This window comes from Abrus precatorius, unplaced genomic scaffold, assembly GCF_003935025.1.
Source record: "Abrus precatorius isolate BTA unplaced genomic scaffold, Abrus_2018 Scaffold10, whole genome shotgun sequence".
Lineage (NCBI taxonomy): Eukaryota > Viridiplantae > Streptophyta > Magnoliopsida > Fabales > Fabaceae > Abrus > Abrus precatorius.
In genome coordinates, this window is record NW_020874292.1 from 23127789 (window position 1) to 23199877 (window position 72089).

Below are 72089 nucleotides of genomic sequence, written 5' to 3' on the forward strand. Positions count from 1 at the left end.
GAGATTTGGTATTTGTGTTCGTATGCTAAGGGGGATTTTATTTATATCATCCAATTTTGAAGCCGTGTTTGGATAGAGGAAGTTTAGAGCGTAATGAGTGAGGGCAGTGATTTGTTTTTCGCTCAGGGGTGTTGGATTTCTATGGTCTATAATTATTGGGCGGTGAGATATTTTTTAGGGTAAATTTCATGCTGGGAAAAACTTAAGATAGCAGCTTGGACTGGAATTCCAATCCCGGTGCAGGCTTGACAATTTTTAGGGTTTGTCTATGTGCTCACTTCATTGGATTAGATTTAGTGTAAGAATAATCAATGTTTAATCGCGTGCCCTTTGGAGTGAGATGATCATAGTGAAGTTGACGATATTGTGTTTTACACCTCTTCCCTGTTGAGCTAAGATCTGGCATGCATTTTACAAAGAACTTAAGTGTGGATAAATCTTGTTGAGTATCAAGCAGATCCTCCTGATCTTTGATTTTGTGAGTGTGCTATGGAAGTATGACTTGAAAGCTGTATAACACTTATAGTGTGCTTCTTAAATAGACCCCGATGGCAGAATTTTTTTCTCTCCTTTTCTTTTTCTTCCCCCCATGTACTTGAAGGTTTAATTGATATTGGACTATCTGGTTCTACAAATATGATGATTTATCATATCTGGTAAAGCTAAAAAAGGATTTAACTGTTGTAAATCTATGTTAGCAGATGGTCTTCATACCCTTCAAACTCCTGACTTTATGTTTTTGCTTGCGTTGAATAACCTGTTTGTTGTACATCCTTTTAAGAGACAATTGAACTTTCCCTCCTTGATTTATATGGATGTTCTCTTCTCTCATACATCAATGGCATGTTGTCCTAACATTTGCAGTCAATTTTGCTTACAATGGTCAGCCATTTGGTATGGGATTAAAAATCTTATAATCTTTGATATATCAGACACTGAGCAACTGGTCTGGCTTTAAAAAAAAATACAAATTTGCATTGTTTCAATATATGTACTGCATAATTCTAGTCAGTTAGCAATTTTGAAATTAGGATTCTAAGTTTTATATGCAATATTTATGTTAATTGTATGGTGCATGGCTTAAACAGGTTACATGTTATCTTTTTCCAAGCCTAGATAAAGTATATAATGTTTTAGATATCCAAAAATGCCTGCCAAGTGCCAAGTACTATTTTCAAAACTGATTTAAGATTATAGGTCAATGTGGCATTAATAATGTTATTACCATTAATAAATTTTATCCACAAAAAGTTATTGCCTTGAATCTAAATTCCCTGTTGAAAAGAACAATCAGTTTCTTAATTTCTCATCTTTGGCCATTAAAGATTGAGTGAGAACCGTCCCAAGTTTGCTGAACTCAGTTGTCATAAAAAGTGAATATGCATTTGGCTTTCCTTGTACAGTCAAAATGCCATTCTGCTAGAGGAGAAGGAGAAAAGGGAAAAAGAAATGAGATTGAAGATTATTGAGGAAGCTGAGGAGTATAAAGTGGCTTTCTATGAGAAAAGGAAGCTTAATGTTGAGACTAACAAGGTTCAAAATAGAGAAAGGGAGAAGGTAAGTTTTCCTTGCATCATGATATCACTTTTTGCCTGGTGTATTTTTCCCGCTCTCTTAATTGTAGAAAATGAAATTTGTTTGTGGAGCAGTTATTCTTGGCTAATCAAGAGAAGTTTCACAAAGAGGCAGACAAAGCTTATTGGAAATCAATTGCAGAGCTCATTCCTCGTGAGGTTCCCAACATTGAAAAGAAGAGAGGCAAAAAGGATCAGGAGAAGAAGCCATCGATTACAGTCGTCCAAGGGCCAAAGCCTGGCAAACCCACGGATCTTTCCCGGATGCGGCAAATACTCTTAAAGCTGAAGCATACACCACCACCTCACATGATTCCTCCACCACCTGCTCCTGCTAAAGATGCCAAAGATGGTAAGGATGGGAAAGAAAAAGCATCTAAAGCAACTGGACCGGAAGCCGAAGGTGCACCTGGCTCACAACCAAAGGACGCCACCTCTAATGGCTCTGCAGACGAACCCCAGAAAGAAGCTCCTGCCGCTGAGGAGCAGCCTGCTGCATAATTTTGCCTATCATACTTCTATTCCCTCTCAATCTTTCTTCTACCATCTCTTTTTGCACCTGCAGTCTTCAGTCCTGCCATTAGTTTCTAATGCTTATTGGTTGCATTTTATTACCAACTTTAAGTTTTTGCATGAATTAAATCCATAATTGACTATCGTGACGTGGAGATTCAATGTTCATGGGTTTAAATACATCCTTTTAGACAGAGTGCTTGTTGGGATTGCTGTCTAGTGGTGTCAAATACAAACGTTTTATAAGTTAAAATTTCTGTTGGTATGAGCCTGATCCTTGTTTCATTATTTATTTTAGTATCCATAAGCTGATAATCATAGGCTTATTTAGTATCCTTAAGGGAAGGCACCCCCATCCAGGAGTTGCCAAATCACCATTCCAATCGTTTTGTCAAATGTGATTTAGCCCAAATTGCTCGACCCAATGTCGTTAAGAGATTTGGGAGAACGTGTGATAGAGTCTACAAAGCGAAGATTTAGTTGCGTACGATATGGTGTTTGCATTTTTTTTGTTTTTCGGATGCATACATATTTAATATGAATCGGAACACAAATTTTTTTTGGTTCCGTTGATCTCGTGTGGTTTGAATTTCTGTCGTGTTGGACAATGAGTGACCTGTATTGTATTAGCCGTATTATTGTTATCTCTAGAATCACCGATTTAAAATATGTATGAGCTGATAAACTTATGATATCTTGTAGTTATTTGTGGCTTGTGATAGATAATTGATATTGAGGAATGGAAGAGCATACAATTTTATTAATATCAGTCTTAAGATTGATTTAAAAATATAAAACCAGTAACTTCTTATTTAAAATGTTATTATATTTATGATTAAAAAAATACTTATCAGCAAAAAAAAAAAAAAAACTTACTTTTCTAATAAAATTTTATTATTTTGAAATGCTTAAAAAGTTATTCTTTTAAAGATTGAGGTTAATATTTTTCAAAAATATATCATACGTTTTTTTACGCCGGGCATTTTGTGATTTGTGATTCAAGTATACTCTACTCACTAATTTCCTATCATAAGCAAAACAAAAAAAACAAGTTTTATGATATCCTCCTGCATTATAAAAAAAATAAAAATAAAAGCCTATATGTATTTGTTATCTTAAAAGAATGAAAAATATTTAATAATTTTTTATTTAATAATTCAAAATATTTGTAAGCATTAAAGTGAGAAGATATAAAATTGTTCGTGGAAAACTGACGTGAGATGAATGTAAAATGGAGATACACCACCGGTTTGATCATGCACTCGCACGAAATTGCTTCCATGCCAAGTTATATTCTTAGGAAAATGAAAAACAATAAATGAAATAAACTATTAATCTTTTAAAAATCAAACACTACTTTTCCCCCATTTACAATTCACATCAGAAATGTATTTATATGTCATCGTGGGGTCACCTGGGTAATACTAACAGCCCTAGAGCTAATAGAATAGTTGTCAGGGTATGACTTCTTTCTAGAGGATTCTCCTGCATCTATGAAGAATCCTGGAGCTGTAATTTCTTTCTCATTGAGCTGAATTTCCTTGGTTAGCATATCAACTACTTTTGTCATCAATGGTCTTCTACTTGCTGCTGATTGTGTACAAAAAAGAGCAACCTTCATGAACCTTATTACCTCTTTTTCAGCAAATTCTTTCATGTCAGGATCTACAAGCTCCAACAATTTCCCCTCTTTATGAAGCTGCCAGGCCTGTAAGAGCAAATAATAATTGTTATGTTTGTCCAGTCTAAAGTTTCAACAAATTTAGAATAGACAAAGAAGCAGTACAATTTTAGCACACTTCTAGTTATTAACTAAATTTTATTAAAAAACATCTTACTCTTTTTTACTCCTAGTTTCATTATTCTCTTTCATACTTTTAGTAATTTTCAATAATAACTAAGGATGTGTTTAAAAATGTGTATTAGAAAGTGTTTCTAACGCTGCCCGTATATTGCAAATATTTGACCCAACAAAAACATAGGGATGTTTATCTTACATGGAACAAAATAGTTTCATGTAAAAGCAGTTCAGAAACAAGTCGAAAGATAAATCAATAAACTAGTGGCAGTGAATTGGTCTGCTTGGACTTTTTTTATCCGATCAAGGAATTGAATCTGAATGGAAAGAAAAAGTGTATAAATTTACATTCTATCTTCCCACTTTCATTCCCCTCACAAATTATTCCCAAACAAACTATAGGGGCATCAAGGCATTAATCATAGGCTAAATAATGTTGTTATCTTAAAGACCTGCAAAACATAAAATGTATAATGTTCCGAAGTCATTAATATATGTAGGAAATGATATTTCTGTACCCATTCCAAGAGAAATTTGTGCGACCCTCCCATGTTAGTCCTCGCGCTGCTTTGGCCACTAATTATTTCAAGTATAAGAACACCAAAGCTGTATATATCAGCCTTCTTCGTTAACTGGCCACCTATTGCATATTCTGGTGCTAAGTAACCACTGAATAAATAGAAACCAAAGCAGGGTGTAGTATTAATCAGTTCCTTAGTCCAAGTATAAATTGACCAATTTTCCAAATACAAAAAATTATAGACAACAAGTGGACAAATTAGAACATCCCTGTTTTCCAAACAAACAAATGGAAAAATCTGTGGGACCAAGTATTTTTTTAAGCCAAGGTGGCCCAAAATCAAATTTACAAGTTCTAATGCCATTTTAAATTTGAGCTTTGGCCTAGTTCAATCCCAAAAGTTGATAATTATTTTAAACTATATAAACTCTTATTTGGTGATCTGGGGCTTGAACAAGGAACAATAAGCTAACAATAGCAAGTGTAAAACATAAAAAACAACTACATCTGAAATATAACATACGTTGTTCCAGCGATTCTTGTGCTAATGTGAGTAATACCATTTGGAAATAATTTAGCCAACCCAAAATCACCTATTTTGGGATTGAAGTCTCTGTCAAGTAGTACATTACTAGCTTTGATGTCTCTGTGCACAATATGTGGCGCAAGTTCTTCATGAAGAAATGCAAGACCCTTTGCAGTACCTACACAAATAGCAGATCTTTCTCTCCAGTCTAGTTTCATGTTTGTACTCCTTGTGCCTACAAAAATATGGAACAAGGGAAGAAAGGTTACATGCACGTTTCATTCTCTCAACTATATATGGATTTAATTTGTGATTTAATACTTAAAAACAAGCATTGACAAACTTACCAAGTATTGCACTATCAAGGCTTCCATTTTCCACATACTCGTAGACTAATGTACGACTAGGTCCTTGAATGCAGAATCCAATCAATTCAACAAGGTTTGGATGCTTAACATTTGACAAAGTTTTAATTTCAGTCAAAAATTCACGAACTCCTTGCTTTGACCCAACTGAAAGAGTCTTCACTGCTATACGTCTTCCGTCTTTTAAGGTTCCCTAGCAAAAATGTGAAGTGGGTATTTAGAATGGCTTAACAATTGATAATAGCAAAAAATAAAATAAAAAATGTTATGTCATTTTTTAGCACCTTATACTCTTCCTCAGCTGAAGTAAATTAACACATACACAATGTCCTCTGAACAAAAATTTTACTAATTCTCTGGACAGCTTTTTGGTTTAATTAAATGGAAAATAACGGAAGGGTTTACTTCTTGATACTTAAGTCATATTTTTGTTGTTTAAGCATGACATTGAAGCATTACCTGCACTCAGATCAGAAGAGCTCTTTAACTTGCGTTAGAGAAAATTGAGGTAGTTTACATCTGATTAGTCCTAGTCTTGGTGGATGCCAAACAATGATACAGGAAATATTTTAACATGCAAAGTTGGATGCTGAACAACAATGCACCCAAAATTGAATTCTTTATTTTTATGAGCACATGTATGAGGGAATCAAATTTAAATTTATCGTATTTATTTTGGTAAAAAAAAAATTGATATATAAACATTAGAGTGTATTGTATATATTGAACATTCCCCAACAATCCTAATGTTGAAATCCAAGAGCAAAAAAAGTGTTCTGTGATGATATTTTTACTGGGCCAAAAACAATGTAAGAGCGAGAGAGATTGCAAATAGCAATTACTCGCAGCATAAACCCTCTGAAGAATTCGAGTTCAATTGGTTAACATTCATATTAATTCCATGGGTGAACTTAATCAACTTATACGAGCATCAGTGACCTGAATACCTGGTAAACGGTTCCAAAACCTCCTCGTCCTATCTTATTGTTTGCATGATAATTACTAGTTGCCAATCTCAGTTCTTCATCAGAAAAATTCCTGACATTATCTAGTGGATGGCCTGCACCTAAAGAATATAGGCATGAGAAAAAATGTGTATATAAATGGGAAAAGAAATTAAAAAAAATGACAAGAAAGGAATTATAGCTGAAGATATTTCAGTTTATTAAAGATGTTCAAACGCCTGGAAAATTTATTATATACACAATCTTGACTACAAATAAATGACAATGAAAATCGCAAAAACATTTTAGCAATGCTATAATATGAAAAGTAAGTAACCACCAAATCCTCACCACCAATTTCCGGAGTAAAATAAGAAGGGCGTCTTTTCTTCTTTATAGATTTGGATCCAAAGCAATGATGACTTCCAAAGCAACCACAAGTCATGATGGTCCTGGTATATTTATACTCTGCAATCTGCAATATATAACATTCTCACATAAGCTAAATGCCACTAGTACAAATTTTATCACAAAGGCTATTAAGAGACACAACCATGCACAGGCACGGCCACCCAATTGGAAATTAAACTTTTTGTTTTAAAATTTAGGATGGAAGGAGGCATGCATGGTGCCTTCAAATCAAAGAATCAAAAACTAAACTGAATGATAAAACCCATTAACATATATTCTCGTATAATTCTGGAATCATGTTGTTGAATCCTAAAGATGAAAACTTGTAAAAAAGCAAAGTCAGAAACCTTTGACATTGGGTAATGGGTAGGTCAGGTGGAAACACAGGTGTTAAGGTTGAATAATGCAAAAATGGCGGAATGTGAAAGAAAAAGCGTTGTTAGTGGTTATTGGTCAATCGTATGATATTCATATAATTGAGTTTTGAAAGCGTCGAGTTTAGGAGACGGCTGGTGATTTGATTTTTTAATCGAAATGGTGGGCTGTTGTGTGCTGTGTGCTGTGTGCTGTGTGCACTCTGCACCCAAAAGTCACATATATCATGCGAGACTAATCACGGCTACACTGTCCTAAGACATTCTTCGTTAAAATTTATCAAAAATTTAAAAAATGAGTGAGAAATATTAATATAAAAATAAAAAAAGTAGGATTTACATATTTTTGAATTTTTAATAAATTTTAATTGATAACAAAAACATATTACAAAAAGTGTTAAAAAGTATTTTCCTATTTTATGGCTTTGCCTCTTCTCCTACTCTTTCCACAATCTCACTCTTCCTCGTTTTATCTACACCTCCTGCTTTCTTGCCTAAATCTCATCTCCAACTCCAATCGTAAGTATATTTACATTACCTCTACAAAGAGAAGATTACATTTTTATTTATTATACACAAGTTTAAGATAATTTATTTTTAAATTTTTATTAATAGCATTTTATTTATATACAAATTTTACATACAATAAATAAAATGCTTACACTAATTAAATAATTCAAAAGTAATATGTCATGATTAAATTAAATAACGTGATATGATTATGATAAAGAAGAAAAGCACAAGTTTAGTTAAATAAAAATATGATAAATTTGATGATGTCTTGTAATTACAAATTAAGAGAATACTTTATGTCTTCCTAACAATTATTACTGGTAATTTTATGTTTTATATATATATATATATATATATATATATATATATAATAAACAATGAAGTTAGTGATATATTTAAAAAAGATATAAATATTTTTAATTTTTAAAATACTAAAAAAATAACAATTATTAATTTAAAAATGTATAAAACATCTTTTCAAATACTATAACAAACACTTAAAAATATATTATAGTTAATTATATAATTCACTCGTTACTTCTAGTAAAAAAAATATTTTTTTTTCTTTAACGTGATTATATTATACTATTCTAATATATAAAATAATTTAAATCTATAATAGTTAATTGTTTATATTATTATTGTTATTAACACGAGAATCTGTGTAATAATAGAATAAGACTTATGTTATTATATATATATATATATATATATATATATATATAATGCTTTTATTTTTTTATTTTTTAATTATATTATATCATTGATATTTTTTTATTTCATCAGTGTGTTTAGTTCAATTTTTCCATTTTCTTTACACTACTATTACGTAATTCCAACTTTATATTCACAAAATTTGTACCAATATACGTAATTACTATTAACTTAGGGGGGGGGGGTGTGTGGAAATTCTTGTTAAAAAGTGAGGTTAATTACTCACTAACTCATTTCAGTCAAATAGACGGAATTAGCACTTGACTTAATAAAAAATTACTTAAAAAATTATTAACTTCAACCCAAAATGAATAATTCCAATTGAAAATGAGTTAAATTGACTACAATTTTCGTAAAAGAAAAAAAAAGGTTCAAATTAATTAGTTTGGATGTTTTTAATAAAAAAAAAGACATTGAACCATGAATCCAAATAAAACAAAGTTCAAGTTGAATAATTCGAATATTTATTCCTTTTTATTGAATAAATACTATAATTAAAAGTAGAAAAAAACAACATAAAGGGTTTAAAATTTATTAGTTCATGAAACGAGTCATTAAATTTCAAATAACTAAACTAATACTGAAAATGAAAAGTTTTCTTACTTTAGTTTAATCAAATTCATGTATATAAATTAAATCGAATAAATTTAATTAATTTGATTTGATTCTTTTCTTCTGTTGTGTTGGTTTAAAACAATATAAATATATAAATATATATTCTAGGGTGTCATTGAATTGTGGCGGCTATCATTATTGGTACGTTTGCATTTTGCATTACCATCAGTCCATCACCAATCTTTTTCATTTGAAATTTCAGATTTCAATTCTATGCACTTTGAAGAAAATCCAATTAGATAGCGTAACATCATATTATAAAGTTCCAGCTAAAGAAAGAACAAACATATGACTTTTTTTACTTTCGTGTGGAGAAATATTTTTATTCTACAAAACAAGGTTTGCATTTTACATTCTATACAACATGGTATGCATTTTCTATATAACCTATCTTTGACTATAAGATTGAGCGTAGTTCATATGAACACTGAAAATAACATGCACGTTGCTATCAAATCTCTTCCTTTTACCGTTGTTTTAGGAAGAGAGAATTGAAGATAAGAGATAACAACTCTTTTTTAACCCTAAATTCACAATGTCCATGCATTTGGAACGGTGAAGGGATGGAGAGGAAGAAAGCATTGCGCATTTATGTTGAATTAATCTCTCTAATTTGAAAATAAAATAATAATAATGAGATCATTTTATTATAATAACAAAGCACTACACTTTAATTAATTTTATTCAATTATAAGAGTATAATAATAATTTAATTTAATTATGTTTTATTTCATTTTTTATCTAACTGAATAAATTGATACATTTTTTATTTTATTATTCTAAATAATTTAAAAAATAATTTTTTTGTACTTTATTTCTTTTGTTCAATTTATTCTCACATTCAAAAGTGTTATTCATTGTGGAAAGTTTTCGTCTACAAGTGATTTTCAAAAGCCAAAAAAGAATATGTGGGCTGTTGTCGGCATTTCCAAAGGTTTACTATGCTAATGGTTGGTTTAAATATCAACCTAAATACCTAATTGATTCATTAACCACCGATGACTTCCTTGACAATGTACTTTCCCAAACAAAAAGAAAAAGCCTTATTAAAAAAACTATTTTACGAAAAAATTGTTAATTTCAGCCTTTTAAAATTAAAGTAAAACAATATATTTTTTTAATAAAAGTAATATATTTATTATATTAATAATTTAAAAATAATAAATATTATTTAAAAATTATTATTTTTAAATACTTAAAATAGGTCTTAAAAAGATGATATTTACAATACTCCTTTTATTGTTTAAGCGAATCTTCACGTAAAACATAAGAGTGAAGAGACAAACACACGCAAGGGCGTTTTGGTCACAAACCCATTAAGCTCAATTGGCTTGCCTTTCTTCAACAAGCGAGATAGCAAATCCATATTTAGAGAACTAGCTCTCTTTCAAGACTACAATGGCTTGCCTTCCTTAAAGAAAGCATTGGTAGATTTCATGGCTGAGATTAGAGGAAACAAAGTCACATTTGATCTCAACCACATCTGATATTATTAATATTCATAATACCCATTAATAAAACTTATGTTTCAATATTATATGATTTTATGTGCTTTATACATTGTCGTTTCTTTCTTTGAGGATTTGCATGACATTGATGAAGCCTGGGGAACTAAAAACGGTGCCGTTATTTATCTCGTCGCTTATCAAATACATGTTGTTTTTGTCTTTGATAAAGTCAAAGAGAAGGTTCAATTCACTCTTTGACATTGTGGTGTCTAATGGATTTGATGGGTCTGTGACCAAAACGCACTTTCATATCGTGCCTTTTCACTCCAAGTTTCATTGCTATTTGTAAAAATTCGTTTAACTAAATTAACCTAAGCGAATATAAATTTGTTTAAATAAGAATAGAATTTAATGTATGTTTAGTTTCTGAACAAACTAGAAAGAATTCAAATCTTATATTATCCAAGAAATATTATCGGCATGGGAATTTGAAATTTTATCAGTAATTTAAAAAAGGGTCGTAAACTAGTGATATTGATTTGGCAAGATTATGATTGGGCATAATTCACATTCGTCTTCTTCATCAGTAAACCATCCCACAGGAATTGTTATATTATTAGAGTTCATGCGTTTCACTGGCTTTCTTAATTAAATTTTGTGTGTCTAAACATGCTTGCGCTTAAATCTTAAAGTATTAAGTACATCGCTCCTTCTCATGAGAAATAAAAAATTAAATCATTTGACAAAAAAAATTAATTAAATCATTATAAATATAAATTTATTTTAAAAATACTCATGATATTAAATAATGTACTTATATAATCACTGTTTCATAAATATATATTTATCAAATAAAAATATAAAATAAATTTAACAAATAATACATTTTAAATTTATTTTATATTTTTTATAATAATTTTTTTTAAAAAAATACATTTCATTTCTTATAAAACGTGTGACGGGAGTAATTTATAATTAACGAAACATTGCGACGGTTCAAAGCACATATATTTCACGGCCACGCCAGAATCGTTTTATAATAAAGTGATGGGCTGAGGTCTACCCACCAACACATCATATATTCAGGTCAGCTCCGATTACCAATCCCACAGTCATATAGAACGAGGGGAAATTATAAACATACTCTGATCATATCAGTAAAGAATAAATTTATTTTTATTTTTAATATAATAAATATTTTTTCATCTAGAGTACATATTTTTTGAAATCAGCTCCTATTTTTTTTTATTGCATTTATTAAAGCAGATGCCAACGATGTTGGGTATAACAAGTTTTTTTAGTTAGTTTTGTCTTTTTTTTTTTTGTCCTTTTTTTGCTGTTTAGCTCGTGTAATATATATAAAAAATTACATTTGTAAATTTATATTTTTTTTCAATAGTAGCTGTTTGGTAAATCAAAAAATAAAAAAAAACTTATAACTTTTTTAAAATAAATTTATAACTTATACAAGTTATCTTATGAAGTAGCTTTTATTTATTTTTTATTTGAACTCTTAACTTTTAAATAATTTATATTCTCATAAAATATTTTTTGTTATTTTTATTTAGTCAATTGACATATTTTAATAACAAGTCTAATTCAATCAATTAGTTATAAATTATAAACATTCAGTTAATTTTATCTAATAAAATCTTTATAGGTTAATTTATTAAAAAACTAATTGCATAAACTAATTATTTTGCAAAAAGTAATTTAACACTTTTAAAAAATAAATAATTACAATATATTTAACAAATTTGTCATCAATGTTCCTAAAAAACATATGAGGACAAATTAAGCTCATTAGTAAATCTTTTTGTAATTTGTTTTTGGATCAATTGAATCTTTTTTTTAAAGAATGCGAACCTTTCTACGCTCTTGATTTACTTTGCTTCGTTTCCATCAAGAAGTCGTCAAAACTTTAAAACTGGTAACATATAATAAAATAACAAAAATGAATTACTGAAGGTTAGTTTGAGTGATAGACAACTCGGTATCACTTAAGTAAAATTTTAGGTTAAAGTGTCTGTACATGCAAAAAAATATTTAATAATAAACTCATCTATCATATTTAAGTGCATAACTCGATCGAGTCAGATACAGATTAAACCAGATAAAAAAAATAAAAAAAGAGTATTCACATGCTAAGCATTCATTTCACACTTTTTCATGAACCTATTATTATAGTGACCAATATAAGAGTTTAGTGAAAAAATAATAATAACTACTATTCTTTTTAATTATTCTTTTTTCGAATCCTAATACTACATCTTATAAAAAAAATTTAAATTTTAATGTAAGTTTTGTATTTTAAACCTTTTATTTATAAGTTTTGACAATTTTAAAAATAATTTTTATCACCACTTATAGGATTAAATACATGTTATGTTATCATCATATAATAATAAATCTATTTTTGAAAATTTAAACAAATATTAAAACAAAGGCTAAAAAATTAAAAGGCCAAAAGTAAGTTTTAAAAATAGAAATTAAAAATAAATTTTATAATTATAGAAATAGTGTTATGTATATATATTTTTTATAAAATAAACTACCAATTGAAATAATGTCATCTTATCATGAATTATTATATCAACAAAATGTATTAATTTTATTTTAATTAATTTTAAATTCATTTTTACAATATATTGATTAATAGTTTAATAACTTTTACACTAACAATAAACTAAAATTGAACTCTTTTTAGCATACATGATTATAATATATTATAGAGCATTAAAATCTCTTTATCTTTACACAAATTTAAAGAATTAACTACCGATGTTAATATTATTTATATATTTATTAAATTTATAAATTTTATTATATTTTTTATTTATACCATGATAAAAAATATAATAAAAATAATTTATACATCTTTAAAATTAATGCTAAATTTTTTTTACTAAAAAATTTCTAAAAAAATTTAATATTTTAAATAATGCTACGTGTAACGTGTACGTGAGCTTGTGGCCAAGATTACTGGGCCAAAGTACTGCCACAAAAAGTCCTATCTACACTCTGATCGTGGTCATAACCCAAGCTACCCCTGGGCAAGCATTTGGAAAGCCAAAATGGGTGACTAAACTGGAGAGTGTGTGGAGGATTGGAACAGGACTCTCCACAAGGATTTGGGAGATCCCTAGCTACCAAACCAGAGTGGTTTCAAGGTTTGGAGCCCTGTTCAGTAGTGAAGCCTTCAGCCACGATTAGTGACCTGCTACTCCCAGACAGCACGAGATGGAATGCGAGCCTAGTTGAACAAATTTTCTACCCTTTTGAGGCTTCCCAAATCTTAGCTCTACCCAGACCTGCAAATAACCAATCAGATACACTTTTTTGGCAACCAACAAAGGATGGTGATTTCAAAATGCGAAGTGCTTATTAACTGGCGCAAGAGAAATCAGAGGACAGAATCCGAAAACCTCCACCAACCCAAATCAAACTGCCATCTGGAAGATGCTTTGGAAGATAAGAGTTCCACCCCGAACCAAGCATTTCATGTGGCAAGCCCTCCACGGACCCCTCCCTACCAACAAAAATCTCCAGCAAAGAGGAATTAGTAATCATGCAATTTGCTCGCAGTGCTGGGGTAAAAAGCTACTTACAGAGTGTGACTAGGGTACAATGCCTCTGGTTCTCCTCCCCTTTCAATCTTCGTTCAATTTGCTCCCAAAATCAGGCTCTCTCGGACTAGATTAGCAACACGATCATGGCAATTGAACTGAATCGCCGAGGACTCTTTTGCATCTGCCTCCAGGGGCAAGATGAAGTTCTGACTAAATGGTTGAGCTCGTGGCACGATTTTCTTTTGGATGGCTATGGAGTTGCCACGCAGACCCACCAACGGGTAGATGAACCGAGTAATGAAGCTTGGCAAGCCCCACCTACCAGCCGCGCCAAAATTAATGTCGATGGGGCCTGCCACTTAGCAAAAGGAAATGCAGTGGGTTGTACCATACGAGACAGCCAAGGTTCTATTATTGGATCAGCCTGCTCCAAGGTCCAACGCTCCCTAAGCCCACAAGAGGCAGAAGCCCAGCCTTGCATAATAGCTTGCAATTAACCATTGACCTCAACTGCTCAGAGGTTGTATTAAAAACAGATTCTTTGCAGGTTACTAAAACCTTGAACACAAGGAAACCTCTAAAAAAATTATTTTAGTTTAATTATTGAAAATTGTATAGCCTTAGTCGCCTCTTTTAATTGTATCTCTATATCACATGTGAAAAGATCAGAGAACTATGCAGCTGCATGCACTAACACAAATGGGCCTCACCATTCCGGGCTCATTATTTATAATATTTTCCACTTGGACTTGTTGTCCTGCTTTTGTATAATAGTTCCAAGATTTTTTTTCCGTAAAAAAATAAAATAACGTGTACGTGAGGTAACACTAAGAATTTGCTTTTCTCATGTACATGAGAGGATGAACGAGTGAAAGAGACAAAAGAAGGGTAGTTAGTTATGACTTGTAGAGAGGGAAAGGGAAAGGAAAGGACAAAAGTCCTTATTTCATCGAAATAAACTCATTGATTTGATGCGTTGTGTGTGTGTGAGAGAGAGTGACACGTGTCTCTGCCGACGACATTTTTCTTTGTAAAACCAACACAGTCACTGGTAAAACCAAATACACTGAATTCAACCAACTTGTATTCTTCTGTAAAAAATCACAATCAAAAAGAAAGAAAGAAAGTTGCCTGGAATGGAATCATACATAACATGCTTAATTCCCTTTGCTTTGTCCACCACCACCGCACCAATCCAAACCACTCTTTTAATAATATAAATATTAGACTAATCCCTCTTTTTTCTTTCTCTTCATCTGTCGCCCTCAAATTGTAACTTTCCGCCACTTGCACCCGCTTCTTTGGTGAATAAAAATCACGCTTTTTTCTTTTGGGTATGAATCAAATTGCTGTTACAAAGGACCCAGAAGAAGGGGGTTCCCAGAAGAACAAGAATGAAGCTGTGAGTGGGGAAGAAGTGGTTGAGGATCCAATGGAGCATGATTCAGTCACCCCCTCCACCGTTTTTTGCATTAGGCTTAGACAACCTAAGTCCAATTTGCTTCACAAGATGAGTGTTCCAGAAATTTGTCGCAATTTCAGGTATCTCTTCACTACAGTGCCTGAAATTTCACTCATTTCATGCATTTGTTGAGTTTTGCCCTATAAGTGTTGAGCTTTGTGTTTGAGTAGTAAACTCTCTTGGACTCTCATTATGTTGAAATAGCTACCTTTCATCTTTTGTGCCATTGAACTTGGGATAACCATATCTGTTGTAAGAATTTGCAATGTTTTTACTTTTCCCCATATCAGGTAACTTCTGATGCTTTTCTGTCATATTTTGGTATCAGATTAGCAAACTTTCTCATCACCTTCCTTCGTATTCTTCTTGTTCTCTCTTATCACCTTCCTTCTTATTTTGCTATGGTGAATTCAAGTTCGACCCAAGATCCTTTCAATATCTACTATATTCACCCGAATGAACTTTGTTGTTGGTTTCACCAGTTCTTGTGGTCGCAATTATCACAGTTGGACCACAACCATGACTATGGCATTATAGATGAAAAACATGTATGAATTTGTCAATGGTACGAACTCATCTCCTAGCACCTCTGATTTTTTATTCGCTGCATGGTAAAGGTGCAACACATTAGTGCTTTCTTAGTTAAATCATTCGGTTTCAACTAAGATAGCTGTAAGCATAATATGGATAGATTTAGCAGCTGAAGTTTTGAAGGAATTAAGCTATTATAAACAGTGAATCTGGCATATTACTTGGGCACTCAATTCAGCCAAGGCATGCGATGATCTAAAGTATTGCAGTGAATTATGTGCAGTTGAAAACTGAGGGACATTTAGGCCACATGGATTAACTGTTTCTTGAAACAGATACATGTTTCTTGATTTAGGCCACTTGCATAATCTGGGATTCAGATCCCAGATCCAAGCTCAATGTATCCAGGATCAAGGGACGTTTATGCTTGAGATTCTTGTGTCAGGGATGGATGATTTGTTGCACTTGGATTGTGGTACGGTCCAAAATATATGGTATTTTGGAGGATAGGAACCATAAATGAATTTCCTTCTTGTAAAGTTATGTAATAGGAAAGAAGCTGCTGGTGAAGAGTAGGAAGAAAATGATAGTATACCTCATGGTTCCAGCATGTCTTCTAAGAGTATAGGAAAGGAGAAAGTTAATTATTAACTTTCATTAGTCAATTGAATTATGTTGATTTAAATTCAAGTTCAAATTTGTATTTGCTGTGGTCTATTCTGGGAAATTATGCTTCCAAACAGTCTTCAGGAAGTGGTTGGGGGATTGCTTGAGCCCTGGGCTTAAGGTAACTGTAAAATTCACTTGTTTATGATTTGTATTTTGTGGTTGCTGCAAGAAGATAATTTATTAAAAGGAAAGGGCTACACAGGAAAAGGAGGATAAGATAGCTTCCTTAAACAAAAAGGCCAAATAAATGATGCATTAATACATAATAGCTGTCCAATCTCTTTGCATATCAATGAAACATATTTGCTGAAAAGAGTGTCTCAAAAGACCACGTGCTACAAAGAAACCACAGAATAAATCCTGTACCATGCCATAACACATGTACAGGAAAGCGATGCCCTTGAAACTTGAAAGTGCAGACATTTCACTGCAACCAAATACACCAGAGAACAGCATTAAGTGCAAATTGCTACAAATTTCTATCATCCTTATTCTTGCTGAAGTTATTGGTATGGATCACAAGATACTTCTCCAAATTGGCAGGACACACATAATAGTCAAGAAAACTCTGAAGAGATTGTTCCATATGAAATTATCTTCTTGACAATGAAAAATAAATCCATCTATTTCTAAACCATCCCTAGACACAACACATTAACATTAGGTGGTATAGCTGTGCCAGTGTTGGTGTGCGGTCTGCATATCTGTAGTATCACATTAGTATTAATTCTATGAAGTGTTTATGTCCAAATAGAGAAATTGACCTAGAGGAAGCATTTGACTACTAGAAAGGCTTGTCAAGAAGAGAGTGCTCCTAATTAAGAGAACCCAGTTAAAACTGTAAATAGAATTTACAACAAAACACACCAGAAGTGTCAATAGTCCAAAATATTTTATTTTGATGGGAAAAAAGATAAATAAAATCTAGTAAGTGCAGAAGAGGTTTCTAATAATGCTTCATGTTTGCTTTTCCTTTGATCACTTTTCTTTGGTTAAAATATTCTTTTATGTCTTTTGGATTATGTTCTCATATGTATAACCTTTAACCTTTTAGTTTGGTATACTTATTTTGGAGGATGCTGACTCAATGCTTTGTTTTCCTTTTAATAAAATCATATTCTTGAAAAATAAAGAGAAGGTATCAATGTTTTGGGCTGAGAAATCTTGGAAAAATATAAAATGTACATTATAGTTTTCCTTGAAAATGTAGATTGAGAGTATTTTATTAAATTTTCCAATAAATAATATATATATATATATATCTACATTATGAAGAACATCCAAGGAAAGCTAACAACCTACATAATTAAGGACAAATATGATGATTACTCCATATATAAATATTTAAGGGAGAGACATTATGAAGAACATCCAAGGAAGCTGACCTACACAATTTAGGACTAATATGATGATTACTCCATATATAAATATTTAAGAGAGAGACGAAGATTTTTCAAGCATATATTGATATGGAGAAAAAAAATTAGCTCCTTATATTTTAGACAATATAAAGAGACTAAAACTAAATTTGAACAGAAAATGATAGAAAAAGCATAAGAATGGGCTGATGCAATGACCTCACATATGGAGTAGTCATCATATTAGTCCTTAATTATGTAGGTTGTTAGCTTCCTTAGATGTTCTTCATAATGTGGTGGACTGCTGGTTTAGTCAGTCCTCACTCTCATAATTCCTTCATTCTTTACCCTTTTCTATTTGTTAAAAAATTTGGGCATAACTCACTCCCAAAAGCTAGCTTATAAGAGGAAGACTACCCTAACCTTTAGTATTCTGGCTCTATTCCTAACCAATGTGAGACATCTTAATACTATTCTTTCTTCTTGATATATTCTTGCTCTACAGGTCCCTTTGATACTATATGTATCATTGATCTTCTGAGAACTGTGTAAAGTGAATTTATTTGTGTACTATTGTAGGCCTTTCATGGTATACTACTTCTAGTGCTGCTAATTTTTAAAAGAACTTATATATATATATATATATATATATATATATATATATATATTTACTTATTTATTTTTGTCAGTGCTGTTTCCTGGTGTGGAAAATTGAATGCTATAGCTTGTGCTTCTGAAACATGTGCAAGAATTCCGAGGTTAGTGTGTTTTTATCTGTTTGTTTATGTTTCCTGCCTAAATGTTTGACAATAAGCTAAAATTTGTCAAAAATAAAACTTTTGGTTTGGATAGCTGATTGAAAATTTAAGAGCCAAAAAACTGATTAGATTGTTTTGCGGGTCCATTGCATTTTAGAATATATGGATAAATTCAAGAATATTTGATTGATTAATGTTTCGAACTTCCCAGTTATCTTGATTGGTTTACATAATATTTTTCTCTTAACCACTTTTCTCATTTGTTGGCAAATGAATTTGTCAATCAACTTCATGTTTTGTTCTGCTTGGTTTTTATTGTCTAGTAATATTGTAAAAGGTTCATAAACAAAGTGTTAAAAGATAGGCTGTACCCAGAACTTTTGATCAATATCAATATTATATGGATTTTATAGGTGTATTCATTTGTTTGACAGATCCACAAGCAAATTTGAATGGACATGGCTTATGGCAAACAGACTTGTTCACATGCTAAATAAGTTGAGCTTAATGATGTCCAAAGCTTGTATCATTTATTGAATGCTATTTTAATATTTGTTCAAATTATTTATAGAAAAGTATATTTGTTAAATGTGTTGTGTGTCTAATGAAGCCCACACAGTCTAAATTTATACTAATTTATAGAATTAAATACAATTAATTTCTACCTAATAATCAGAAATCAATCATCCTAATTTCCTAGAATATGTAACTGTTAATTTCCTATAAATCTGCAACGGCTAATGACTAATTACATTCTAATACTCCCCCTCGAACTGGAGCATATATGTTATATGCACCAAGCTTGTTACAAATGTACTCAATCTGAGGGTCTCTAAGGGATTTGGTGAATATGTTAGTCAGCTGATCGCTAGAATTGACAAAATCAGTAGTAATTTCTCCATAGAGCACCTTTTCTCTCATAAAGTGACAATCAATCTTTATGTGTTTGGTTCTTTCATGGAAGACTGGGTTTGATGCAATGTGAAGTACAACTTGATTGTCGCAAATAAGTTTTGTTTCATGTATGTTCCCTATTTTTAGTTGTAGTAATAGTTGCTTAAGCCACGTAAGCTTATAAGTGGTTGCTGCAATAGCATGATATTCTGTTTCTGCACTGAATCTAACAACTATGTTTTGCTTCTTACTTCTCCATGAGATCAAGTTTCCTTCAATAAGAACACAGTGCCTAGAAGTGTATCTTCTATTTGATGGTGATCCTGCCTAATCTGCCTCAGAATAACAAGTGATCTTAGTATTGCCTTTGTCTTCATACAACAATCCTTGTTCGGGAACATTTTTTATGTATCAAAGAATGTGTCACAACATTCCAATGGCTATCACAAGGGACATTTAAAAACTGGCTTACCACACTAACCGCGAAAGTGATGTCGGGTCTAGTGATGGTGAGATAGCTGAGTCTGCCTACCAGGCGATATCTTTCCGCGTCTTTCAATGACTCCTCCTGATCCAAAAAAAGCTTGATATTGGAATCCATAGGAGTATCACATGGACGATAGTCAAGCATACCAGTTTCAGTAAGAATATTCATAGCATACTTACGTTGATTAATAACAATGTCAGAAGAAGATTGGACAACTTCAATGCCTAAGAAATATTTGAGAGGACACAAATCTTTAGTATGAAATTGCTGTGAAAGGTGCTCTTTGAGTTATTGAATTTCAATCGCATCATCACCAGTGATGACAATGTTGTTAACATAAACAATAAGATAAATGCACTTACCAAAAGAAGAATGAAATAAGACAGAATGATCAATCTTACACCTAGTCATGCCAAATTGTATCAAGGCAGAATTGAAATGACCCAACCATGTCCGAAGAGATTGCTTCAAACCATAGAGAGACCAATGAAGCTTACAAACAAGACCAGAGTCACCAGGTGCCATAAAACTAGGGGGTTAATCCATGTAAACTTCTTCCTGCAATTCACCATGTAAGAAGGCATTTTTAATATCTAGCTGAAGAAGAAGCCAATGACGAATAGCAGCTATAGCCAGAAAGAGATGAAGAAAAGTTCCAATTTTTATTGTATAAGCCCAACAACAGCCAACAATTGTCTTGCCAGAAGGTAAAGGAGCAAGTTCTCAAGTGCCACTGGAATCTAAGGCTGCCATCTCCTCTACCATTGCTTGGTGCCATCTGGGATCAGCCATGACTTCACCTGTAGTCTTAGGAATAGATACAGAATCCAAAGAAGAAACAAAGGAGAAATAGGATGGATACAAATGATCATAATTAATTGTAAAAGTATAGGGAGGTTAGGATTATGAGAAGAACGAATACCTTTTCGTATTGCAATAGAAAGTTTAGGTGTAGGAAGCGTGGGTGGAGAGGTGGTTGGAACAGGATATGATGCTTGAGGATCAGTGGAGTGAGTCGTAATCGGATTTTGAGACCATCTATGGTATTGAAGCAATATAGGTGGAGGAAAAGCAATTACTTGAGCCATAACAGGATGAGTGCATGAGACTTCTAAAGAGTCTATTGCAAAATTGGCATCCAATACAATAGAAGTGGAAAAAGGATTAGTCTGGAAAAAGGTGACATCAGCAGAAACAATATATCGAAATTGAAGACAAAAACAACGATAGCCCTTCTGAAGGTATGAGTAACCAAGAAAAATACACTTGAGAGATTTGACAGAAAGTTTATCTTTACCTAAAATAAGGTCATAAACAAAGCATGTGCAACCAAAGACATGAAGAGGGATGGAGTAAAGATCTTGTGTTGGATATAGGAGAGAGTGAGAAACCTAATTATTAAGGATGGAGGAGGGCATGTGGTTGATCAGATAACATGCTTTGAGAATGACATCTCCCCAAAAGCGAAGAGGAACATTGTGGTGAAGAAGAGTACGGGCAATCTTAACTAAGTGCCGATTCTTTTGTTTAATGATACCAGTCTGTTGTGGTGTGTGAGAGCAAGATGTTTGATGAAAAATATCCTATGAACTCAAAAAATATTAAAATTGGAAAGACATATATTCATGAACATTGTCAGTGCGTAAAATTTCAATAGATGTGCTAAATTGATTTTCAATTTCAATCAAGAAACCTTGGAATATAGAAAAAACATCAGAACGATTTTTCATTAAGAATAACTAAGTATATCGAGAAAAATCGTCAATGAAAGTAACGAAGTAATAAAAATTCAAAGTTGAACTGACACGACTAAGACTCCAAATATTTGAATGAATCAAGGCAAAAGGTGACAAAGCACTTTTACAAACTCGAGGACCATAGGTATGACGAGTGTGTTTTCCTAACTGACAAGACTCGCATTGAAAAGACGAACTGTTAAGAAAAACTTGAAACCATTAGACGCATTTTGGTAATATTAGGATGACCTAAGCGTTGATGCTCAAGAGCTGGAGACGCAATGGAGATACAAGTAACAGATTGTGACAGATAGTATAATCCTCGAGACTCATGTCCTGCTCTAATCATTTGTCCGGTATGCCGATCTTGAACAAGAACAAAATTATTAACAAAAAGGATAGAGTAATTTTGGGTGTGAGTGAGCTTGCTTATAGAGATTAAATTAAAAGGACACCTAGAGATATAAAGCACAAAATCTAGAGTAAGATTAGAAGAGAGTCGTGTTTGACCAATGCCATGAACTTTTATTTGAGAGTCATCTGCCATGGTAACAGAAGGTAAAGAATCTAAATAAGATAGATGAGAGAAAAGTGACTTGTTACCAGACATATGATCAGAGGCACTGAAGTCAAGAATCCAAGGTCCAATGGGGGAAGGACTGAGAAACAAAAGCTACAAGATTACCAGATTGAGCAATGGCGGCGACAGATTGGGTATGCTGCATGGCTGCCTTATATTGGAGAAATTCATTGTAGGTATCTGCTGAAATTGAAACCTCATCAAATGCTTTTGGAGAAATGACCTGAGCAATATTAGCTATCTTGGGTTGTTTTCGAGCCTTTGTACAACATTTTGCCTCAGTATAGCCATACTGTTGACAAAAATTGCAACAACGGCATTGACCACGATAGCCACTACGAATTCCACTTCGTCCACCCCAGTAAGAAGAGTGGGAGTAAAGGCAGATAAATTGGTAGGAGATACAGGAGAATGCCCAAACATGTGAGGAATTGAGAGGCGAAGTAATTGTTCACTAATTATAGAACAACAGTGCCTAATAATATTTGATTGCGGACAGAGTCAAACTCAGGAGGAAGTCCAACAAGTGCAAGAACCATAAAAAACTTTCCATGTTGTTTAACATGTTTGTCTGCATCATTAGTGCAAGGCATGAGTGCATCAAAATTAGCAATTAAGCGATCGAACTTACCAAGATAGGTCTGTATATCATGATTTTTCAACTTCATAGAAATAAGGTTGGAGACAACATTGTAAAGGCGATGAAAATCATTGGAGTTTACTTTCTTAGCTTTGTTCCAGACATCATAACAGGTAGTAAAGGCTTGTTATTGAGGCTGCAATTTGGCATCAATGGAGAACCAGAGAACACCACACAAAGAAGCATCAATTTGCTTCCATCGGGCTTGATCATTGCTGAGAATATCGTTGGCCTGTTTGGTCAAGTAGTCGTCACGACCTTGACCCTGAAACCATAGCTGGACAGCAGCAGCTCAAGAGTTATAGTTACTCGTCCCGGTCTGTTTTTCACATGGAATCAGTGGAACAGTGGTAAAAGTCACTACAGAGGCGGTATTTGAGTGTGAGTTGTCAAAAGTCATGGGAAATAAATCTGAAATAGGGCTAAAAAGGGGTGCCTGGGTGTGAGGGCATGCTGGCAAGTGGATCGTGTCGGAAAGTGGAAAAACCTACAGTCTGATACAAGCGTGTGTAACGCACACACTGGAAAGAAGCCATATGTGGGTGCCTGCGGCGGCGGATCGGAGCGGCGAACGAAGCTTGGTGATCGCTAGGAGAAGGCAGTTCTGGTTGTAGTGCTCACCAGAGAAAAGGGATGCTCGGTGAAGGAGGAAAATGGCACAGTGGCCGTAGGTACTATTCACCCAAAAATAAATAAAAAAACTACTACAGATTGAAAAACCTAAACTACTGATACCATATAGAAAAGTATATTTGTTGAATGTATTGTGTGTCTAATGCAGCCCACATAGTATAAATTTATACTAATTTATAGAATTAAATACAATTAATTTCTATCTAATAATTAGGAATCCATCATTCTAATTTCCTAGAATATGTAACTGTTAATTTTCTATAAACGCTAATGACTAATTGCATTCTAACATTATTAAATTATATAGATAAACAATGACATATGATGTCTAACCCTGCTTAACTGTGTTTACCAATTACTTTGGCTTGCTGACACCCTTGTATGTTTGTATTTCTTGACAATTTTGTAATGGTTATTACGGTTTATTTTTTTCAAAGCTCAACCACAAATCCACCATTTTGGATCCCTATACATATTGTGATCCCAGAGAGGCCAACTGAATGTGCAGTATTCAATGTCATTGCAGGTATTTTGATGTCATTGCTTTCTTCTATAACCAACGATGTTACAGTATTATTGTTCTGGTGTTGTTGTCTGATCTGATTTTTCACTGGGCAGGAATGCCAAAATTGGCTAAATAACATTAAAGTTAGGTGTTTGTCTTTTTCAATATCATTATGATAGTAACACAATCAAACACACTCAAATTTAATAAAGCCTCTGTATTATTCTTCTGTGAATACTGATATCAGTGTGCTATCAGAACCTGTGATCGTATGTAGAATGAAAGGTAATACAGAAACAGATGAAACAGAAGCACTCTTCCTTGATTGCCTCCTGGAAGTCTGTTACTAGTATCCCAATCCCCTTGATTACCTTTTCTGCAATCTGATATATTCAAAGGCCAGCATCCTCTGTGATCCTTGCTAATATACACCTTAGTAATTGGTGGTTTCCTATCCTATTACCACTATAAAGGTTCTGCTAAATCCCTGAGTCTGAGTGTCTACATAAGATAATTATGGGTTAGGTAATATAAAATTCACTTATACTGGCCTGAAATTGACATAAAAGTGGGCATCTTTTGTTTTTGATGGACTTAGCTCATCTGTAAATTTCTTCTCGCACTCAAATATGGAAATGTTTGCTTTCTTTTGTTTGATGGACTTCTCATCATATGGAAATAACATTTTGATGTCCTTGTCTTTTTACCCCCTGGGCTTTTAGTTTCTGAACTAAACTGCTTTGCTATATAGGTATGTGTGTATACAAAAATTTCAAAATTTGATCAGTTGCATTGTATGCCTTAACAGATTCCCCTCGTGATTCAGTCCAGTTTATTGAATGGTCCCCCACCTGTTGTCCCCGTGCATTATTGATAGCAAATTTCCATGGGAGAGTAACTATTTGGACTCAATCATCTCAAGTAAGTGAGTTACTTAAATGGATACAGTTTCTTGCATAAATTGGTTATTTAGCATAGTTAAAAATACTATGTTGTAAGTTTTCACGTGGCCATAGATTTAACTGCTATTACATAATTGCAAGAAATCTATTGTAGGTTTTTATATGGCCATAGATTTAATTACTAAGTTTTCTGTTTGCCTGTAAAAGAAAACATGATGCTAAAACTTGCCCTAAATTTCCTTTATTATTGAGGTTTGTTTTTCTAAGTCCCAAAATGGGAGCTTTAGCTATGTATTAGCCTAGCCTTACAAAGAAGTTAATGTAATTGAATTAGCACTTGTGTCTCCAGTGGGTTAAACTTTTGCACACCTTTAACCTTCTCTTTATTCGGATGTGCTTTTCTTGTTTATTCATTACTGATTTCTTGTTCATTCAGGGCCCAGCTAATCTTGTACTTGATACTAGCTGTTGGCAGCGACAGCATGAGTGGCAGCAAGACATTGCAGTTGTTACAAAGTGGCTATCAGGGGTGTCCCTGGTATCAAGTTAACTTCTCTTTGTGATGTTCAAATTTTTGGTGCATTGTTTTTGAGCAATTCTTATTCATAAATATGGGTTAAGGCCTAACCTAATTCCAGAAAAGGAAAACCTCTAAAGATCTTTCTAAGCAATTCTGCCTAAAAAATTCTACTGTAAATATTATTCTTTAGAAGTTGTTTACAGAAAGAGTAATTTTTGGAATGATATTAGAGAGAAAGAGAAAGAAATTGAAGGGGAGCATTTTTTTAGAGAAAGGAAGCTTTGTTTGGGGAGACAATTTTTTAAGCAAATAGGTAGCCCTCGATTTGCAGGATCTTTTAGTTGTTAACAAATATACAAAGAGAAAGGTTTTCTCTCCAAACTAACTGTAGCAAGAATGCACACTCACACGGATCATGTATAGTTCAATCTCATGTTGTTTAAAACCAAATAATTGTTTATTTGAACAAATCAGTATAGGTGGCTTTCATCTAAACCAAGTGCTCCTTCCAGTTCAAGGTCAACATTTGAAGAAAAGTTTCTTTCACGACAATGCCAAACATCAGGTCAATTCTTTTTGTATCCGCTATTATGATTGCCAGTTTTTCAGTAAATTATTCACTGTAGTGGTAAAGTAATATCCGGAAGAAATGCTACCATTTATACTGTTTTATATCATTTATGGCAATATGTTTTTAATTCTTTTTGTTCTTTGGTGCAATTTGTATCATCCTTGGTGCAATTTGTTAAATACATGTAATTATAGTAATAAGGAAAGTTTATATTTGTAATTATTTTAATTAGGTAACTAAATATTCTGTAATTATTGCTATTATCAATATAAATATATGCTCCTTTACTTGAAACACTTAGATTCATCCACATGTTCTCTCATTTTTTTCTCTTTCAACATGTTATTTAGAGTCTAACAGAGACTAACTTTAATCTGTACATCTTCGTTGGGCCCACTGCCCATGGATAACCGTCTTCATCTTTCTGGTCTTCTTTGCTACTGTTCACCACCCGATATATTGTTCTGATGAATTTTTGCATTGTTCTGGCAACTTGTTGCACTGTTTGGAGACTTTTCGACTGAAGATGACATGATATGAACCATCTCGTCGTGCGCAATCTAACGTAGTTGGACCTACGTGGATTGGTGATTTGACACGCCCTCGTGCGCTGCAAAACCAGTGTGTCAAATTTGTCCAGCTGCCACTACTGCCTGCGTGGTGGTACGTAACACTATTTCTCCGATTGCCGTCAGAACTGATGGCATCACCATTCCCTTTTCCTTCCATATTTATGGTTGGTTTGCTTGTTTTTACTTCCTATAGTCGTTGGTTGGTATTTTTTACCCTGAGCATGCTGGTTTGTCTTGCTTCTGTGCTTTCTGTGCTGTCCCATGGCCCATGCAGCTTATTTGCTCCTTCTAAGTATACGGCTCCAATTATGCCCTTAACTTTTTCTCCTCCTCCCACTTACAGTTACTTCCTTCAATGGGATAAGGAGTGTTAGGCCTCTAGTTCTATTGCCTCTGTTGCGCACGCTAGTAATCCCTTCATTGGTATTTCTCATTCTCCTTTTCTTGCCTTATGGGTCCTTGCTTTTGGGGCTACTGATCACATAATCAGTAACAAGTCTCTTTTCTCTTCTCTTTCTACATCTGGAAGTTATTTATAATCAATTACTGGCCAATGGGTCTTAAACACAATCTTAGGGTCTTAGTGTTGTTCATCCCATTCCATCACTTTTTATTAATAACATTATTTAGGTTCCTTGGTCTCTCTTTAATTTTTTATCTATCAGTAGTCTAACTCGATCTCTTTATTGTGTTGTATCATTTACTAAAGACTCTATTTTTCTGCAGGATTGGAGTTCAAGGCAAATGATTGGTACTAGATTTTAGTTACAAGGGCTTCATCATCTATATCCCTCTGTTCATGTTGGTTTGGTGGTAGACTCTCCTCTCCTAGTTCATGCTTAGTGAGGTCATCTCAGTATTAAAAAATTATAGCAAATGATATTAGGTCTCTATAAGCTATCCACTTTGTCTTATGAATCTTGTCAATTAGGCAAGTATATTTGCAATTCCTTTCCTAGTCGTATTAATAGTCGAAGTTTGTCTCCTTTTAGTTTGGTTCATTTTAATGTTTAGGGTCTAAGTCATACTATGTCTACATTAGGTTTTAGGTGTTTTGTTACCTTTATTTTATTCTCGTTGCATTTATTTTATATAATGAAAAATCAGAGTTATTTTCTATATTTATATATTTTTACCATGCAATTAATCAATTTGATGTTCCTATTCACACCTTGCATAGTAATAATGCTTATAAATATGTCTCACACTTTTCAACATTTTATGGCTTCTAATGACATTTTTTATCAAATTTCTTGTGCTCATACTCCTTAACAAAATAAACTTGATGAAAGAAAAAAATAGATACCTTATTGAAACTATTCATATTTTTCTTTTTCATGCTAATATTCTTCATCATTTTGGGGTGACATTGTCCTTACAGCATGCTACCTTATTCATTAGATGCCTTCTTCTGTCCTTAACAACCAAGTACCACACTCTATCTTGTTTCTCTATCAGTCTATACATCCTCTCCCTCTTTGTGTCGTTGGATCCACTTATTTTGTTCATAGACTTAGTCTAAGAATTGACAAGCTCTCTGCTCGTGGTCACATATGTATCTTTCTTAGTTACATTCAATCTCAAAAATGTTATAAGCATTACTCTCCTACTCTTAATCATTATCTTATTTCAAATGATGTTACCTTTTTCTGGTTATTCTCCTTTTCCTTCACCTTCTAAATCTAAGTCTGTCGCACTTCCCTCGTCTCTTTCTCTTATTCTTGTTATTTCACCAAAGACGCCATCTCTCTTAGATAGTCTCCTTCAGCGTCCTTTGTAGGTATACTACAAATAGAACCACACATTCTCTTCGCCGCCACTAGGTAGTGATCCTTTTGACTTACCTTCAGCACCAACTCCTTTGCCTCCTTGGGTCTTGCCTCTTGAGTTTTATTTTCTATTGCTCTTTGGAGAGGTATATGCTTCACTTGTAATCTCTCTCCTCATTATATTGTTTTAACATATTATCGTTTGTCTCCCTTCCCATTATACTTGTTTTTCTTTGTTGTCTTCTACTTCCTTTCCTAAAATATCAGTTATACTCTATCTCATTCTGGTTGTCTACAGACTGTGACCAATGAGATGCGTGCATTTCAAAGCAGTGGTACTTGGGACCTTATTCCTTTTCTTTCGGAGAAGTCTATTATTGGATGTAGATAGATTTACACTGTAAAGGTTGGCCTTAATAGCCAAAAGCTATACCCAAGTCTTTGGTTTAGATTATGGTGATACATTCTCTTTGGTTGCTAAAATGGCTTATATTTGCTTACTTTTGTTCATGGCTACAATCCATCATTGACCATTTTACTAGCTAGATATCAAGAATGTCTTTTTTTTATGGTGAAAAAAGTATATATGGACCAACCTCCTAGATTTTTTTTGCTTAGGGGAAGTCTTTCAGATTAGTTTGTCGTTTGCGAAAATCTTTGTATGGATTTAAACAATCTCCTAAGGTGTGGTTTAGTTGCTTCAATACTACAGTCCAAGAATTTGGAATTACTCGTAGTGAAGTTGATCACTCAATTTTCTATCACCATTCTGCCTTAGGATGCATTTATTTGATTGTTTATTATTGGTAGCAATCACCATGGTATTACACAAATAAAACAACATATATGTCACCACTTTTAGACAAAAGATCTTGATAAACTTGGATACTTCTTGAGAATAGAGATGACACAACTAATAATGACACTGTAATTTCTTGGAGGATATATGCATTGGATAATTTAGTGGAAGCTAGATTGATAGGTGCTAAGCCTATAGACACTTTTATGGATCCTAATCCCAAAATTCTGCCAAGTCAAGGGAGCTTCTTTCTAATCTGGAGAAGTATAGGAGGCTTGTTGGGAAGTTAAATTATCTCATTGTCACTTGTCCAAATATCTCTTTTGTAGTTAGTGTGGTAGTTAGTTTCTTAACTTCTGTTGTGACCGATAATGAGATATGATAATTCGCATTTTAAAATATATTAAAGGAGCTCCAAAAAAATGACTCTTGTATGAAGATAAGAGTCACACTCAAATTGACAGTTACTTTGATGCAGATTGGACATGCGCCTCTACCAATAAGAAATCCACTTCTGAATTGCATTCTTATTAGTGGTAATTTGATTTCATGGAAGAATAAGAAACAAAGTGTAGTTGCTCATTCAAGTGTAGAAGCAGAATATCTAACCATGACCTAGTTACATGTAAACTTATCTAGTTAAAACAACTGTTCAAAACTGAGTGGAGAGATTATGAAAATGACAATCATTTGCAATAATTAGGCAGTCCTGCATATTCCCTCAAATCCAGTGTTCTATGAAAGAATAAAATATATTAAGATAGATTGTTACTTCATTTGGGAGAAAATCCTATTCGGAGACATCATTATTAGTTTTGTCAATTCGAATAATCAATTGATAGATGTCTTCACCAAATCATTGAGAGGTTCTTGTATCTGTTATATACATTAAGTATAATGTATATGCTTCAGCTTAAGAGCGAGTGTTAAATATATATAATTACTGTAATTAGGCAAATTTATCTTTGTAATTATGTTAATTAGGTAATTGAATATTCTGTAATTTTTGCTATTATCAATATAAATATATGCTCCGTTATATAGTTGAAACACACATTCATCCATATGTTCTCTCACTGTAATTTTCATGGAGAATAGTTGGTGAAAGAGGAGGGACCTGTGTGTTTATATATATTGTGTGTTAGGATTTGGGTGTTGTATGGCTACTCTTTAAAATTTCATTGATCATTGTGCATTATTCCATTTCACTCAAGGATGTTGGCCTACTGATTTCTCTTCTTATCTTTCCACTGCCTTTCATAAAGTTATGAAAAATTTCCATATTCCTTTTCTGATTTTGATGATAGTGTCCTCATGAAGATGGACAATACAAGATCTAATGCTAGACTTAATCTTTAAGAGCTTATAAAGGCTAAAACAATCCTTACCTTACGAGCTAGCTTTTGGGGTTGAGTTAGCCTTAAAACCCGTATTCAACGTGGTATCAAAGTCTTTTGTAGGTGATATTGAGCCACCCTTGCCTATGTGGATTTCCTAGTGCAACTTACCTAGTCCTGTGACTTTCCTAGTGCTACTTACTTGGTCCATGGGCTTATCCAATGCTAAATTAGGGGGAAAAAAAATAAAATTCTACGATTTTCATGCTCTAGATGTCCAATCTTGAGCCTGAGGGGGTATGTTGAAGTTCCACATCGAATATAGATATGACTAAATAAGAGCTTATAAAGGCTAAAACAATCCTTATCTTACAAGTTAGCTTTTGGGATTGAGTTAGGCTTAAAACTCAAATTCAACAATCTTCTTTTCAGTTTTGATTGATTATGTCTTTCAATTATGATACTCAACCATCTTAGTGGCTGGCTGATCCTATCAAGCTCAGATTCTTCTAAAAAAGCTGTGCTGTTTAAGACACTCATGTCATGATGACACTTGTAATCCTAGGGGGACACTTTCCAAATTTTGTGTCTATGCCTGCATCATGTCCTGTGTCTTTGATTCTTCTTAGGCTTATACTAACACAATTTGCCTGTTGATGATGGTGGTGGTGGTCATAACCATGGCAATGCCAGAAATTAGAATTGTGTTTTTCCTCTCTTTATTTGATTGCTCATTTAGTTGTTTAGTATATCATTATAAATGTTCATTTTATTTTCTAGTTCAGATCTATATATTAAAATTTCCATATGCTTGTGTGTTTGACACAGTTGTTTTGATTTCAGCTAGATGGCCCAATTTTCTTTGTGTCTGTTCTGTGTTCTCATCAGGCTCAGTTCAACTTCATTGGTCCCAGTGGCCTCCTCAGAATGGAACACCACCCAAATGGTTTTGCACTAGTAAAGGACTACTGGGTTGTGGACCCAGTGGCATTATGGCTGGTGATGCTATCATTACAGACAGTGGTGCCATGCATGTGGCAGGTGTGCCAATTGTTAATCCATCCACCATTGTTGTTTGGGAGGTTATGCCTGGGCCTGGTAATGGTTTCCAAGTAACTCCAAAAACTAGTACCAATAATGGTGTCCCACCTCCTCTTAGCCCACCCAACTGGACTGGTTTTGCACCTTTAGCTGCTTATTTATTTAGTTGGCAAGAATATCTATTATCTGAAGAAAAGCAAGGGGAAAACCAGACAAGCCAAATTCTTGATGATTCTATACCACTTCACTGCTCTCCAGTTTCAAATTTTTCAGCATATGTGAGTCCTGAAGCTGCAGCTCAATCTGCAGCAACCACTACATGGGGTTCTGGTGTAACAGCAGTAGCCTTTGATCCAACTTGTGGCGGTTCTGTGATAGCTGTTGTGATAGTAGAGGGTATGGACCTGATCCTGACTTGATCTTACCCATGTATTTATCTAGCCATCTCTAAATCTCTAGATTTTGTGACAATGCTAGCTGTGATTCATGCTTGATAGAATTTTATGCCACAGGTTTCTTGTGCTCTGATGATTGAGATAGGAAATTGATTTATAACTATTTAATTTATCTTAACTTTATATTATAGGACAGTACATGTCCCCTTATGATCCAGATGAGGGCCCATCAATCTCAGGGTGGAGAGTGCAACGCTGGGAATCATCCTTACAGCATGTTGTCCTCCATCCAATATTTGGGAATCCTACTTCGAGTATGGGTGGACAGCCTCCTATGCAAACTGTTTGGCAGACCAAAGTTGACATGAGCATTCCACCAACAAATGATTTCAAGAATCATCAAGCATCTGCTGTTGGAATGGACATTGATGGGCAAAAGGTATCTGACTCTAGTTTTGATAAGTCAAAAGGGGTCAATTTTGATCCTTTTGATCTTCCAAGTGATATTAGGACACTTGCGCGGATTGTATACTCTTCTCATGGTGGTGAAATTGCCATTGCTTTTATCCGGGGTGGAGTCCACATCTTTTCCGGTCCAAATTTTGCACTTGTGGACAACTATCAGATTAGTGTTGGATCTACAATTGCTGCACCTGCTTTTTCTTCAACAAGCTGCTGTTCTGCTTCTGTTTGGCATGACACAAGCAAGGATCAGACGATATTAAAAATAATCCGGGTTCTTCCTCCTGTTATTCCAACTAATCAAGTAAAGACCAACTCATCAGACTGGGAGCGTGCAATTGCTGAAAGGTGATTTCATAAACCCCTTTTCGGTACATGCATGGCTTGTTAACACTTAATTTTTGCATAAATTTAGTGGAGGTTGTGGTTTATATCACTTTCAATGGTTTATTTTTCTGCTAACATCTGTTGGGGAAAGCAGGTTTTGGTGGAGCCTTTTGGTTGGAGTTAATTGGTGGGATGCTGTGGGCTGTACACAGAGTGCTGCTGAGGATGGTATTGGTAAGGAAGTGCAAATTGTTTAGATCTGTTGAAGTTAGTGCCAGGGCAATTAGAGAAAAAGGATAATACACTTTACTTTGTTTCATTTATGCATTGCATAATGTGCTATTGATGCTATACATTGATGAGTCTTTTTGCTTTTAATTTTTCCGTTTCAGTTTCACTTAACAGTGTTATCGCAATCTTGGATGCTGATTTCCATTCTCTTCCTTCTGCTCAGCACAGACAACAGTATTGTCCTGTATATTTCTTTAACCCATCACCATTAGCTTTCGTAGTTATCTTTTTCGTTGTTAGCTCCAAGGTGTCATTATTTTTCTGTTATTTCATATGAAGCTGTTGATGGAGTGTTTCATGGATATAATAATATTGCCTGGATAATGGAATCTACAGTAAATTCTTGTCAGTAGCAAATTTATCTGTCTCATAAGACATAGTCACAACTAATATTATTTGTCCTCATTGAGCAACTTATGGATAATAAAGTGCTTAATTTGATGTTGCACTGTTCATAAGGTGTTTGATGCTCTAAAGCTTTAATTATAGGCTTCCTAAAGGGACACCGTGCTGACACAATTTGATGTTCTGTTCCACCCGATGATCCTGCTTTGTTTGCCTTCTTGTTTTACTGTGTTTCCACCTGGCACGATTATCTCCCAAAAAAAGTTCTAAAATTGGCCTTGACAATTTTTAATTAGCCATTCCATTGGATTGTTTAAATATATTCGAGTTTAGTCTGAATTTGATTTTTACCTTCTGAGTACCTGCTGACATTCACTTTTTATCCAAACTTTCACTACATCTGTTCTTTGTCTTTCATCTAGGACATTTATTGTTATAAAATTAAACAACATCAACTTTGCTTTCAATTTCTCCTGTTTATTGCAGTTTTTTTTACTCAGACATGTGGAAATGGGCTTCTTGTTGCTTTTTGGGCTAAAAATAACTTGGTTTTCTATTATTGCAGAGTCTGGACAGGATAAAGTGTAGACTGCTTGAAGGGGCAAATGCTCAAGAGGTCAGGGCAATGGTTCTGGATATGCAAGCTAGGTTGTTGTTGGATATGCTTGGGAGGGGAATTGAGTCTGCTTTGATAAATCCTTCAGCTTTAGTGCCTGATCCATGGCAAGTCTCTGGCGAGACATTATCCAGCATTGACCCTGAAGCAGTGGCTGTTGAACCTGCACTAGTTCCATGTGTTCAGGTTTGCTTTGGTTGCAACTGTAATCATGTGCTCCTTTGAGACGATTTTTATAAAACTTTATGTTGCTGCAATAGTTAACTGTGTGGTTCCATTTGCATACTCTGCTTTATTTGGTCTTGCCATAGATTAATTTATATTTACTCATGTAAAAGAACTGAATTTTTTGGCATATATAATACAATATTTTGATAAATATACTCATCAAACTTTTGTATGTGTTATATCTTTAAAACCTTTGATTCTTTATTTTCTTTCAATAGGCTGACATTTTTCTTTAATTTGTTAAACATTTGATTTTATACTTCTTATAACTGGTTCAATATTATGCAGGCCTATGTTGATTCAGTTCTTGATCTGGCTTCACATTTTATCACACGGTTGCGGCGTTATGCAAGTTTCTGTCGTACATTGGCAAGTCATGCTGGGACTGCAGGGACTGGAAACAACCGAAACATGGTTGCCAATCCTGCCCAAAGTTCTGCAACTCCTGCAACAAGTCAGGGTCAGTGTGCATTGTTATGATATATTGCATTGATTAAAAGTTCATTAGTGGTCACATGATTATGTCAAGTGCATTTTTCTTTTAATATTGACCATTTAAAAATGATCTAATGGTCTGTTCTTATTCTCACAATAATCAAGTACTCTCATTTGAGTCATTTCCTGTATATACATATTGAATTTTGTTTGGTTTTATTTATAACAAGTTGTATAAACCTGTACTTTTTAAGTTCTAGTCATTATGGATCTACTATAGAAGCAACGATTTGGTGCTTTTTTTTATTGTCACAAAAAATTCAGTTGTCCTACCTTGAATACCTTATTTATCTTAACCATCAGCATAATCTTTATTCTTTATATTTACATATCAAATTAAAACAAAGACAACATTGTCCAGGAGGTCCAAATGGGACAACCAGTTCTAGTGGAAGCACACCGATGCAAGCCTGGGTACAAGGCGCCATTGCCAAGATTAGTAGCACAACAGAAGGAGTGTCCAACCCAACTCCCAACCCCCCCATAAGTGGTCCTTCACCCTTTATGCCCATAAGCATTAATACAGGAACATTTCCTGGAACACCTGCAGTTCGACTTATTGGAGACTGCCATTTCCTCCATAGATTATGCCAACTGTTGCTCTTCTGTTTTTTCTTTCGACGAACTCAACTTCCTCACTATGTGGGGAATGCACAGAGAACTTCTGATACAAATACACAAAAGCCTCAACCTAATGGTTCTGCTCCTGGCAAGGTGGAGGATACAGCAAAACCAGTGTCAACTGTGGTTAGGCCAGATGATGATCAGACAGGTCGAGTTGGTCAGCTGGTGCCTGGGATAAAAGGAGGTGAAGAACCATCTCCCCGGCGTTCAAGACTTGGTACTGGAAATGCTGGCCAAGGATATACATTTGAAGAGGTATAACTTTGTTATGACTTGTCTAGAAGCTCATGTTTATGTGATTTGTGATTGACATAAACGTGTTTCATAATTCATCATAATTCTCTCTTGTATTTATGGTGACAGACTGTTATTTTAAGTTATGATCTTACTGAATTGTAAATGCAGGTCAAGGTTCTTTTTCTAGTGCTTATGGATCTATGTCGCCGAACCGCTGGCTTGCAACACCCATTGCCAGTTTCTCAGGTAGGGAGCAATAACATTCAGGTTCGGCTGCATTATATTGACGGGAACTACACTGTATTGCCTGAGGTTGTGGAAGCATCCCTTGGGCCCCATATGCAGGTTAGTAGGTAACTTTTTGTTTCCTGATTTTAATGTTAGTATTTGTGGGAGACAAACAAAATTATTTATAATCAGTATTTCATGAATAAAATATATTACAACCACCACCAAGTCTTATCCCACTACATAAGGTTGGTTACATGAATCACACGATGCCATTGAGCTTGGTCAAAAATTAAATTTTAAGAAATTTGGTTAATCAAAATAATTTTTTTTAATAACTTCATTTAAGGTTCTTTTGGGTCTCTTTCAACTCCCTTTTTTTTTTACTAAATTAAGAGTCATGCAATTCACTCTCCTGTACTTCCAAAGGTCTTCTCTGCACATGATTGAACCACCTTAGATGATATTTAGTCATCTTTTTCACTATAGGTGATAGTCCAATATTCTCTTGTCTACTATCATTATTGCCACAAAATATAGTGAACAAAATATATTATTGGCACAAATTTATATTTCCATTTAATTCATGATTTGAAAATGTGATGTGATAGTTATACAAGTTAATGAAGTAAGGATAGAAAGGATGATGCCATTCAATTGTCTTTATGTAGTAAGGATGTCTTTTGTAAAAGATATTGTTTCAGTTCAAGTGACAAAGCACAACCGTGTTAGATTATGTAGGGACATTTAATTGAATGTTACTCTTAAGATAAAAGACATTTTTTCCCTCTTGGGTGGATTAAAATCTGTTAGTTTCATTGAATTAAGTGACTAGCTTTCTATGAATGACCCCTGCTCTCAAAACTAAACATAAAATGGCTATGCAGAACATGCCTCGTCCTAGAGGCGCAGATGCTGCTGGTCTTTTATTACGTGAGCTAGAACTCCACCCTCCAGCAGAAGAGTGGCATAGAAGGAATATGTTTGGTGGACCGTGGTCTGATCCAGATGATCTGGATTCTACAAATGATGCACCAAAACTTGTTAGTTTAAATCCACTAGATTCTGGCTTGGTTGAAAATTGTGATGTCTACAATGGAGCCAATGGCTTATGGCCAAGGAAGCGCAGGATGTCTGAACGAGATGCAGCTTTTGGGTTGAACACTTCTGTGGGCCTGGGAGCTTATCTTGGTATAATGGGATCTCGAAGAGATGTTGTTACTGCATTGTGGAAGACTGGCCTTGAAGGGATTTGGTACAAGGTATGAACAGAAATCCTCTTCATTTGTTTGTATTGTTTTTTGTCCATGTGCACGTAAGATTTTATAACTATTAAATGCTGTTGGAACTAAGAAATTTAGAAGGCTATGAACTTGAAAGCTGAAATTCACATTTTTATTCATAATACAAGAAAGTCATAACTAAAAATTGATTATAGTTCTATTCATTAATCTGAAAATAAATCACAAATAAAACTATCCATAAATGCATAACAGTCAATTAACACCTATAATTTCTATTATCAAAACTTATAAAGTAGGAATAAACACTAATAATAGATATTAATTCAAATTCTCAACATTCCTTGCATCACTCCATGTTTCTTTTCCAAGTTCTCGAACCGTTCTTTTGGAAGTGCCTTTGTAAAGATGTCTATCAATTGGTCTTTTGTCTTGCAATATTTTAATAAAACTTCACCTTCTTTCTAAACTTCTTTAAGAAAACACAACTTGACATTGTTTAGTCTTACCATGAAAAACTGAATTATTAGAAATTGCAAAAACACCTTAGTTGAATAAGTTTGAACCACTTGTAGTAGATCAACTAGAATTTTAGTCAGTCATAAAACTTGATTAACAGCTATAGTAGTAACCATGAATTCTATTCTGCAATTGATTGTACTACAATATCTTGCTTCTTTGAAACCCAAGAAAACACTCCAAAACTAAATGTAAAGCAATGAACCTACCCAATCACTATCAGAAAAGTCATGGAGATTAAATTCTTGATTATACTTGAGTCAATCTCCATAACCAAGAGTTCCTTTGACATATCTTAGCACACATTTAATGGCTTGAAGATGCACTTCACTTGCATAATGTAAAAATCTAAAAAAACCCTTACAACTGGCAGAATATCAAGTCTTATTGTAAGATATATGAGACAGCTGACAAGACTTCTAAAATCAGTTTCATTAACTTTTTCTAAACCATCCTCTTTGCAAAGCTTCAACTTTTGAAATATTGGAGTACTCATAGGCTGAGTTATTCATTTGAAATTTCTTGAGAACTTATTTTACATATTTCTTCTGACTAATAAAGATTCTTTTTCTCATCTTGTTTGACTTCCATGCCAAGAAAGAAAGTAATTTCCTCCACAGTCTGTCATCTCAAAGACTTTAATCATATTTTGGTTGAACTCCTCAACAAATGCAGTATTGCTTCTTGTCACTGAGAAATAATTGACATATAAAGAGTTGATTCACCAAGACTTTTTGTAAAATCAATACACAACAAGTACTGATCAATCTTACTATACCAAGCCCTTAGAGCCTACTTTAAATCATATAAGGTCTTCTTTAGCAAATAAACTTTGTCTTCTTGTCCTTTAAGTGCAAAACCTTTAGGCTGCTCAACATATATCTCCTCCTACAACTAACCATTGAAAAAAGCAAATTTTATATCCAACTAAGATACCTTCCATCCTTTTTGAGCTGAAAAAGAAAAAACCAATATGATTGTATCAAGTTGAGCAACTGGAGCAAATGTTTCAGAAAAATCAACTTCAAATATTTGAGCAAATCCCTTTACTAATATAACCATTTGCATTGTATTTGGTCCTTAACACCCATTTAACACTATAACATTTTTGTGTTGGGGTCAACCGATTTCCAAATTTGGTTCTTCTCAATTATGTTAAGCTCCTCGTGCATCGCAACAATCCACTTTGGATCAGATTGAATTTTCTATTCTCAATGTAAGTGTTTAGGTGTTTGATGAAACTCTTAACCTTACCAAGTCCCTCAAGAACAAATAAAGCTCTGATTAGCAAATGTTGGAACTAAGAGAAAGTTGAAACTCAAATTTTTATTCATATTAACAACATTTAAATACAAGAAAGTCATAACTCAAAATTGATTATAATTTACTTATTAATCTGAAAATAAATCACAAATAAAACTATCCATAAATGTGTAACACTTCATTAACACCCATAATTCCTACAATCAAAACTCATAAATTATGAATAAATGCTAATAATAGATACTGATTTAGATTCTCAAAATATGCTTGTGATTGATTATGGTTGGCCTTTTTTTAGTCTCTAATGTAGTTAATGTCAAGTTTTGTCTTGATTATCACTACCAATAGAACATATAGAATTGCTAACTAATGTAAATGTTGAGTGATGGAAAATTTAGCAGTGTCAAACATGTTAATCTGGCTGACATGGACCAAATTAGTAAACAAAGCCGATGATGCTTGGAAGTTAGTAATCTTTAGTCTTCTTCCAGACCTCCTAATTTTATTATCTGCCAGCATGTAGATATTATTGTTGAAAATATATTTTCATTATTACTATTATTGTATAGATATATTTCACTGGAAAATAATTTCCATTTATTCATTGTAGTTATTAAGAGATATTCTATTAGGTAAATATTAAGATTAGCCTCCTATATATACATGTAATTATTGAGAAATTATACTCAGATCAGTTTTCAAGTATTATTTTATTTTCTCAATATTAATTTTACTTCTTTTTGGCACACAGTGCATAAGATGTCTGCGGCAGACCTGTGCTTTTGCCTCACCAGCTTCCACCAACCTTATTACTCAAAATGATCGAGATACTTGGTGGATCAGCCGCTGGGCTTATGGCTGCCCAATGTGTGGCGGAACATGGGTTCGAGTTGTATAGCCAGCTGAAGGTAGATGAATTGTACAGGAGGAGAGATGTTGATTTAGTGACAGGTTCTTTATAAATATGTTCTGACTAATGGTCACCGAGCAAACTAGGGTTTGAGATGTAGATATTGTCAAATTCCAAGTATTAGAAAGCAGTTCATCAAGATCTCAATTTTATGGGAATTATGGCCAAATGATGCTATTCATGTAGTGTTTATGATTGGTTGCTCCTTCCAGATATATGGTTAAGGATTTTTAACCTTTTATACTGACTAAACTCACAATAATTTTTGCTGAGTGACGTGTGATGCCAACTTTGCTCTACAACGAGCCTCCGTCTCCAACACCGTGGACAGTCCCAGAACCGTTGCAAAAACTTGACCTTGCTGGAGGTGGTTGGAGAAGGTTGAATGGAGGTTTAAAGGATTAGTTCAAGTTTCTAATTTTCAGGTCAGTCCTAGGATTTGTTTGGTAAAGGAAATGGCTTTAGTGCATATGCAGAGGTTGGTAGCTAGAATTCCGTGGCGGTTCATGATTGGAGGTAGGGGTGGGGCCCAATGGCTTATGCAAAGGTTGGTCGCTAGAATTTTGTAAAGTTATTTCCTTTTTGACTTAAAGTAAATGTTGGTTTTATAATAAAATAAAGAAAAGAAAATGTACAAAAATGTGAAAAGAAAAAATAGATAAAGAACTTAATTTTTATTCAATAATAATAATGCATTTATAATAAGTCAAAAAAACTTAAACTATTTAACTTAAAGATTTGATAATAAATTAAATTATTTTTAAAATATCAAAATGACTTATAAACTATTATACTAATTTAATAAATTGAAATAATAGAAAATAATTGACAGCAGTTTCAAAAGTATGTTGTTAACATTTTTTCTTGCTTTTTGAACTGTAAATTATCTTTATGCGGTTTAAATTTGCTAACAGAAAGTAAATTTATTGTCAACAAGAATTTTGTGTTCTTTTTACTTCAAATTAGAATCAAATAAAATCTTCTCTTGTCATAGAAAAGAGAAGTAATTAACTGAATCACTTAGATCATTGTTGGAGAAATCAGTCAGCTTGAATTTTTTACTCTTCTTGAAGTTGATGCTTGAGTTACGAGTGTCTTTGAAATATTTAACCACTCTCTTTGCAACCTTGGGATGTCTTTCATTTGCATTATGGATGAAACTAGAAAACTTACTTTTACCACTCAAGGTATTAGGATGAAATGTTGTGGTATTTTCTTTCATAAAAAAGTTGTTTGCTCCTCCTTCGATAGATTCAGAGTAAAAGTTTTTTGTTTCATTTTTACTTTGAAAATATTTTGACTAACTTCATCTTTAATCAAACAATATTTATATTCAAAAATAACTTTGAATCTCCCTTCAATCAGTTGACTAATACTTAACAAATTTTGGTCAATTTTAGGAACCCAAAGAACATCATGAATTAACTTCGTACCTGAATAGTTTGCTATTGTAATTGTTCCCTTTCCTTTGAATGAGATGAAATTATCATTACCTATTTTGACTTTAGTGATGTTAGTCGGCACCAAATCTCTAGAGTTTTTTTGTTATTAGTCATGTGGTTAGTGCAACTACTATCAATTAGCCAACCTTCATTTGATTTAAAGTTGGAGAGGCAAGTAGCAACAAATAAATAATTTTCTTCTTCATGATGAGCAATCTTAGTCTCTTCATCTTAGTGTTGGTTTTGATTTTTGCATATAACTTCTTTATGTCCCATTTGGTTACATTTAATACATTGTGCATCTGGCCTTCTCCAACATTTGAAAGAAGGATAACTATTTTTTTTCTACAATGATGACATGGAGGATAAGATTTTTTCTTGTTGTATCTTGCACTTTCATGATGCATGATATGTAAAGCTCCCTCAATAACAACTTGTTTCATTGCATGCCTTTGCTCTTGTGCTTGTAAGGCATTTAAGAGTTTTACCAGTGTGATTTTGGACAAGTATTTGGTATTCTGTAAAGTGGTGCTTGTAGCCTCAAATCTTCCAGGCACTGTTACAAGAATTTTTTCAACAATTCTAGAATCAGGAAAATCAGTACCTAATAATCTTACCTTGTTGACTATACTAAACAGTCTGTTTGAGTATACTTTGATTATCTTAGACTCCTTCATTCTTTGGAGTTCAAATTCTCTCATCAAATTCAACACTTGCATGCCTCAAATTCTTTCATTCTCAACATATTCTTTCTTAAGATAATTCCATATTGTCTTTGTTGTTTTTAAAGTCATGATTCTGGTGAAGATAGTTGTTGAAACATCAGCAAAAAGACATGATTTTGCCTTTACTTTTCGTGTTTTTCTCTTCTTGTGAATTTTTATTTGGACTAATGTATGATCGTGCGGTAGCGAAAAAACTTCGTAATCCTCTTCAACAGCTTTCCAAAGATCTAAAGCCTTTAGGTAAGTCTCCATTTTGATAGCCTAAATATCATAATTTTCTCCATAAAAAACAAAAGGAGCAACTTGTGAGAAATTTAATTCAACATCCATTTTTACAAGTCCGTAAGAAAATAGCTCTTGATACCACTTTGTTGGTTTTATGGTAAAAAAAAGCAAAATAAAATAAAGAAAAAGAAATGCACAAAAATGTGAGAAGAATGAATGCATAAAGAACTCAACTTTTATTCAATAGTAATAATGAATTTATAATAAGTCAAAAAAAATCTAAACTACTTACGTAACTGAAAGATTTGATAACAAACTCAATTATTTCTAAAATATCAAAACGATTTATTTACTATGATACTAATCTAATAATTTGAAATAACAAAAAATAACTGACATATTCTTTTTTATCTCAATTATGTCTTCTTCCTCTCATCAATAACGATTTAACATGCACTCAATACAATATTTGTTAGTTTGTAAAGGAAGTAAGAGTTTTGGAATTGACCAAAAATTTGATGTTTCCTTTTTTTTTTCCTAAGAAAACCATTCACAAAAAGAAACATAAATATAGTGTTAGAAAGTATGTTTTTTCTTTCTTTGTGTCTAAACGCTCTTCATATTTTGCTACATTCAAAAGTAATATTTTAAATTATTTTTATTTTTTTGTTAATTTTAATCTTAGCAGTTAAATTTGGCAATTTTGTTTCACTGTGGTCTAATTTAGCCTGATATATTAAATGAATGATAAATATTTTTGAATCATGCATTAGAATATTTAAGATTTGAATTGTAAAAAAAAATTAAAAACATAAAACTAATTATGAGTAATAACCTGAAAGTGTCCTTCATAAATTCCACTTCAATATAATTAAGATGTCCTTGTTCAAAGAAAAAAAAATAAAGTTCTGATTTTTTTTATATGATTTTAGCTTAAGTAATTCTTTTTATTTAAATAAATTACTTTTTTAATTTTTGTTGGTTGCTTAAGAAAGAAAAATGTTACAAATCATAGTTCATGTTAGAACTACAAAAAATTTGTATCATTAATTTGGTGTCTTCTTAGTGGCAACCCAAGATCAGGTATATGTAGCGATGTGAGGAGTGTGCTTGGTGTTAGGAGCTGAGGCCTGTTGTTAATGTCAGAATATAAAACTTGATAGATTCCAATTTGTAGGTTTACTTTATATATATAATTCATTAGAGTGCATGAAAATTAGAAACTAGTGAGTTGAACACATCACTATACTATTATTTATTATTAGACTAAACCCTCATTTTAGTCCCTAAGAGAGTTTGAGTCCAACATTTTAGTCTTTGAGACATTTAAAATATCACGTTAATCTGCAACTTCTCTCTCTGTCATGCATTTTAGTCTCTGACGTCAGACCTCGTTAAGAAATCATCACAGAAGGCTAAGCTGTCACTTTAAGTGCTACGTCAAAATCCCACTTGGCAGCAACAATGTCATTTTTGGAAGTTGGCATGGCACAAATAATTGCGAAATGGTGTCATTATCATTGAAACCCTTTTTGCCCAAATTGAATTACATATTTTCTCATTGTTGTCAAAGAACTCTACCCTAAGTCCATGCAAAATCTCGCCCAAATTCTTGTTCGTAGTTATATTTGGGGGTGAAATATTTAAAGATTAAAGTTTGTTGTAGTGAAAGAAGGGCCAACAGATGGAGACTTCGATAAAAAAAAATTTCTTAATTCATTGAGTCATTTTTTTGGTGTGGGGACGAAGAACCCTAACTGTTCAATGTTTTGAGGACGATGAACCCTAAGTATTCAATGTTTTAGGGACGACGAATCCTAGCTATTTTCTTTTTCCTTAATCAATGTGAATGTGGTTATTGAAAAATGCTTTTTATTTGTTACTGAGAAAACAACAAGGGATGATAGGAAGTGGTCCTTGGTAAGCAGTAGTCCCCTTATGTTTCTTATAACTTTTTGGTTTTTAAAATTAAAGAAGATAATGTTAATGAAAGTGGTCACTTTCTGCATGGTTTAACCCATTTTCCCATGTGCTACATGACTTTTATTGTTTATTCAGTAAATTAGTTTAAAATTGCAAAAGATTGCTGACTATTTTGATAATTATTTCTCTGTAAATATAGACAATTAAGTTATACATTCACCATAGAGGAAAATTTTTGGAAGAAAATAGAATTAAGGAGTACATGTGGGATAAAATTGAGCTTTGGACTGATGTTGATGAAGATGTGGTAAATATTTTTAGCTTCATAAACTTTGCCAAGGCAATAGGGTATTTCAGTAACATAAAAAATATACTCTGGTCTGACCCTGATAAAGAGTTTGATGAATGTTTGAAATTATTAAAATATGATGTTGATGTGTTGAAAATGGTGGTTGTTACTAAGAGGAATATAAGGGAGATGCATATCAATTATGAGCATGAGATTGGTAAACCACAATTGCTTGAAGACGGTGAAATTATAATGTTGGAAGGCCCTGAAGTTGATATTGCAGCAATAGAAGAAGAAATTCAAGTTGAACAAACAACAATGGAAGAAGACATTCAAGTTGAACAACTAACAATGGAAGAAGGTTTAGAAGTTGAACAACCAAAAATGGAAGAAGGTATTAAAGTTGAACAACCAGCAACGGAAGAAGTACAAGTTGAAAATGTAACAGTTGAAGAATTAGAAGTTGAAGATATAACAACAGTCCACAAAGTATAAGTTGAAGTTGATAGGAAACAACAAAAGAAAAAGGCAAAGGGAAAGCAAACAGGAAAGGGAAAAGGAAAAGGCGACTCTAGTAAATCAGCTGGGAAAATAAGAAAAAGAAGTTTGCGAATAGGAGCCATGAAAGACAACCTTTAATTTGCTATATCAGAAAGAAAATAGAAAAAGAAAAAGCATGGGAAAAGAATAAGGGAAAGGGAAAGAGGCAAAATAAATTGAAGGAAAAGGTAAAGAAAAAATTACCTATATTGATGAAGAAGATTATTTACATGAGAAACTTTATGAAAATAGTATAGAAGATGAAGAAGAGATGGGTCATAAGGAAACATAATACTGTAAAGAAAGAGAAGAACATTCTGAAAATTTATGGAAGTTTGAAGAATTAAGAACTCCAACAAACTCAGATGATGAAGATAATAACAAACAAGTTTTTTCCAAATTTAATGAATCTGCAAAATTTGGAAATGTTAACTTGGAGCTAGGAATGGAGTTTAAAAGTTTACAATCTTTCAAAAAAAGTGTTAAAGATTATACAATTTAGATGGGAAGAGAAATAAGGTGGGTAAAAAATGACAAAGTGAGAGCAAGAGCTAAGTGTAAACATGAAAATTGCAAGTGAAAAATATATTGTGCAAAAAATAATGTCACACATAGCTTTCAGATTAAGACTTTTATCAGTGAGTACAGTTGTGGCAAGGTTTTTAAAAACAAACAAACAACACAAGATTGGGTTGTAGGTAAGCTTGTTATAAAACTAAAGAAACACCCCAATATGAAACATTCTGAAGTTGTTGAGTACTTTAAAAAGAAATTTGGTGTGCAGATAGAAGATACCAAAATATATAGGTCAATGGTCAATGGTTAAGGCAAGAGAGATTATAAAGGGAAGTGAGAAAGAACAATCTGGAAAGTTATAAGACTATTGTGGAAAACTTTTGAGAAGTAATCAAGGTTCAACTGTCAAAATAGAAAGTGATCTTCAAGTTGAAGGTCCACCGCAGTTTAAACGATTGTATATATGCCTTGCTGGGTGTAAAAATGGCTTTAAGGCTAAATGTAGACCAATGATAGGGCTTGATGGTGCATTTCTAAAGGTTATTACCGAGGATAGTTGTTGATAGCAGTGAGACATGATGCTAATAATCATATATGAGTAATAGCCTATGCTGTTGTGGATGTTGAAAATAAAGAGAATTGACAATAGTTTTTATGACTCTTACATGAAGATATGAGAGATTATAAACAGCATGGTTAGAATTTTTTATCTGACATGCAGAAGGTAAACAGTTACGTAGGATAAAGTTACTCATTACTTAGAATTGACAAGGACTTAATTGCATGAATAATAAATTAGTTAGGGACTAAATTACATGATTTTTATTCTATCAAGGACTAAAATAAACTTCGTATTTTACTGCAAGATTTGATTCCAGTTTTGCAAGAAGTGATGCTAGGTGCACACCATAGGTTTTGTGTGTGGCATCTATTGCAAAATTTTTGTAAACAATGGAAGGATAAAGTCTTGAAGCACCTTGTATGGCAATGTGCATGATCAACCACCATCTCACAATTCAATGCAAACATGTACACAATAAAGAAACTGAATAAGAAGGCATGGGCATACTTAGACAAGTGGCCAAAGGAAACATGGACTAAGGCATACTTTAGTGAATGACCAAAGGTGGATAATATTTGTAACAATAACTGCAAGATTTTCAATTCAAAGATTATAAATGCAAGGTGTAAACCAATATTAACAATGCTGGAAGAAGTCCGATGCTACATCATGACAACAATTAGTACCAATAAGTTAAAGTTGGCAGCCCATGCATGTCAGTTGCATCCTATACAGCAAAGTAAGTTGGAGAAATTAAAACAACAAAGCATTAAGTGGACACCAATATGGGCAGATAAACATAATCCTAATTTTTTGATAATTTTTAGTAGTATAACATTTAATTTGTCTTAACTAAACTTATATCATGGGTGATGATGATACTCATAGGTTTGAAATACAATGTTTCACAACTAAAGTTGCTGTTCACTTGGGCAGCCACACATGCACTTGTAGATTTTGACAATTAACGGGTTAGTTAATTCTATATGATGCCTAATGTGTTAAATCTATATGAATATGCAGCATATATAATCTTTGATTTTTTTTCTTATAATTTTTACAGGCATGCCTTGTATGGATGCTATTGTTGCAATAGTATATAAAAATGAGAGACCAGAAGATTATTGCCATGGATGATTAAAAATGGAAGCATGTTGTGCAACCTATGAAAATCATGTTTAACCATTACAAAGTCAAGAGATTTGGGAGAAAAGTGAGCTAATTCCACCACTGTCATCAACTGTTAAGAGGACTACAGGCAGACCTAAGAAACAAAGAAGAAAAGATGAACAAGAAAAACAAACAATTGAGAATCCACAGAAACATAAATTGAAAAGAAAATTGTCAGAGGTTAGGTGTTTATGTTGTGGAGTTCTAAAACACAACAAACAGACTTGTCCTGTATTGAAAAAGCAAAGAATGGAAGACTCTCAAGCCCAAAACAACAACTCAACACAACAGTCCATCACCATACTTACAGAAGAAGCTCTAACACAACAATCTTCCACTGTACTTGCAAAAGAAGGGCCAATAGATGTAGTACCACAAAAAAAAAAGAGGTAGAATTAGGCCTAAATTAACCATTAAGACAAGGTCATTTGCTACAAATGTTCCCACATCACCTTTGCAAAGTTCACCACCATCTTTACCAAATGAAAAGGGAGATAACTCTGCAAAAGCTGCACAATTCATGCTAACGCCTTAGGACTGCATAATGAGTTGTTGTGATTATGTTACTTATTTTAATTATTTTTTATGTAACAAGTTTGTATTATGTAAGACTTATTTCATTTGGACATGTTTTATTTGGAATAGTTATTTTGACTGGACAAGTTGTCATGTTTTAGGTTCCACCAATTTAATGCATTGAATGGTTTTATTTCCATTTAGTTTTTTATGTTGTTAGTTATTATTTAGTATTTTTATAATTTTTAAACCAAAATTGGGTATTGTTGTATTGTCATGGTAATCAAAACTTACATAAATGGTACTGTTGTTTTTAAGCCAAAATTTAAACTTAATCTTTGTAAATATATTCACTGTAAAAAGCACCACAAATCAACATTAGTTTGAAATGTTTTTAACTTTCTTGGTATATCATACATTTAGTTTGTTTGCAGTACTCTTTGGTAGGCTTTCATTCTTCTTTTCATCAATTTTTTCACTAAAATATAAACAATATGTAGGTCAACAATGATTACAAAAGCATCTTTATTAATGTTAAAACAAAATTTTATCATTATCTTACAATAAAGTACATGATAATACACATCAAAATACAAACAATCTGTACAAGTAACTTTAATTTCTTAATTTTAGCCTCTAAATATGTTATTTTGGCAGCCAAATTCTTCATTTACAGCTGCTGCACTTGTAAGAAGAGACGTTACTTGAGAGGTTGGATAATTAGCAACATTATAACTATCCTCCATGCTATTTTTTTAATCTCCCCACACAAAATAATTGCAATGTTCACCAACCTACACCATGTATAAGAAGTAACTTAATTTATCAGAAATGGCAATTGAACACAACACTAAATTAACTTTGTTTACCATATATTTGGGACATCCAAAGAACAATATTTCAAGATTAGCTTCTGTTTGTGAAATTTTACCAGCTGCTTTCAACCCACAATGACAAATCTTGCCATTTCGTCTCTTATTTTGGTCTGATGATGACCTTGAAGTAGAACTCATTAGAGGACTTCTATTGCTATTACTAGCCATATAAAGTGTTGGAAACTCAAATCATGCAAGGAAGAAAGGAACCTAATAATAGAAGCAAGATACCCCAATAATAGAAGAATAGAAGAAACCCAAGAAACTCAATTGCAACCATGAACCCTAGCCCTAATAGTGGAAGAAGACCAGAGGCGCGACATATATGCTGATATGTTTGATTCAATTTGGGCAAAAGGGTTTTATTGACAACGATACTATTTCGCAATTATTTGTGTCACGCCAGCTTCCAAAAATGACTTTGTTGTTGCCAAATGGGATTCTGACGTAGCACTTAACGTGACAACTCAGCCTTCTGTGACGGTTTCTTAACAGGGTCTGATGTCAGGGATTAAAATGCATGACAGAGAGAGAAGTTGCGGACTAATGTGATATTTAAATGTCTCAGTGACTAAAATGCTGCACTCAAACTCTCTAAGAAACTAAAATGGGAGTTAGTCTTTATTATTATCACTTTTCAATAGCGCTTACAAAGTCTGAGTACTATATTTAGTTAAAAATAAAATCATGACGTGAATATATATATATATATATATATATATATATATATATATATATATATATATGGAATGTTATAGGGATCACCAATGTTATATTTAACCAATTCATTTGGCAAGAATTGGAACACCACAAGCTGTAGGAGCATGCTTCCCACCCATCCTTTCAAATCAAATTGCTCAGCAATCCACGTTATGTTAAATTGTAACAACTATTTTTATTAACATGTGACAGCAATTCATGTAATGAATTTTTATTAAGCAATCTACAATGGTTTGCAAAATAGCAATGCAAGTAATGCTTGACAATGTTTATACATGATGAGAGGTACTCTGGAGAGATACCTAATCTTCTGATATATATTTTGAAGCAATTTTGAGTCATGAAGGCACTGAACATGATCTTAGCCTCTATGTTAAGTTGCAATAGTCATAAAATTCAAGTAGTTAAGTGTAGTTTACACCAAGAACACCAGCACTGAAAGAGACCTTCAAGAATCCTAGTGTTGAGTCATGAGTGCATTCACGACAAATTATATGCTCTTCCTTCTTTACAAAAACAAATATACATACATACATAGTAGCTAAGTTTAAATAGAGTACCATTATTTCCAGTGTTTTTTTTGTAGAAACATATTAAGAGAATCCACAGATAAGAACTTTGAATTTTTAGTACTGATAGACACATTTTTCTTAGAGTGCCAATAGTTTAGTTCTAGGGTGGTTAACTGAATACTATTATTTCCAGTGTGGTTTTCCAATGGCTTCTACAAACACCACCATTTTTGCAATTTGATAATTAGTTCAGCTAAGACCATGAGGCATACTGTTCAACCTTTATTGGGATGGAACCTTCAAAAAATTCACACACTTACAATTAGGCTTGTCCGTAGCAACTTATGGCTATTCCGAAGACACTTATATTTGTTTCCTTTTTGGGCAAAGAGAAGCTCAATTACCACTTGTAGCCGTAAGTTTCAAGTGTTCATATTATCATTGAGGTAGTATTTTAATAACATATAGTTATATCGCCCTCTCATTTCCGAAATTTAAAAGACAAATAAAAGTAGCATGCATTAATACAAAAAAGGAAATTAAAACAGGTAATGCAATCCAGTGTTCGGTTGTTTTAAGTAGAATCTCAGCGATTTTAACCTTAAATTCATATATGTTTGTTAAAGGAAACCTTATTGCATCAAACTGCCATGAGTCCGCTGATTTGGAGTATATAAGGGAATTACACAACAGGGGTTTTTAACCTTCCGAATGATATAATATCACTTAGATTTATATTCGTTTCCAAGTCTTACAGAAGTTATCAACAGAATTTTCTTTGCACTACCATATTTTGGATTCGATGGAACAAATATATTGATACCATGTATACGAGTGCGCGTGATTTTCTCCTATTCTGCTTTGTTTTATGAAGAAAGATTCAAGAACATTTAACAAAAGCAAATACAAGCTCAAGAATTCTCAAAAAGTCAAAACTAAAGCTTCTTGTTATTCATATTGGAAATTACCATAGTCATGTTCAAGATTGAAGCATGAATATGTACAAACCAAAAGAAAAAAACTAGATATCCCAAAAGGGCTAAAAGCAGAGAGTCACCTCCATCATATTAGGTTACTCCCAGCATCTTAGAAAGGGGTAATTGGTAAAAAGACAAAAAAAAAATTTGAAAACAAAGATTATGATTAAATTGGCCAAGCTTGCTAGCCCCAAGTAGCCCAATTAGCTTCACTTCCAACACGTGGCATCATTGGGCTCCTTGACTGAGAGTCGACATTGAAGTTGGCCCCACACATAACCCCCTCGCTATCAATTCGAGGCATTGCTTTCATCTTCTTCGTTGGATGTTCAAAGCTCATAAGACCATGCTCACTATGAAACATACACCCTGCAATTTTAACCCAGTTATGCATTAAATTCCAGCTTTTGAAATATAGTTAATGTTTCTATTAGTCCCCAGTTAATTTAGTCACGATGTTAGAATTGAATTAATTTCATTATAACTTGTATTTTATATGGTTGTTTAAAATCAAAGCTACAACATTTGATTGGGACATTACAGAATCCTATATTGCAAGGGAAAGAAACCAAATTTACATACCAGGTGGAAATGGTGCAAATGATTTAGCACAGCTTGCTTTTATAATATCCAAATTTTCAGAAATGACTACTGAACCATCGGCTGCAATACCCCAATAGAGCCCAATCTGGCCATCAGAACCCTGCTCAAACGCAAACAGCATGTGGGTAATCAGTGCCACAAATATTAAAACCACCATATGTATACATTGTCAAATCACACATCCCCTTTTCCATTCCCAATGTAGATGATCCAAAATCTAGTGATTAAGAAAGGGACTTACAGATGCAACAAAAACTGTTCCGTCCTTGTTGTCATAGATCACAAATCCAAAACTGCCTTCAAGTTCTTTGAGGACCTGATCAGCAGGGTAGGGACCCCTGTCTCTAAGTGTCCGAAATGCTACAATGATAAACAACGCCTCATTGGTTCCCTTTGATAGCCCATACTGCTTGTTGAGCTTGCTAAGGTTGTGCAGGCTACCCAGGAACACACAATATATGTTATCCAAACCACTAAACAACCTGTGACACATTTTTTATTTCGTTAGCCATACAAGTCAATAAACATACAAACACACATTATTCATTAATCCTTTTCTGAAACAATAAATTCATTATCTAGTTAATCTCTTCTCCCTACATCAACTCATTATGTCAAAGGTAATGTATTAACTGATCTTTCAATTACTAGGTGAAGAAGCTTCAGTGGCACTCATATATCAAAGGCAATTAACCAAAATTGATAAGCCTCTTAAGACATACCTATGATGAATGAAGGAGGGTGTGTTTGAAGGGGAATGTGCTAGTAAAGCATCATTCCCAAAGCTCATGGAAAAAGCATTGGAGGAATCGCAGGATATGAAATCCTGAAGGATTTCATGAGTTAGCTTAGGCTTAGTGCATGAATTGAAAGAAGCTGGACTGTGTAGCTCCTTGGGTGCGTTAACCAACTTCTCATTGAAAATCCCCAACATCTTTTTGCCTCTCAGTTAGCTTCCAATGTCACCACTTTTGTTTTCTCACAGAAATGCACCAACAATATCTGTATACCAATTAGCTGCATATAGGACATAAAAAACCTCTTAGCTTCTGAATAATCAAGCAATGTAAAAAGATCTAAAAAATGGAAACGAAGAAAAGTAGAGAGGGAGATACAGGGTACCTTAGATCAGCAAAATTGGAAATAGCTGCAGATGGAGAATTAGATTTAGTGATAGCCTTTGAACAAGGAGAATGATAGGAACAATGAGTCGCTAATGCTCAGATATATATAGATGCAATACATGCTCCAAATTGGGGGGTTTGGGGGTTTGAAACTCTGTCAACGTGGCAATTCTATCCTAACTAGAAAAGTGGATAAAGATGAAAAAGCAACATACTACAAGTAATTATTACGTTTATAATAATATATACAAGTCAGAACAGATTTAAAATGTTTAAACTTTTATTAAACTATTAATATTGCATCGATTATAGATTTACTAAACGTTCTGAGCCACATGATTTTCAAATATGAATGAACTTCGCTGAAAAAGTTTAGAACATAAAGTAATGCAATGGAAAATATTTTCAGAAGCCGACAAGGAATTTTTCAAAAAAGACAGAGAAATGTAACATATTGTATAGACATAATTAATTATTAATTAGATGACATGATTGATGACGTGGCAGTGATTCCTTGAGAGGTAATAAAGGAAGAGGAGACACGGTAGTTGGGAATACGAGAGAAAAAATAGGCAAAGTCTTATCCAAATTGATATGACAAAGATCTGACTCAGCTACTTCCAAAAACGCGTTTCTGGGTTCCGCAGATCGTGCAGAATGTGGATCATTTTTCTTTTAATGTTTGAATAACATAAATTATTTATTATTAAACTTCAAAGAATTTTTCTCTGCTATGTAATTAACCTTTTTTTATAAAAAAATTCAAAAAAAATATTGACCCACAAAAAAGTTCAAAGGACTTTGCAATCTTATTCTTTAAATTTTAAAAGTATTATATTAATTCATAATTTTTGTTTTGTCTATTATTTTAATCTATCAAATTACAAATTATTATCATACATCCATCTATATTATATATTTAAGTATTGATTTTAAGAAAATATATATTCATGTATACTAATGCAGTTTTGATTTATAATAAAAAATAACTTTTAAATTAATAAATATTAAATATTATTTTAGATTATTAGAGTTTTACACAAATTTTATGTATGAAATTAATAAATTTTATAATTAAAACTTTCATATTTATTTTTAAAATTTTAATTCCTTATAAAAATAAGTTTTTATACTGATAGATGTATAATATTTTTTTAAAATTTTTCTCATGTTTTAGAAAAAAATTTATTGAATTTATTTTGCTTAAGTAGTAATTCCTTCCCTTAAGCAAAATATTTTTGGTTTAAACTAAATTATATTGGTTTACACAAATTTTAACAAAAATTTTAAATTTATCATTATTTACAATTTGCTTAAGAGAAAGTATTTTAATTAAAGCAAGTTTTGATGACATTTATTAGTTCAACTATGTCTATAATTCGTTTAAGCGAATAATGTGGGACTTAAGCAAAAATTACAATGAATGGATTTTTTGTATTTTTTATAGTTGAACCACATCTCTTTAGTCATTATTTTTGTTTTGATTACACTAAATTGTTAATTTTTAAGATACTTAGAATGTATATATGATATTTTTAAATTTAATTGTTCTACTTACAAAAATCACAGTTCAAAGTATAATAATGCAAGAGAATATGACTATTTAGGTTTAAAGTTTCTGATGAATTTGGAAAACAAGTTTACATATTATTAAGAAAGAATAAATGAAGAGAAATTAAAATTGGATAAGAGAAAATTGTACAAAGTTTCTACAACAATATTTCAAACAAAAATTACTTGATTTCATTTGATTTCTTAACTTGGATATCTTTTTTCATAACTTTATCTCATAACTTTCAACTATAACAACTCAATCTATTATCAAATTAGTTATTAAAAATACAAAAAAAATTCTTTAACTTACTTCAAAAATAAAAATAAGAGTGAATTTGAAATAATATAATTGAGTTTCATGTAAACAATCATATTATTAAAAAATAGTTATCTTAAAAAAAATATTTTAAAAAATTTATTTTAAATATCTAAGATATTTAAGACCCTGAATTTATACAATTTACTAAAAATTAAATTATAAATATTTTAATTTTTAAAAATATATTATCCCAAATTATTTTATTAATTTATTCATGAGTCACTTTGTAAATTTACATTAATCTTTGCTTAAATATTCATATATTTATTAGCCATTTGAAACAATCTTCGTTTAGAAAAAAAAAGTAACAACACTAAATTTGTTTAATTTAGTGACATTTTAAATCTGCCGCAATTTTAAATTTAAAAATTCCACCCCAATATCTGAGAAACAACCACGAATTTAGTGGTGGTTTAAAGCTACCACAACTACTAACATACTTAAGACTAGTTTCAAAACTTAAAATGAACATGACATAATAACATCCCAGGAAAATTTATTTTAAAAAAAATTATATTTTTAAAATATTATTAAACTTAATAAATAATTTTTAAAAATATTATTAAAAAAAAAGCCTGATTTTAGGTGCTTTTGAGCTTTTCTTCGTAATATTGACCTGGTAAATGTGGTCACCACAACCGCTCATCGTTCGACGCTGCTGTTATCAATCAACTGTCATGAAACACTATTCATTCACCTAATAATGGATAATGATTTTTATCTTCGATTTTTTCCCTTTATTTTTTCAGTTTCTATTTTAATCACATGCTAATGCTTGCCCATTGTATGGTTGTGTTGCTGAACTTTTTCCAAGTTAACTATTGGCAATAATTTATTGTTGATATATTTTTATACGACTAGTTATGATCAATAATAATCGAAAGGTTAATTTCATCTTTTTACTCTGACACAGCCAAATAAAAAACCCCTTTATCCTCTTTGGATTTGATATCTTACTCGTGTTTATACCTTATCAACTTACCTTTTTATATTTTGTATTTTACTTCCAAATCTCTATTTCGATCATATGCTCCTTATTTGGCTAATATGAAGCTTATATTGTCAGGGCAATGATAATTTGCTGTTCAACGTTAACTTTAATGAAGAGAAACAATAAATGACTAAGATGCAGAAAGATAGAAGGTAAATGCTGAAAAGAATATGAGCTTCACCTGCCAATGTCCACTGCCTTGTTTGGCCCCGACCTAGAGTTGTTAGGCCCGGTTGTTTTCTTGGCTGCAATCAAATCATATTTGATTAAAGAAAAAACAAAGAATGTCTATTGCTCAAGAACAGAAGGAAGTAGTAAAATCAAGAATTAAGATTTAATCTTTGTCAATAGAAAAAATGTATGGATATTTAACTTGCTTCTTTGTCTCATGCTCACCTCATCATCAATAGCCACACGAACAGCAGAAAATGATTGTGGTACACCCCAAAATACCGAAGGCACGGAAGATTAACAGTTGCTGAAACCAATGTACATAAGCTTGAAAGCATAATAAAATGGACTATTTCATGTATTTAAAGGAAATAAGATTATGAGCAATAGTGGAATTCTGGGGTTAAGTAATTAGAGATTTAGTGAAATCATTGTTTTCTATCAAATTGCAATTTCCTATTTGTTTAGAATAACATTACTAATTGAAACTACCAGAGGTTTAACAACTAAAAAATGAGTCAGAGTCGTCAATTATTTAGTGTACCTTTCCATTTCCGATTCACAAATCCATGTTCATCTATTATATAATATTAACATGTTGACGATAGGACAGTTGGAAATTGGATGTAGCAGAATAATAATACAGAAGAAAAAATAAAACAATGCAACAAATTAAAAAGCCCAACCTGACAGTAACACGCCTTAACATTTAGTACTTTGTTAGGCAATTACCATATGCAAAAAAAAAAAAAAAAACGTGAAAATCTACGGATTCTGCATTACAACTCTCTTCACCTGATAGATGCAGAAACCATATCCTTAAGAGTTTTCAGTGTCGCTATCCCTAACAAGATCGAAGGCCCAGAGAGGACTGCAATGGGCGTAAATATGTCAGGTTTATGTTTGTAAAGAAAATCCATCATTGTAATTGGCAAATTAAACAAAAATCCAGAATACAGGTTAGGGAGGACTGAATCAAATTCTCTTACTGTGGTCAACTCCTTCAAAAGTGTTAGGAATCCTAGATTTGACCATGCAAGCAGAGATGCAAATAAAACAGCTCATTTATTAACTTCTTAGTCTATTTCTTATCATGATATATATGAGTAAATGATGTACATGATGAGGTAGCTTCAGCTTTTAACTCTGTATGTGGTTTCTCATTACTTTTGTTCTACCATTTTGCCCTTGAAAGAAAAAAGGACAATGATACTATTGACCAACAAGTACCTCGGTAGTAATTTACTTTCATGATTTTAACAGTTTTATTTCCTTTTTCAATGGTAGATTCATTCTTTCCTTAAAGATAACTTGAATGAAAGAGCTTTTTCTAAATAATCAAACAAAAATATATAGATCAACATGGTGGGTTTTAATATCCTCCCTTCTTATGTAAAAAGTAAGGGAAAGAAAATTTTTGCAAAAGTTATCATGTATTATGAACTGTTAATTTTAATCGAATGGTTAAGAATAAATTATAGGATACCGATTATTCAAGTTAGATTTATGAAATGATACATTGGTAATTTCATGTTTCCGTTCGTTCTTCGTGTTTTCTACCTCTTCTTCTTGTTGGTCATCTTGTTCTTTTAATCTTTCACGTTGCAACATAACTCTTGAATTAGGTCGTATTAGGTCCCAATTAGTTTCCCGTTTAGGGAAACGTGGAACTGTATCAGAATCCTCTCCTTAGGCTTACATTTAACAGCGATATGTTTTATTTTAGTTGCACTTTTACCCTTCATCTGCGAAGACACATTTTGATGGTGTACAACACAGAAGCAGGGGCTTAATAGGCCTTTACATTTGCATTGGTTATGTGATAAAACCAATGTCATTAGGTGACCACCTTTTACATTTGCGCATGAACTAAATTTGCATCAGTTGTGTGGCAAAACGGATGTTATTAGGCAACCACTTTCTACATTTTCCTCATGGACTCTCTTTGCATCGGTTATGTTTGGTTTATGTTGCTACTTTTTACATAAGTTATCTAAGAGAACCCATGTAGAAGTTACATTTTTTTAAATATACTTTATAAAGATTTATTATTTCTGTCATCCAATTCAACCGATATACAAGTTACTCATGGATGGTCTCTTTTATAGCAACTGGGCTACAGAGCCGATTTTGAAATATTGGCTTCAACCTGCAATGTTGACGTTAGGTGTGTATTCAATATCAATTTAACTAGTCCATCAATGTCATTGTCTCACTATCATATATTATATTATATTGTTTTGTATAATAAAACCGATTTGCTATGTGCATGAATCTTGTATTCAATTCAAATCATATTAGTTATAATTTATTATCTTCAATTTTTATTTCATATGACGAAAATAAAACTGTAGTCCATTATACTATTATTGATATATTATATATTTAAAAATTTGAATTTGATATAATTAATATAAAAATATATTTGTATATTTGATTTAAAAAAATTAAATTATATAATTATTTTACATTTATATTGTATTAAAATAAAGATATTTTTTTTACTTTTCATTATTAATTTACTACACAAAGTAATTATACTTATTAAATATTAGAATAGACAAATTTGTTTTAATTTAAACTAATTTATAACTGTTTTGTAACTTTATATTTGGTATAATAATGCTTTAAACCCTAATTTTAGCATAATGAGTTTTAGATTCAATGTTTTATGTTAACTTAGTTTTAAATTTAGTGTTGAGTAAAATTAATTTTAAATACATCCATAAAATTAATTTTTAATGTGAAGTTAATTTATTTGACTACATCACTGTTGCATTAAATTTGTGTATTTTCATCAATATTATAGTAATATTAATTAAATACTTTATAGTAGCCTTTAAAAAATATTTTTTTTTAAACTTAGTATCAATAAACAACATGTATGATAAAAGTTTAATATAAAATCTATAAAAAGAAATAACAATATTTTGAGCATGATAAAAATATAATGTTATACCATTTGAAAATTTTAAAATCAGAAATTAAAAAAATATATTATTTGATAGTGTATAGCGGTTTGTGGTGCAACGCAAACACATTTTGTGTTGTAACAACCTTTAAGAGACAGATTGCACATATAAAATGATGGAACTCATTAAATAATATAATTTATATTTGTAGGCAATATTATAGTAACTATAACTTGTACATGGTCTGTACCATAATCCAATTATAAAAGAACCCATGTTTAAATATTTTCCTTAACAAGGAAATGTTGACCATTTGTGTTTTGAAAATGAACAATATATACATGAAACCATGACGTGAAATGACATGTTGTTATGAATGGAAGCATGGGTTTAACGGGCCTTTAAGCGTTAATATATACCGATGAATTTTTTAAAAAATTGCAAGACAAAGAAGAGTGGGCCTGACCAAGGAGCTAAAGCATCTTCTATTGCGTTACATTAATGTTTGTTAGATAGTAAAAGGAAGGTATGAACAACGTGCATTTCATGTGGGTCACCAAATGAATAATTTAATTTAATAGGATACCATTAATATTTAAGTAATTGAAGGAGTGAATGGTTTACCTTATTGCCTTTAATATGGCGGTTGACGGCCTTAGTGGCTGACATGACATTGTTTGGAATTCATAAGGCATTCACGTGTGCGCCTGATTTGACGAGTCATGATATGATTGCAGACAAAAAATCTCTATGCCTCATACACAAATAAGTGAAAAATGTACCAAATCCTTGTTGATACTGTGCAAACTGTAAAGTCTACATTTAAACCTAAGTGCATCAGAAGGGTCTTTTCATCATGTAAAATAATTATATTATATTAGGAATTAGGTAAAGTGCATTAACTAAATGGGATTCCATTAAGTCAGCAACACATAAAATATTAAAACAACCAAAACTTAACAATATATGAAGTGTTGATTAAGAGGGTGAAACAATATATACAAAAAATACTTATTTGGAACAATTTTCGTTCTATCAGTGAAGCATTAGGCATGATGACAATGCAATATTGGGTGTACATCCAAGAAGGAACCGATGTTGATAACAATTCATTCAGTTATCAACTAAAACCTTACGGGTAAGTATTATGTCACAACCAAAGTCACGACGCAAAGGTGATGATAAGGAATCGTCACCAAAGTTTATTAAAGAAACATTGGAAACACTTTTTTTTTTTTAAATCTTTGAAATTAAATTTAAGCTCAGGAGTCGTTTACGTGTAAGGAAGATATTAGCACCTTACAACGTCCGTTAATTAAAACATTATTTTATTTCAAAAATATTTATTTCACTCTAAAGGAAAACCATTAATATTCTTTTTTATTATTTTCAAATTTGTCATTATTTTTTAGCCTTTTTCTAATTTTTACAACTTTTTATAGGTTTTAATTTTATATTTTTTATAAAGAAATACAATTAAAATATTTGAATTAAAGGAATCAATTATTTATAAAAATGTTATTCTTTTTTTCCAAATAATTTAAAGAAGATCTAACTTTTTTTTTTCTTTTTCTTAAGCTAAAAATTTGTTTTTCATATTTTGTATTTTTAACAAAAGAACTATAATTAAAAAAATTAATTTGAATTGAGATAAAGGATTATTTATAGAATACAATTCCCTTTTTTATTTTTGTATTAGAGAAAACAACCTTAAAACATTTTATCTTGATATTTTTTATTTAATTTTTTTTAAATAAACACAATAATGTCATTTTTTTAGAATTACTTTGAATTACTCTTAGTTTAAAATTTTCTAAAAAAAATTTAGACTGAAAAAAATTAAAAGATTTTTGGATTTGACGGGTTAAGTTTTCACTCTTATGTATCTTCTGTATGCAACGAAAGAATCAAAATTGTTACGTAGTTCTTTTTCAAAAATTGTGTTTTGGATAAGTTTCAAAGATTTTCTTTCTTTTTTATTTTGTGAAAAACTTGGTTTTTTATTATTATTATTATTTTTAAGTAAATCCACTTTTGCACAGGGTTCAAGTTAGCACACAATTACTCAATAAACTCTTACGATCCAAACAATGTTGAAGATGAATCCACCACTCTATTAAATTTATTTGGCCGTTGCATGGATTTAAAATTTTTTTAATATTAATTTTTATTTTTTAAGAAATAAATCCATTCTTTTTTGTTTTAGAACACAAAAAATAAAAAACATACATATATCTTGATGGAAAAAATTGAACAAAAGAAATAATTTTAGCATTAAGAAAGGCTTTGTATTTATGATTTGGAAAAAGATGTTTCTTAAATTAGAAAAGGTTAGCCTTTTTTTAGGGTTTGTAAAAATAGAACTTTTAGGGTTAAAAGAACATTAAGGTTTTCAGGTTTGTAAGAAAAAGAAACAGGGTTTATTATTGAAAACATGTTTTTGGAGAAAAATTATATTCATTAGGGTTTTACAAAAGGAATGATTTTTGAGGTAGAAAAAATTAGGCTTTTAGTTTTTATTTTTATTTTTAACAAAACGAACAAATTTTCCATGCTATAAAAAAATTTAGGACTTGTAAAAAGGAAAATTTTAGCGTTAAAAAGAAAATTAGAAATTTTGTAGGTTTATAAGAAAAGAAAAAAAATTTAGGTTTGATGAACTAGGGTTTGCAAAAGGAAAAAATTTTAATATGGACAAAAGATAAAACACATAGAGATAGGATGTGTAAAAGAAAGAAAAGAAATACAAAAAAAAAAGAAAAAGAAAAATAGTAGTTCTTATCGAAAGATAAAGAGAAGTTGATTCTATTTTTGTTAACTCATTTGTGATTACTCAATTTTTTAGTAGACTTTTCCTTCAACTTTCTAGATATGTTCGTTCTAATTGATCTCTAAGACTATGCTTTAACTCTCAGTTAATTTTATTTTAGCTTTTTCCTCTTTTAATTTGTTTCTCGAGCTCTCTCTCTTGAATCTCTTTTTTTATTTCGTTTCCCGAACTCTCTCTCTTGAATTCTCTCTTTTTTTCTCTCTGTACTCTCAAAGTGTCCTCGTAAAAAATAAAAGGTATCCACCTAAAAGTCTCTCTCTCTGAAGACCTAAGCTTCCTATTTATAAGTATTTTCTAAAACTCTAGATCCTATTTATTTATTTATAATAAAGGCTCCCTTATTTTCTAATGACCAGTAATCAGTTTTTTTTTTCTCATCCATTCTCCTAAAAATCTACAAACTACTTTGACCATTTCTAAATCTAATTTTAAATTTTAAAATTAAAATTTTGAATTTAAATTTTAAAATTATTTTGTCTATTTTCTTAACCTCTTAAAAAATCAAATCATCATATTTAATTTTTTTAATTTTGAAATTTATTTTTGAAAAGGACCTAGATAAAATTGGGTATTCACAATTGCCCCTCTTTAATCATTGTTTACTAAATAATATGAATGATAAATTTTTTTGTATTATTATAGTCAGAAATGGATAAAGAAGTGAATCAATTTTATCTGTGATCCTGTGTAACACAAGCATTGTATACGAGCCAGGTTTTGTGAAGGAGACCTAGTCAGGTTCTAGACATTGTGAAAATGTAAAAGGTGTGAGTCAGATTCTAGACTTTTGGAAAATGTAAAGGTGCCAGTTAGATTTTGGACTTTGGAAAATGTAAAGGTGCTAGTCAGATTCTGGACTTTCAGAAAATGTAAAAGTGCCAGTCAGATTTTGGACATCTGTTGAAAGTAAAAGTTTCAGTCAGGTTCTAGGCTTTTAATGAAAGTAAAAGTGTCAGTCAGGTCTGGGCTTTTAATGAAAGTAAAGGTATTAGTTAGATTATGGACTTTTGATGAAAGTAAATGTAATAGTCAGATTCTGGACTTTTGATGAAAGTAAATGAGCTAGCAGGTTCTAGATTTTGATGAAAGTAAATGTGTCAGTTAGATTCTGGACTTTTGATAAAAGTGTAAATGTGTCAGTCAGGTTCTGAACTTTTGTTGAAAGTAAAGGTGCCGGTTCGATTCCGGAGGAAAGTATAGCAGCCAGTAAACTTTTGGACGTATGCATAAGTAAAAAGAGACCAGTTAGCTTATGGGCTTTAACAAGAAAGTAAAGAGAGGGGGGCCAATTAGATTTTGAACATTGATGAAAAGTAAAAGGGGTCAATAAAATTTTAAGCTTTAGCAAAAATAAAGATACCAGTTAACTACTAGGCTTTGATAGAACAATAAAGAAGTCAGTCAAGTGTTAACTTCTGGTATAACGAAATGCACAAGAACTTTGGAAAAGGAGTAGGAACAAAGGTCTATGAGCCATGTTACAAAAAATAAGAGAAATACTAACTAGCATGTGTACTAGGTAGTTATAACAAGTAATAAAATTTTGAAAATTAATATGATTTCTACGTATTGTCTACAAGGATCTTATTTTCAATTACCACTTCACAATTTGACAATTAGTTGAGTCACACAATTCACTTGGAAGATTTGTAACATGTAAAAATATGAGAAATAAGAACAATAAAAAGTAATAAAATGCTGTAAAATAGAATACGAATTTTAGATTGAAAGTGCTATGTGAAAAATAGTTAGGAATCACTTCACCAGATTTTTAATTGCAATATAATCATGTTCTGAACTCTTGATAATTTTAATTGATTGATAATCAATTTCACTTTTTTAACCAAAGGACAATTCTTTGTCTCATTGATCCTAATACCTAATTAAACCTCCCTAATTCCTTAGGTGAAATTTAATCAAATACTGCATTAGGTTCTAGAAATTATAGGATTACTAGATCATGATACTTATTCCTAAGATCTCATTAACCTAGGCGTATAATTTAGATCTGATAAATAAACTCAATTTTCATTGATTAAGATTTCTCTAAGTTCAATTGAATGAAAGATTAGTTCACAACTGCATTAAGAACAGAATCATATACTCAATTCAATTAAAATCTCAAGATCTAAATCCAAAATTACATCATAATATCAAATTTGGATCCATAGATCCCTAACCAAAAAAGTTTAAAACAACATTACAATAGAAGAAGGAGAAGTAAGAGAAGAAGAAGACAAGAAGTTGAAGGACATTTTCCAAGACCCAATCTTAACCCTGATTCCTCTAACAATGAAGTTCGAAAGTCCCTCCCAATCCCTCTCTCTAACTTCCCTTAGAAGTTAAAACAGTTACAAAGTGAAAAAATGACAAAATGATCAAAAGTCTCTAAATCTGAACTTCTAACTTCTATTTATAATGTTTTTTTCCACCTTTTTCACTTTCACACTTTAATCTTTGAGGATTATAGCATGAAAAGTCTTCTAAAAGCTTCTACAACTGAATTAGGAACTCAAATCATCCAAAGTCGGCACTTAGAAGTAATTTTCAAAATTCTGTTATTTTACGTTGACCCTTTAAGTGGAAAGAGTGTCCACGCGTAAGTGTTCTGTATAGAAAAGTCTCACGTGTAACTACTCTCAGTGCTTAGAGTGGACATGCGTGCTTTGCGTAGCTACTCTCAATTCTTAGAGTGGACTAACACATTGTGAGTGAGTGAATTAGCCTTGGGCGTAGCTACTCTCAGTGCTTGGATGGACATGCACAAGCTTCTTCAGGATTTCTGCTGCTGTAGTGTTCACTTTCACCACTTAGAGTTGCTACTCTCTTGATCTTCATGGATTTTCTTCTTCAAAGTGTTAACTCTATGTACTTAAAGTGGTTACACCCACCACTTATCATTTGATTCTTGTTCTTTTAGACTCAATCCTTTTACTTTTTTCCACTTCTTCAAATTCTCAGCTCAAGCTTTTGCACAAAGATTAAGTCTTTTTAAGTCAAATTGTTCAAAATTAGAATAAAAATCTAAAATTTTAACTATTTACATAATTATGAATATTGATGCAATTTTTATGGTATTTTCAAGTTTATTTAGTACTTTACTACTTATTTATTAACAAAAACTATACTAAAAAATGTAGTAAAATGTAGATTTATTAAGGCATGCTAGGAATATGAGCGTATAAAATGAATCAGCACAGGGCCTACAACATGTGGCATACATAGGCATGTGAGATGACGTGAATCCTCACAAGATCCAACTAAAATGAGAGGTAAGGTTTAAGATTCATTAGTGACAGAATAAGCATGTGGGCCTTATGTTGTGAAACATGAGACTTGTGAGATGTAACAAGCATAATATTTGATGAATAAAATGCACAAAGCTTATGAATAAGCATGTAGGCCTTAGGATGAACATGGGTACGTGTAAAATGAATAGGTACTAAGACCTTTGAGATGAAGTACACGTAGAGACCTATGAGATGAATTTGCGTAGGAAATTCATTGGTAAGCGAGTAAGAGTAGATGTGCTAACTTGAGGTACAACGAGCTTAGGAGCCCATAAACGTAGAATCTATTTAGGCATGAAGGATTACACGATAAGCAAGAGATAGATTTTTGAACGCAATAGACATGAAAGTCTATAAGTGGGTAGGTAAAAGTTTGTCAGATGCCACGAGAACCTATGATATGAACTTACATGAGGGATTAGTTGGTAAGCGAGTGAGGCCTGTAAGAACAAGCATGCTAACTTATGAGGTACGATAAATACGACAAGTTTACGGGTTCATACACATGAAAGTCAAAGGAATGTAATAAGCATAGAACCTGTGTAGGCATGAAGGCTTGCACGATAGGCAAGAGATGAATTTTTTGAAATCAACAAGCGCGAATGCCTATAAGGTAGGTAGGTAAGAGTTTATCGGATGCCATGAACATAGAGACCTATTAGATTAAGAAAGCACAAGAACCTATGAGGTCTATGTAGAAGCATAAAGTTTGTAAGATGGAAAAAGTCTAGAGACCTATGGATTAAAGTAAGCATGAGGACTTGACGTTAGAGCCTATGAGATGATATAGGTATGCAGTCCTTTTAGGTGAACAAGTGTAGGCATGATGGCTTATGAGGTACAACAAGCTATGAGGTAAGTACGTGCAAAAGCTTATGAGTTGTAGCGAGCATGAAAGTTTATGAAGAAAGTACGATATCTATTAAGACCTAATAATTAAGGGCCTATGAGGTGAGTAGATGTGAGGCATATCAAGTGGTGTAAGTACGAAAATTATTAGAACAAGCACGCTAACCTATGAGATGTGCAATCTTAGGAGTGCAGACACACGAAAGCCTAATTAGGTATAGGTCTTATGTATGTGCAAAAGGGCCTACAAGACAAGGTATGAACTTATAAAAGTAGAAAGCATGAAAGCCTATAAAGTGTGTAAGTACGAAAACCTGTAAGATGAAGAAGGCATGAGAACCTATGAAATGAAACAAGCATAAGGGCTTTGAGATTAGCTGACTTTAGAGCTTGTGAGATGAGATAAGCTCATGAGTCCGTGAAATAAGATAGCCATAAGACCTGTGAGATGGGTAGGTATAGAAGTGAGATGAAGAATGTAGAAGAATTTATTAGAAGAAGCAAACACAAGAGCTTGAGATTAGTAGACATCATAGCTCATAAGGTAAGATAGGCACATGAGACCTATGCAACATGAAGAATGTATAAGAATTTATACGAAGAAACAAGCACAAGAGTGTGAGATTAGTTGACATTAAAGCTCATAAAATAAGATAGGCTCATAGACCCGTGAAATGAGATAGCCATGAGACCTATGAGATGGGTAGGTATAGAAGTATGTAAAATAAAGAATGCACGAGAATCTATTAGAAGAAGCAAGTATAAGAGCTTGAGATTAGTTGACATCATAACTCATGAGATGATAGAAGTGTATAAGATAAAGAATGCATAAGAACCTAAGAGAAGAAGTAAGCACAAGATCTTAATATTAGTTGACATTAGAGCTCGTAAGGTAGATGGGCCTGTGAAATGAGATAGCCTTGAGACCTATGACATGGGTATGTACAGAAGTATGTGAAATAAAGAATGCACAAGAACCTATAAGAAGAAGCAAGTACAAAAGCTTGAGATTAGTTAACATAAGAGCTAATATGATAAGATAGATACATGGACCTGTGAAATGAGATAGTCATGGGATCTATAAGATGAATAGGTATAGAAGTGTATAAGATGAAGAATACATAAGAACCTATGAGAAAAAGCAAGCACAAGAGCTGGAGGTTAGTTAACATCAGAGCTATGAGATGAAGTAGGTATACAAGTCTGTGAGATGAAGAATGTGTAAGAACTTATGAGAAGAAGTAAGTACCAGAGCTTTAAGATTAGTTGACATTAGAGCTTATAAGATGAGATAGACTCATGGACCTTATGGGGTGGAGTAGGCACATAGTCCTTCGTGGTGAACAAATATAGACATAACAAGCTTATGAGGCTTGAAGGTGAGTAACAACTAGAGCTTGTGAGTTGCATAGCAAACACAGACTCCTATAAAACTAAAAAAAAACATGACAACCTATGAAAGATAACATGTTATGAGATGAGAAGTGCGAGACTCGAGGTGTGGCAAGCGCATAAGCCATTAAGAGTAAGTTTCTAGAGCTCAACTCTCAACTCTAGTTCTTATTTCTCTGTCCTTCCTCCCTCTAATAGTAATATCTTTTGTCAGCTTAGAAAGAACTATAGTTATTAGAAAGTTTGACTAGGTGAAACGTGAAGTTTCTTCCTAAGACTCATGAAGAACTTAGTGTTCGGACTCATTTCCAAGTAAGGGGAGTATTCCTGAGTTTTAGTCTTATTTTTGTATGTAAAAACCCCTTAAGAATTGCAGTAATCTATTTTAGCAACAATCGATGAGATTTCTATGAAATTATATGGTGAAAGTGAATTTTTGAGATAAAGAAAGGTTTTGAGTTTTATTTGAAATTACTGGAATCAATTTATCAACAAAATGTATGAGATATAACAAAATAAAGAAGTGATAGGGCTAAGTGGTTTGGAATGCATGTGAATTAAGTGATAAAGATAGAAAATACTGAACTCTAAGTTAGAAGATTTTATTGAAATCGAGGAAAGTATGATATCCAACAAAGTATTATGAGGCTGCACAACTTTGGCTGAGTCCGAGAGTGTCTAACCCCTGGCATATCTTGTGCTAAGGTATATTGTTTTATGAATGTTATGCTGAGATAATATGAGCATGCTGATTGTGTGGAGTTGTGTGCTAATGTGTGAATCAGAACCTGATTGGTATATTTATATAAATATGTTTTGATGGATTTAATAATGAGAAAAATGAGTGGAAAGGATCAAAGTGAATAGAAATGAATCCCTGGAAATTGTGTGATATGGAAAGTAATGATATGTGTGATGGACTGAAAATGGAATACTAATACATGTGTTACAAATACACATATTGATACGATTATGATATTTGAGCTATAGTACTGATGTAACATATTTTATGTTTACATTTAATATTTTATTTTGATTAATAAACACTTTTTAAATGCTTTATTTTTATAGGTTTTACCATTTTCTACTTATTTAAATAAATTGGGCCTATTACAAATAAATGCTTTAATTTGGTATTTTTAGTTATTTTGACATCTGACTACTCTTTTGGCATTAACTATTTCTACAGATATCATTTTTTACTTATTCTAGTTGCATTGGATTCTATAGATCCAGAGCTTCAAAATGCATATATGGATCACTGCATTTGGAGTTGTTTTTGATTTTTTTATGATTTTTTGAAGTTAACGTAGATTTGCTGAATATTGTTGCGAGATTGCATTTAGACCCTTGTTATTTAATATTTGTATTTGAGCTTTTAGATATTATTGAGGCCCGCATTTTTGCCACTTAATTTACTCTAATCAGAACCTATAAATAGACTAATAAGGTTGTGAATTAGAGGAGATGATTCTACACTTTGAGATTTTAAGATTTGGCCTAATGAAAAATTTTTGTTTTTACTTTCTCTCAAACTCTCGTTCTTTTCTCATTCTTGCATGGGTTAAGTGTTTTAATGGAATGCTAAACCTCTCGTTCAATCTGCAGAATCCAAATGTTGTAATTTCAACTTGAGTTCTATGCTAATTGCTTAGAGTTTATTCTTTTTTTCTCTCTAATCTCAGAATTGTTTATTGTGATCGTAATTGAATTTTCTGTTTTTAGATTTCAAATTAGGACTCGATTGATGCTTTAATTTGATAATTAATGCAAATTAGATTAAATGATTATTTGATTTAATTCGTAACTCTATTCAATTAGGTTGTTCGATTGAATTAATAATTGAATTGAGTGATTGTTCAAATGTAAATTTAAATCTTTAGATACTGTGATAGTCGAAGTTACACGCAATTGGTATTCTGTAGATTGATGTTTCTTAATTCATTTTTTTTACTCACTTTAATTCTATTCGTAATTTAATTTGATTAATTGTAATTTTGAAAACCCCAAAAACCTTATTTTTATTTTTTAAAAGAAAACCTAAAATTGAATTTGATTGAGAATGTGTCTCCGTGAATCGACCTAGATTTGACTCTATACTACAAAATCTTTAGAAAACTTAGTTGTTTTGATAGCGACTCAGCAATTGTCTATCAAGTACATCGACGGGTAAGATTATAACTCATGTTGTAAGACATCGATTAGTGTAGTTGCTACATATGTATTAGCATAGTATAATGTGATGTGTCACAGTTGAAATATGGTATGGATAGTTCAGGAATATACTAGGGTATAGGGTCTAGAGTTGATTGTGAAATTTGGGGGAAATGAGAGTTGTAAATGCGGTTTACTGATATGTACACGATGTAAAAGTGAGAAGTATTTATAGGTCTCACGCTCATTTCTTGACTGACTCCTAACTATACCTTTGTTTGAAAGGTCGTGAATGAACATGTTGTATTCGTGTGTGGTTTGGCTCACCAACTATCTATGCAGCGTAAGTCCTTCGTAACTAGATAGAGTACGTTGGCAGCAATTAAGGGGTCCGAGAGTACCTAGAGTACCATTAATTTAATGAAATATTCGAATGAAAATGAATAAAGTGGCAAAATATTATGAATTGAATGATGATATCTAGTTAAGTGTAAAGAATGTGGCATGAAATTATAGAAAAGATGATATTTGGTTAAGTGGAAAGCGATATGTTTCTATGTCTTATGATTGTATGTTTGATTGATAAGTTAAGTCTGGAGGAAATTGGTGTGAATGGGTTAATTATTTCTCAAAAATAATAGAAACTATACTGGATATGTATGCTACAAGAAGTTGAGAATGTATAAATCTTGAATAAAAATTTTAGTAATATATTGAAGTTAATATGATAAAGTGGAATGAATTGAATAATTGAGTTATAGTACTATACAATAAGAAATATATGTTAATTAGTCAAATGATAACTAAATTGGTTCGAAATAGAATGTATTTGATTTATTATATGTAAATTTTGAAAATACTATATGCATTATTCTTTTATATTTTTCTTTAAGATTTAATGGGCAAAGGATGCTCGCCCTTACAACTATTTTTCAGGTAAAGAAGGTTTATTCGTTCTAGAGTCATATCTGCAAGGAATAATAGGAAGGGGATTGCTCTGAAAAGTTTAATTTATTTAGAACTGGAGAATTGTAAAGATATTATGAATATTTTCTATTCAAAGTCTTGTACTCTATGTAATTATATTGATGAAGGTTTTAATTTGGAGTTAAAGCATTTTGATAAATTTGCTAGGAAAAAATTATTAATATGACATTTTAAATTGTTTTAAAACTTTGGATTTGAAAATCTTGAAACGTACATATGAGATTTAAATTATTTTTTTTCACATTTCCTTCAAATTGGAATCCAAATATTTAGAAACATTTTCTACATTTAACTATCTTTTAACTGTTTTAATAAAATAATTTATGATATGTCCATATTTTTATAAAAGAAAATAGATTAATGAGAAAAGAATGTTACATGATGGGAAAAGTATGGAGTGGGGAATCTCACCATGTAACACAGATTATGGTATGCAATTAATTAAATATGCAATAATAAGAACAACATTAGTCCAAAAAAGTTTAGGAACTTTCATTTCAAACGTTAGAGCATGACTACCTCTATGTGACGATTTTTACATTCAGCTACCTTATTTTGTTATAGGATAACAATCCAGGAGGACTAATGAAGTATGTCATGTTTACTCATACAACTTGTGAAGGATCCAAAAAAATATTCTTTAGCATTATCATTTCTAAGAATGCGCATACAAGTATTAAATTGAGTTTTAATTTAAGCACAGAAATCACAAAATATAGAAAAGACTTCAAATCTAGATTTCATCAAAAACAGCCACATTACACGAGAATAATTATCCACAAAGGTAATAAAATATTTAAAACCAGATTTAGAAGTAACTAGACAAGGGCCCCAAACATCACAATGAACAATTTTAAAGGGGGCATAAGCCATTTTAATTAAAAGAGGTAAATAAATATTACGATGATGTTTAGCAAATTGACATGACTCACAATAAAAATTTAACTCTATACTAGGACATAATTTCCTAAGAACTCCTAAAGATGGATGACCCAGACGGCAATGAAGTTGGAAATGAGATACTTTTTCATTCCTAGAAGTAATAGAAGCTTGCGAAAGTCATTCTTCTTCAAATAGATACATCCCATTAGATACTCCACCTTTACTAATAATCCTCTGTGTCACCAGATCCTGAAAAATACAAGAATCGAAAAAGAATGTTACTGAGCAATTTAATGATGAAGTGATTTGGTTAATGGATAACAAATTTAAGGAGAATTGAGGCAAATATAAAACAAAGGATAAAGGTAAGGTTGAAACAGAGGTATTACACTTGTTGCCCTTAATATGGACACTAGAACCATCAGTAACTGTTACAGAAGAATGAGAGCTGAGTAGACAAAAAGTTGACAGGATACCTAAATTCCTAGTCATATGATCATTAGAGCCAGAATCAATGACTCATACACACACTATGTCCTTCTTTCTCCTGAGTAGTTGTGTTAGGCTGAGACACCAAGTTAGCAAAGTGAGAATTACCTTGTGAATGAGAAAAATGACTGATTTAGTGGAGGATAAGTGCACTGATTCTGATAATAGCCAAATTTGTCATAGTTATAGCGTTGTACATTACCACAACCTCTACCACCACAGCGACCACCACGATTACTGTACTGGGATACCAAGGCAGAGTGGTCAGGAGATTCATTTTCTGTAGTGCTCTTGGGTTCATCAAAAGAAGACTGCATAACTCTGGAGAAGACATCGGTGAGATTATCAACCTGTTTACTGGATAGAATTTGAGACCAAACTACCTCTTATTCCAAATCAAGTCTGAAGAGCTAACTCAAAGTCATGAGTTTCTTTTGTTGCACTATCATCTCGTCAATGGTTTTGCAGGTTAAAAGAGATTGTATCTCTTCAATATGCTTCTTAAACTCAAAAAAATAGTCCATTAACTTCCGCTTATTTTGTTTGAGTCAATAAATTTCCTGTAAGAGAGCATACAGCTGATTCAAATTATCAAATTTCCCCAAAAATAAATTGCAAGAAGTCGCACAACTCTTTTACGGTTTTGCAATGGGTAGTAATCGCTTGTATTCTCCTATCAACAAAATTTATTAGCAACATAAGAATCTTTTTGTCGCGTATT

General features: G+C 32.3%; 4 protein-coding genes across 11 annotated transcripts in view; 2 read left to right on the forward strand and 2 right to left on the reverse strand.

The window, feature by feature from the left end:
* Nucleotides 1-2939, forward strand: part of LOC113872745 (clathrin light chain 1-like) — a 3674-nt gene extending 735 nt beyond the window's left edge. The window contains exons 2-3 of the mRNA XM_027510545.1: nt 1404-1557; nt 1650-2939. Coding sequence (XP_027366346.1) covers nt 1404-1557; nt 1650-2075 — 580 coding nt within the window. The 3' untranslated portion in view covers nt 2076-2939. The remainder of the gene's footprint in view (nt 1-1403; nt 1558-1649) is intronic.
* A 547-nt stretch (nt 2940-3486) lies between these two features.
* LOC113853264 (cold-responsive protein kinase 1-like) lies at nt 3487-6685 on the reverse strand. The gene is made up of 6 exons (XM_027483806.1): nt 6592-6685; nt 6244-6356; nt 5279-5489; nt 4929-5166; nt 4404-4554; nt 3487-3795 (listed from the first exon to the last, which is right to left on the reverse strand). The coding sequence occupies exons 1-6, from the start codon at nt 6683-6685 to the stop codon at nt 3487-3489; spliced, it is 1116 nt and encodes a 371-aa protein (XP_027339607.1).
* Nucleotides 6686-15079: 8394 nt separating this feature from the next.
* LOC113853263 (mediator of RNA polymerase II transcription subunit 16) lies at nt 15080-42371 on the forward strand. Of its 8 annotated transcripts, XM_027483798.1 has the most exons (17): nt 15080-15426; nt 18594-18662; nt 24070-24158; nt 24396-24422; nt 24946-25058; nt 25476-25577; nt 26034-26124; nt 31451-32044; nt 32235-32853; nt 32987-33066; nt 33225-33307; nt 34034-34270; nt 34601-34772; nt 35169-35686; nt 35837-36013; nt 36784-37158; nt 39671-42371. In XM_027483798.1, the coding sequence occupies exons 1-17, from the start codon at nt 15221-15223 to the stop codon at nt 39815-39817; spliced, it is 3699 nt and encodes a 1232-aa protein (XP_027339599.1). In that variant the 5' UTR covers nt 15080-15220; the 3' UTR covers nt 39818-42371. The 8 variants fall into 8 exon arrangements, with proteins under 8 accessions (XP_027339599.1, XP_027339600.1, XP_027339601.1 ...); XM_027483799.1 differs by lacking the exon at nt 24396-24422; XM_027483800.1 differs by lacking the exon at nt 24396-24422 and having other exon boundaries at nt 34601-34776; nt 35155-35686; nt 39671-40067.
* Nucleotides 42372-50558: 8187 nt separating this feature from the next.
* LOC113871803 (stem-specific protein TSJT1-like) lies at nt 50559-52748 on the reverse strand. Its single transcript, XM_027508908.1, has 5 exons — nt 52547-52748; nt 52147-52441; nt 51666-51906; nt 51404-51524; nt 50559-51190 (listed from the first exon to the last, which is right to left on the reverse strand). The coding sequence occupies exons 2-5, from the start codon at nt 52356-52358 to the stop codon at nt 51006-51008; spliced, it is 759 nt and encodes a 252-aa protein (XP_027364709.1). The 5' UTR covers nt 52359-52441; nt 52547-52748; the 3' UTR covers nt 50559-51005.
* Nucleotides 52749-72089: the final 19341 nt, after the last annotated feature.

Coding starts and splice junctions, on each gene's coding strand:
- LOC113853264 (XM_027483806.1), bottom strand. CDS start 6,685: ATGACTTGTGGTTGCTTTGGAAGTCATCATTGCTTTGGATCCAAATCT. Junction 5,490..6,243: donor GTTTTGGAACCGTTTACCAG/GTATTCAGGTCA, acceptor CATTTTTGCTAG/GGAACCTTAAAAGACGGAAG. Junction 5,167..5,278: donor CCTTGATAGTGCAATACTTG/GTAAGTTTGTCA, acceptor ATATTTTTGTAG/GCACAAGGAGTACAAACATG.
- LOC113853263 (XM_027483798.1), top strand. CDS start 15,221: ATGAATCAAATTGCTGTTACAAAGGACCCAGAAGAAGGGGGTTCCCAG. Junction 24,423..24,945: donor GATCGTATGTAGAATGAAAG/GTAATACAGAAA, acceptor ATGCCTTAACAG/ATTCCCCTCGTGATTCAGTC. Junction 25,059..25,475: donor TTTGGACTCAATCATCTCAA/GTAAGTGAGTTA, acceptor TTGTTCATTCAG/GGCCCAGCTAATCTTGTACT.
- LOC113871803 (XM_027508908.1), bottom strand. CDS start 52,358: ATGTTGGGGATTTTCAATGAGAAGTTGGTTAACGCACCCAAGGAGCTA. Junction 51,907..52,146: donor CCCTCCTTCATTCATCATAG/GTATGTCTTAAG, acceptor AATGTGTCACAG/GTTGTTTAGTGGTTTGGATA. Junction 51,525..51,665: donor GAACAGTTTTTGTTGCATCT/GTAAGTCCCTTT, acceptor GCGTTTGAGCAG/GGTTCTGATGGCCAGATTGG.